General features: G+C 40.1%; 3 protein-coding genes across 9 annotated transcripts; 1 reads left to right on the plus strand and 2 right to left on the minus strand.

Annotated features, from left to right (window-relative positions):
* Positions 1–9,034: 9,034 nt before the first annotated feature.
* On the minus strand, positions 9,035–14,681 carry LOC127370538 (beta-1,3-galactosyl-O-glycosyl-glycoprotein beta-1,6-N-acetylglucosaminyltransferase 4). Its single transcript, XM_051412683.1, has 3 exons — positions 14,297–14,681; positions 14,139–14,201; positions 9,035–12,333 (listed from the first exon to the last, which is right to left on the minus strand). Exon 3 carries the CDS (start codon positions 12,330–12,332, stop codon positions 11,037–11,039), a length of 1,296 nt encoding a protein of 431 aa, XP_051268643.1. The 5' UTR covers position 12,333; positions 14,139–14,201; positions 14,297–14,681; the 3' UTR covers positions 9,035–11,036.
* A 3,337-nt stretch (positions 14,682–18,018) lies between these two features.
* Positions 18,019–25,751, plus strand: LOC127370157 (3-hydroxy-3-methylglutaryl-coenzyme A reductase). Of its 4 annotated transcripts, none has more exons than XM_051411932.1 (20): positions 18,019–18,152; positions 18,564–18,752; positions 18,844–18,955; positions 19,063–19,150; positions 20,064–20,148; positions 20,280–20,385; positions 20,484–20,590; positions 20,696–20,815; positions 20,957–21,090; positions 21,192–21,478; positions 21,601–21,740; positions 21,842–22,036; positions 22,175–22,333; positions 22,494–22,651; positions 22,757–22,862; positions 23,026–23,196; positions 23,333–23,473; positions 23,627–23,785; positions 24,042–24,196; positions 24,288–25,751. In XM_051411932.1, the coding sequence occupies exons 2-20, from the start codon at positions 18,591–18,593 to the stop codon at positions 24,340–24,342; spliced, it is 2,640 nt and encodes an 879-aa protein (XP_051267892.1). In that variant the 5' UTR covers positions 18,019–18,152; positions 18,564–18,590; the 3' UTR covers positions 24,343–25,751. The 4 variants fall into 4 exon arrangements, with proteins under 4 accessions (XP_051267892.1, XP_051267891.1, XP_051267893.1 ...); XM_051411931.1 differs by having other exon boundaries at positions 18,019–18,148; positions 18,558–18,752; XM_051411933.1 differs by having other exon boundaries at positions 18,021–18,148.
* Positions 25,752–25,799: 48 nt separating this feature from the next.
* On the minus strand, positions 25,800–47,549 carry LOC127370159 (ceramide transfer protein). 4 transcript variants are annotated; one of them, XM_051411935.1, is made up of 19 exons: positions 46,816–47,549; positions 44,605–44,739; positions 36,858–36,974; positions 36,652–36,717; positions 33,593–33,700; positions 33,252–33,390; positions 31,992–32,075; positions 31,415–31,572; positions 31,102–31,194; positions 30,918–31,004; positions 30,708–30,800; positions 30,451–30,522; positions 29,568–29,663; positions 29,237–29,369; positions 29,068–29,138; positions 28,832–28,960; positions 28,607–28,736; positions 27,973–28,109; positions 25,800–27,862 (listed from the first exon to the last, which is right to left on the minus strand). In XM_051411935.1, exons 1-18 carry the CDS (start codon positions 46,924–46,926, stop codon positions 27,982–27,984), a joined length of 1,950 nt encoding a protein of 649 aa, XP_051267895.1. In that variant the 5' UTR covers positions 46,927–47,549; the 3' UTR covers positions 25,800–27,862; positions 27,973–27,981. The 4 variants fall into 4 exon arrangements, with proteins under 4 accessions (XP_051267895.1, XP_051267897.1, XP_051267898.1 ...); XM_051411937.1 differs by lacking the exon at positions 36,652–36,717; XM_051411938.1 differs by lacking the exon at positions 30,451–30,522 and having other exon boundaries at positions 46,816–47,547.
* Between the last annotated feature and the right edge of the window lie 6,727 nt (positions 47,550–54,276).

Consider the following 54,276-nt stretch of genomic DNA (forward strand, 5'->3'; position numbering starts at 1 on the left):
CAGATCAGGGACTGTCAGAGTGTCACCCTCAGATTTATCCGGAGCCTCAACAGCCTTTTCAAGGTTTACTAGATAGATGGATGCCATAAAGTGATACATGCACACTATAAAATGAACAGAGGAGAAGTAAGCCATGCATAGCCAGGCTGTCAGAGTGACTGTTTATGCACCCAGGTGGGCACCTTTTTGGACACATTAAGTCTTGACTGCACAAGCAAAAACAGAACCGGCTTCACTTCAGTGAGGAGACACAAATGTTCCACAATATAGGTTTTGATCATCCTAAGTTGCATTATTTAATGCAAACAGAAATTTGAATTGATCTTTCATTCGGCCTTTAAGTGACAAAAAAATAAACAAATGAAGAGATTAAACAGCTACAAAATAATGAGCAAATGTCAAAAACAGATTAGAGCAATAACCTTACTCCCCCTATGCTTATTAATCCTAGCCTTACCTCATCTTTTTATTTGTACAGACTACACTGTTCAGAAAATAAATAAGAAGTACTTATATGTAGCACATACATAGTAATACACATGTATTCATTCATATATAAGGGAGATTACGATGTGGTTGCCCTGGATACAATTTGGGAGGAACTCGGGATGCATCCATAAAAACAGATCTATTTAAATATAATTATTAGCAGAGGCTCTATGCCTTTATTGATTAAAAATTTAACCAATCATTTGTGACCAATACATTTATATTTAGACTTATTTATCTTATTATAACTGTTTTTCAAGCTGCTTAAGAAGAACCAAAGACATAAAATCAAACTATCTGCGCCTTATTAAATTGCATAGAGTCTATTCTTTTTGCATTGTATCCCGTTGAATCATATCACATTGGTCGTTGCTTCAATGTATTGCATCATTGGAAATCCATCCAGATGCATATCGCATCAGCCTCAGTGATGGAGCTGAACATCCCTAGTATATATACACATGTGCATACATACATACACACACACACACACACACACACACACACACACACACACACACACACATACGCATATATACACACACACACACTGATTCACATATAGGAACTGGTTTGTTGTATCAAAACATATCAACAGGATTAAAAGTGATTGGTCATCAAACAATGGTCTTATATTTATTTATTTATTTATTTATTAGATCATTTTTTAAGTATCTTTTCCATTCATGAATTTTACCACAAATTTGACTTCATCTGCTAGACTGTTGAAATATGCCCTTTACATCAGGATACACAATTAAACAGTATTGTAGACTCCTTGTAAATGAGCACAACATGGTAACAATGTGTTGAAGAGATAAACGTCCAGTCATCAAAGTAAAGAAGTAAAAAGGTTAATGTTATGTGTGTATATGATGTCAATGGTAAACTCTATTCAAGTATTAAGCTTTAACGCCACTTTCTTTTCATCTTTCACCACTTTCCTTCATTTTTAGAGTCAAGCTTGTACAACCTGGCAACCTGAAACCAGGGAATGTGTCAGTTTTTGACTGAAAAAAGACAAAAGAAAAAGCAGCGTTTAAGAGGAGCACTGCCAAGCCTGCCACTGACACACAGCCACAGCTCCATCAAGTGGATTCAGACTGCCACTGCACTGCCACTGAGCAGGGCTGACCTCACACATTGTCTGTATAGAGTACAGCAACAAGGATTGTTGAACAGACAATAATGAGAGCCAAGATCTGTATTTAACATCAATGAAAGGATCCAAGTTGGAATTCAAGTAAATCTGAAGTGCCTTTTTTAAAAAAATCCAGCATAGCCAACTAATTTATTAAGAACTCATCTATGTTTGTATCAAGGACAGGGGATAAAAAAAATAAATAAATAAAAAAATACACACAAAAAAACAAGCTCATGAGAGCCCTGATGCCAGAACATTACATGAATGGCTCATTTGAAAGAATGTCTCAAAGAAAAGAATTTGAAATTTGAAGCCTGGGGTCTTTTCTTTGTTGTTAAATAGGTTACATGCAGTATTTTGTCTCTATCAGAGAGCACAAACTTCTTTTCAATATTCAATTTTAAGACATAATCTAAGTAGAAAAATACAACCGGGGTGGCTCTGAATTCTCTTGAAGTAATTTCATCTCTTGTAACATTACTTTAAAATACATAGCAGTTTGTAGGCAGATAATGGAGGGATATTTCTGAGTGGGATTTTCTTTATAGGACTATAATTAGCTACGACACCACTATTAGGTACGATAATCTTTACTGAAGGACAATGGGCTACATCGAATGACATGTCAGGGTGTACAAATATCAGTTCACACAATCAGATAAAAATAATTAATTGATATTAGGTATTAGGTTAGGCTTTTAAAGGAGTAGCTCAACATTTTGAGACGATTAATACCTCTTTCCTATTGATACCACAGCTAAATATGAAGCTACAGCCGCTATAGATTAGCTCAGCATAAAGACCCCACTTCAGTGAAAGTACATTATCAGCAAAATGTAATTAAAGGGACAGTTCCCCCCAAATTCAAAAATACATATTTTTCCTCCTTTCTGTAGCGCTATTTATTCATCTTCATATTCAGATTGTTTTGCCGTGAGTTGCCTAGTTTTGGAGATATCGGCCGTAAAAATTTGCCTTCTCTCGAATATAATGGAACCAGATGGCTTGGTATCAGGAGGCAACACGCCTTGTAGTGAGCTGTTTCAGACAGGACAGAAACAAAATAAAACTTACCAAAACTGTCTTTGTGTCTTTTTGCAGTTTTTCCAACAATCACCAGTGATAGTTTGGCTGAAATACACCTTTATTTCACCTAGTTGTCTGTGAATATTCATGAAATGAGCAACAAAAGCAGTAACGTAGCTAATCATTGGGGACAAATACATCCACTAAAAGTGCTTGTTTTTGTCACTGCAAGGCTTAAATTAGTAGCGTCTGACAACATTATGGAAAGGATCCCTACAGAAATAGGCCTTTTGTTTAATTGTACCTAGCATATCATTGCAATATTGTAACTATTCAAAGTGGACAGAAACAAAAATGTAACTCACCAAAACTGTATTTGTTAGTCCTTCCACTCTTCCAACATTCAGCAACTCTGGTTTGGCCAAAATAAATCCTTAATTCACCGACATAGATGAGAAAAACTGCAGTTTGAGACGCTCATCTCAGATGTATGGATGGACTCACATGTGCATGGCCAGACTGGGATAGCAACACAGGAAAAGTGTCATTCTGCATCAGTTGTTTGCTTCTATACCGGTATTAATGTTTTAAATCTCATATAGCATTTTTGAATATGTTGAATTTTATAATCTTATCAAATGTCGTAACGTAAAGTACAGCGAAGAGTACAATATTTACCTTGAGTAATTGAGTATAAATACTCCTTAGGTATGTTTTCATTAGTGTATAATCACCTGAAAATGAGAATTGTTGTGTTTTTGTAACCTTAGAATGAGCTGTTTTTATCTACAGAAGGAGCGGGTCCTCTTCTATAGAGTCCACTATTTCTACAGTAGCCCAGAACGGACAAACCAAACACTTTTCACGTTTCTCATACACGTTTGGCGAGTGGTATTTAGTCTCTTGCAATCTGCAACGTCGCTACTAGATGCCACTAAATCCTTTACACTGGTACTTTAAGTAAAGTACTTGAGTAAATGTACTTAGTTATTTTCCACCACTGTAAAAGGAAGTGCTTGTGCACAGTATGAGGTGTTAGTTCCCATTTACCCCTGCACTGCAGTTTTTTCTCACTTCCTCCAGTTGAGAAACCTCACCTGCAGTCACCATGACGTATCTTTCCACAGTGTACAGAATATACACTCCTGACAGGTTGCTACACTCAAATAACGACAAACCCTTTTAATAGCACAACATTAACCTCATGACTTCCTGAAGACAGACAAAACAACCGTTTAAATGCTTCTCTGCAAGAAATAGTGACACGTCACTCACTTTGTCATGAGCCGCTGTACCTCACACACCACAGAAGCACCGAAGACAACATTGTTCAACACCTGTGCCTTTTCATTGTGTTACTCAGCTGCAGAGATGTTATGTTATGTGACTCTGAGGTGGCAGCCTTGACTGTGCAAATGCAGCTGGAGATTGCATGAAAAAATATTTTCCACTGTATTTTGGCCCACGTTGGTTCATCTCTACAAAGGATTTTAAAGACTTTGGCACCTTTGATGTGGTCTTTCTTTTCTGTCAACAGCAGACGTGAACGGTCAGGTTCAAAACCTCAACAAGTTCTGCAAAATATTTGACAAAGTCTAAGCTAAGGTCAAATCTGCTTTCCCACCACTGTGCTTCCTATAATAGTTCTTAGTTAGTTAGTTCTATAGCCCCAAAAACATGTTTTCTCAATCCGATTCTTATTATGAGTGATGGGACCTTTCTTCTTGTTAGTTCATACTTGTTTATATATCTCTCTGTGTCTTTCTCTCTCTTTATATGTGTGTGTGTGTGTGTGTGTGTGTGTGTGTGTGTGTATTACTGCAAATTTGTGCTCAACAAAAGATTATCTTATCTTATAATCACAAAGTTTTCTGGCAAACAGTTTTGGTTTGTTCATAATAGAGTTTAGGGTCAAGCTTTAAAGGTTCATATGGAAATGTGTCACTGGCGTCCTAAAAGCTCCTTCTCAGGAATGGACATTGTTCTAACATTTGCATGAATAAAACCAAAGCAGCCGAACCAAAACAACAAAATCTCTGGAGACACAATGAATGGACATTGTACAGTAGTTGTATGTGCTGTCTGTGTGATCTTCACAGTGAACATAAGGATTACTCTTGTGCTTCAATTAGAGTAATGCAGCTCAGATGGAAACTTGACACTTGAAACACGTGGTTAGTGAGAGGCCACTGAGAGCTATTTGAAGCTTTTGGCATGACTCGCTTTCTCACCGTGTTCAATCATCTGTGCCAACCACGGCAGCTTAATTTTTTAAAATCTTTTAAGTTTATTTCAGAGTCTGTTTGACTCACAAACAGCTTGCCAGGCATCATACCTGCTAACAGACATGTAACACATGTTTAAAATATTTTAAATGTATTGAAACTTGTGCCTCATCACTTGCCAACAGTAGAGAAAGAATGAGAGAAGAAAGTCCACTAACTACCGTAGGCATTGGATGTAGAGATGTGATTGCTTTATGAAAACAACCGGTGTGGAAGTGAAGATGAAAAGAGAGAGATGAAAGCAGGAAATGCAGGTGCTAACGCCCTCATTTGTGTGTCTTGATATGAAACAAAAGGGAAGGTGAAAAGTGCACTTACTATACTGTAGTGAATGTTATAAACAGACCCAGAGTTCAACACCTAAAACATTCTGCAGATCCAGAAGAGGTTACACAAGATCAGTGTTGGGCTAGTTACTCGAAAATGTAATTCATTACTCATTGCTCTTTTCAAAAATAATATTATTACTTTATTTATTACTCTCTGCCAACAGTAAGTAGTTACACTGCCGGTTATATCGTGTCCTTTCTCGCCAAAATTCCTACTTACGACAATTAAAATCCAGTTTTGTTTGTTAAAATCAAAGCAATGGAATATATTACAAATTATAGATTTAAAAAATTATTTGTTTTCATTTTTGGATTTGAAATCAGTAGGGGATAACTACAAAAGTAAGGTTGTAAGTCATTTTGTGGGGGGTTAGGGGCTATAGTAATATTATTACCAGTAATGAATTACTGCCTAAGATCCACTATAAGGACAAGAATATGCTAAGAAACCTAAATGAGCAATATGTAAGTTATACAACCTTTTCCTAAAAATAGAGAAAAAACATTTTCCAGAAAAGTCTGTTGCAGGATTAAAGACAAGAAGGTAGAAGAAAAAAGAAGAAGACTTAAGTTCACATGCAGACTACACGGCAACTCTAAATTAATCAACTAAGTAGTTACGTGAGAAATGTCGAGCTAAATGTCTACTCAGCAAGTGTCAAGTGCTTTTAAAGCAGCCATGTCAAAAAGTCACACTTAGAGCCCCTTACCAAAAACCCATGTACAAATATTTGTCAGAAAGTTCTTATTATTTCAAACGAAACTACATCATTTAAAGATTAGTTATCAGAAGTTAGTAAGGATTCCACTGAAAGCTAAAATTTGTATCACCTGTATAAATCCTCTACCGTTTTCTTTCCCTTGCCCTAAAAAGCCTGCGACTCCTCACTGTGTGGAAATAGAAACACTTGCACCAATGCTTTTCTTCCTACACAACATTCAAATCTTGTATTTGGTTGCGTATTAGATTTTTTTCCCGTCTTGAACGGTGGAAATTTTGTTATTATGTGACTCAGAAATTCCTTCTTGTACACAGAAGTCTGTCAGACATGTTGCTCAGGTTCTGTTGTAAAGTAGCGAGAGGAGAGTCTGCAGAGTTTGTCCAAATCTTCCCCAGCAACGATGATGCTTTCCCCTACAAAGCCTGAATCCATTCAGCTGAGCCGCGTTTTACTTTGGAAAGTCAGTCAGTTAGTCAGACCCGCTGCACTCTCATCTGTTTTTCTGTCACTCCTGACAGTAGTCTTAACAGTTTTGAAACATCTCTCACCTTGAGCTGCCTCTAACCGCCTGTAGATGAACTGTGAACATGCTGCCTTTCTTTCAGTATCAGACAGACTGCTGTGGATTTCTCAGTGATAATTAAGAGGCATGTTATCTTTTCAATTTAACATGTGTTCATACCGCTTTTATCATATGTGTAAATACTATTAGCTAATGATCTTGAATACCCCAATACCCCCAGTACAACATCTTGAGGTATTATTTATTTAGAGTTTAGAGGCCTGGTGGCACCAGAAAGTGACACTTTAATCTGTGCTATGTGGTGGCATACGTTTGGTGATGTTCTGATTTGTCACAGTGTTAGTTGCCAAATTTCTGTGGCTGCAGAGCTAACCACCAGCCAGGCTACAACAACAGCTCGCTGAGCTTCTTTCTATTTTCTCTGCACTGGGTTGTTTACTCTGACATTTTGTCCTATTGTTCTTGTTTGCTACCCACTCGAAAAATACCAGTGGTGGAAAGCAACAAGTACATTTATTCAAGCACTGTACCTAAGTGCAAATTTGAAGTACTAGTACTGAGTATTTTCATTTTATGCAACTTTATACCGGCTTTATTACTTTACAGTTACAATTTTCCATACCCCTACTGTCCAGTGAAAACCATGTATCTCCAAACGTGTTGATTTTTTACTTTTCTAAAAAAAGAAAAGTGAAAAACTGAAGGATTAAGTTCCTATACGGGTTGAGAAAATTCTCCTACTTCTTAAACTAAATCAACTATTTTGGTTTAGCAGGAAAATGCATCGTCACTGAGTTCATGAAAAGCTGACTTAAAGATACATGGTTCTCACATATGATGGTTTTATAGACTATGATGCATTGCTGTAGATTAAACTACCCAACAATATATAAAGTAGTTAAAATGACAGCAGTAAAATAGCCACCCTTCAGTCCCCAGCTCACCGTGGAGCAAAACCAAAGACAAACACCTGTAGCTGCTATTACTGGAATGCACAGGTGTCGTGTTCTCGTGTTATATAGCTCACTCACACTAACACTAACTGGAAAAGCCTGCTACATGTTCTGTAACTTATTTACAGAGGTGACGAGGAACCTCTGAACTTAATGACATTCGGAATGTGATAGAGAGGTGCTAACAGACACCCTTGTGTGTAAGCTAATGCTTACAGGTTGGATTTCCTCCTAATTTATGTTAACAGGGGGACACAAACTGGCACTGTGTAACATCTTCCTACTGTATACTGCATTCTTCAATCTGCACTTCAACACATAGGAGCCACTCAGTCAGTCCTCAACCTATCAATCACGTCTTCTTCTTGTAGCAACTCTCAATATCTAAATATATCTTAGGCATGACATAGTTTTACAGCGTGCAGATAATTAAGGAAGTTAGATGTTAAAGGGAAGAGCCTTATCTTTCAACACATTTCTGTTTACTGGCACTTTGTAGCCAGTACTGGCTTTATTGTCCTTGAAGATAGCTTCACAATACAAAGACAGAAGTAGAACTGCACTTTATGACGAGACAATGTCCTTCCCTCCTCTATTGACTATGTTTAAATACTATTTGAATGATATTCCTCTTTTGCTGATAATCTGTAAAGCCAAATCAATATTTAATTGTGTGCTTATCAGTCCCATTTTTCCTGTGTTGTAATGGCATTGTAATTTAACATAGAGGACTTCTCAATTGTTGACTTAAGCAAAAGAGTTCACATAATGCTCATTACCACCGTACACTGAAGTCCCAGAAGGCTGTTTACTCATACATCCTAAGCTGCAAATGATAGATATTGTGCAGTAACACCCTCTGCATACAAAAGCACTCGCTCATGCAAAAATAAAGTAAGTAAAAATAAGTGGTCTGCTTGTCTGTCAACCTACAGAGAGGTTCAAGAGGTCAAAGCAACAGATGAGAAGATAGCAGATGAGTGGATGATGAAATGCATTGTTTCATGCTGCAGTTATGTTATGCAAATGATCAAGATTAGTGTACAGTACAGCAAGTACAGGTAACAGATCATAAGTCTTCATAAAGGAAGCTTTTTTGCATGTTCCGCATTGCTGGCAGCCACCTGGCAGAATCAGAGACAAGTACTTCTCAAAGATGTATTTAGAGGCTGTTGTCCACTATATATTCTATATGTTCAGTCAGTGGACGTCAAGCATGTACTGTAACTTAACATCCATGCAATGCAAGCAACTTGTGACTTCCCCTGTACAAACAAGTTTCCATGTTGTGCAATCATTTTATAACCTTTCCCATTGTCAAGAAGTGCTGGGAACTTCACACTTTGACTTGTTTTGTGATCTGATAGTGATATTTAAAGTTCCCCTTTACTCAGAACTTCAAACTTTCCAACTGGAAAGCTTTTTAGAGCTCACCTTAAATCTGGGCCAATCATGGTCCAGTATGCAACATACACAGGTGGGATATGAACTTGAAATATCCAGTGCACATATACTGTACACTAAGAATGGGCTTTTTAGTGAATTTCTTTGTGAAAAACCATATCAGACACAAGTTTTTATTCAGAACAGAGTATTTTTATATGTCTTAAAACATGTCAGGAAGGGATGGTTCAGGGTTTTTGAAGTGTGATTGTATGAGGTACTTTATTCTACAATAGATGGCGGTCTGCGTTTCTATCTGGTGGTCTTTAGTCTGGTGGCTTTGCAGAGAGCATAGATGAATCTAGTTGAGTTTCCTGTATGAAAGGGCTCTGCGCAGGCAAGGTAAAGTGGTGAAAATATACTAAACATAGCATACACTTAAACTGATATTGATTTTTTTCAGGTGGCTAAAGTGTTGGGGATGCTACTTTGAAAGCTTAGCTTTGGAAGCAGACTGGAAGAAGTTGAACTAAAGCAAAGCTACCCTAGGGAGAAGTCTGAAGTTTGGTTAACTGTAGATACTTAGAAAAAGTACTTCAAACTACTTTGTAAGAAATATGGTAATGTGATACTAAATAATACAAAATAGTGCATTACTTTCCATGGGAAAGTAAAAGGAATGTCAGTTAGAGAAGCAATGGTAAAGTAAAATAAATAAAATATTCCATCACTGTGTAAGAATTACCAGCAAGCTACTGCAAAACATAAATAAACTACTGCTTTAATTCCATGTAGTTCACTCATCCCCAACAGTTCTCACTGCAAGGCCATTGCTTCTGCACCGGCTTTATTTCATTGTATTGTTGGATTTTATTTTTTATATTTTACTATATTTTCTCACTCATCGCACTACATTCCCCAGTGCTGAACTTGAATTTCCCCCTTTCAATAAAGAAACAGCTAATTTAGTACTATTGTTACTTTAACACTATTACAGGAAACACTGAGTGACGTTAAACCGGAGCAGTTTCTCTAAAATAGCTCACCAATCTTTGTCCCCAACAGTTTTTTTAGTACAGCTTGTAAGCTAAATGTAATGAATAAATACCACAATATATCTTTATGGTGTGTATGCATTGTTTCTTTTGAATTGTCACCATCCACCAGCTACAGTTGTCTCCCATTTCCTAAACCCATTCATTCATCACTGCCTGTTTCTGTGTTTTTTTCTGTTTCTTGATGTACTACATCATACCAAAGCAAACAATACATTCTTCAGTTTACATTACATTTGGCGCACACACACATACATCATATCATTATTTATAGTAACATTTTAGTTTAGATACTCCTAAAACTGTACACTAACTAAACAAATACATCAGAAGAACTGGATATAAAATGTGTTTTTTTCTTCTGATGAATAGTGTCCACAGTTAGCTGTCTGGATCGTCCTGAGTAACACTGTTTATGGAAAGACACATTGCTGATGAATTTTTTTAGAGACATTTGTAATTGCTGTGAGCGCCACATATAAAATTACACTCACCGAATTTCTCAACATCTGCTCAAATCAACCAAAATGTGCGTAGCTATGCCTACACGCACCACTGGAGGTAAGTGAGGATGTGTTGACAACTGACCCTTTAAGGTGACAGGTATTTATGATAGAAAATGCTGGAAGCCTCTGAAACTGGCTGAAGGGAGACTGAATGTCAGTAGAAAATAAATTATTTATATAATGTGTTAATAAACACAGTTTTGCTACTAAATATTAGCCTGCATAGCTGGTATGATTCAACCATTCAACCATTAAATTAATCAGCAACTATTTTGATAATTGATCAATTGATATCTGAAGAAAAAATTTCCAAATTCTCTCAAACTATCGAGAACATTTTGGATCATTGGTTGCCTGCTACTAGTGATTATTTTCATTATCAATCAATTGTTTGCTTTATAAAACTGCAGAAAACTACGTTAGCAAGCGAACTAATGTTAAGCCAAATAAACTGAGAAAGTTGGGAAAGACTCTTTGTCAATAAAACGTGATGAATAAAAAAAACAACACGTAAAAATGCCTCTCTTAACTCACATTACATAAGGAACCTTTAAACCATTATTAAGATTGTTGCAGATTCATTTTCTGCTGATCGACGGTACAGTATACTGCAGCCCTGGGTTAACCCTTACGACATGTATTAGATGCCACTGACTGGAATAATCTTTGTTTTTCCTCCAGCTTCTCCTCAAGGCACTGAATGAGAATGGGGTCCACTTTGGGGTCAAACTTATTGGCGAACCAGTGCCCATAGTTGAGTAACCAATGCAGTTCGGCTGCCCCAAAAATACAAACGCTGCGAACGTGTTCCCCTGAGCATGGTGGGTATAGGTTCTCCTCCAGGTATTGCCACTTCACCAGCCTGGTCTTACTCATCAGGTCAGTGATATCAGGCTGGGATCTGTGCACCCCACCGGGTACACCTTCCAGTCTCACAAGTGTAGCCCAGAAGTGTTCATCTGGGGAGTAAGTGTCCTCTGACCAGGCCAGAAAATCTTTCACCACCACCGAGGAGTCTATGTGCACCACGAAGTCCCGTGACAAGACAAAGTAGGCGTTCCCGATGAACATCTCGATACCGTGTGGTGGCGGTGGCTTCACCTGCTCCGTTTTCACTGGGAGTTTCTGATATTCAAAGCTGGCATCTCTCAGCTCGTAGTGAAAGGTGAACCTCTGCTTCTTGGAATCAGTGGGGCGGCTTGTCTCCAGCATATTAGCTCCCTTTAACTTCTTCAGTTCTGACACAAGCTCGATGTTAGACTTGAGGGGGAAATCCTGACCACAGAGGTTGATGACGTACTTCCACTTGACTTCTGACCCCAACAGGTCGGACAGACAGTTGAGATCAGCTTTCAATCGACTGACGCTCGCATAAAAGACATTCTCTCGCTTGGAGGCAATGAAGACATTGGGCAAACAGCGGGCTAAACCCTCCATGGCTGCGATGAACTGAGCTGAAGACTTTTGATCATAGTGGAGACAATAGATATTGCTGGGCGAGTACAGCGCTTTGATGAGTCTCTCTACCATCCATGCAGATTTATGCACAACCAGAGAGTAAGCAAGAGGAAAGTCTTTCTCCTCCTCTGAGACACACACGTCATCGTAACCCCTGGACTTGATGAACAGCGGGCAGTTTGAGGTGAGGTTAACCAGGCTTTCACCCTTGTCCTCCACCACCTGATTCTTTCTGATGATCAGCGATTTACCCACCTCCACTGGGTCCATGTCATATATAGCCAAACAGTTAATATTGTATTTGTTGAATGTCTGGATGTCATCTTGAACTGCCGGGGAAGGTTCTGTTTCGTTGATGTACTTCACTCTGATTAATAGCAAGGCACACAGAGTCAGCAGTGACAGGAGTGAAGGAAAGAACTTTCTTCTCAGTCTCAGCAATGAACATCCTTTATTCATTCTGTGGGGAAGGGGGGGGACATGGGCAATAAACAGAAACCAAAACTTTGTTTTATTAAGCGGTTTGACATGAGACCTGGAAACCACGTGTGGATTAGATTGCAGCCTGCAACACACAGCGTAATTCTTCCCCGTTTAATTCCAATTTAATTAAATATGAATAATCAATTGTACTAACGGTGTACCAGTACAGTACGTGCCGATACGTACATGTAGGTGCAAGGGAACAAGATGTGAAGTTATGGAGTAACCACAAAAAAGAAAGTCATTTTAATTACTTTCAATATGATATATTTCCAATATGAGTGTGACCCTAACTGAGAGCTGCACACGTGGAGATGTTGTCAAGGGTCGCTATAGAGACGTTTTCTATAACTATCGTCTGTTTTGGCAACAGGTCTGGTCGGTGGTTTGAAGTTGGTTTACAGTTGAAACATCCTGAGTTTGAGAGTAATAAAGTGTCTCACAGCGTATCATTTCTGAATCAGTGACATCTTTTACAGTAACTTATATATCTTTTCAAAAAGGCCTTTTATTTATTCTAGCACACTTTTATTTCTACCATGTCTTATCTATTTTATTATTATTATAGTTTTTTAGCCTTTATTAGTGTTAGGTATTTTATTGTATTTTTGAATTGCCTCAGTGCAGTTAATCTGCAATAGATATTTTATCGTATTGTTAGTATTTATCTTTATTGTTGTTTTTTATTCCACCTCCAGGGGTGGATCTAGAGAGATATTCGTGGCCAAAGGGTGGTGTCACATTACATCTTTGTGGCACATTAGTAGAGCATTGTATAGACATGTCTAAAGCTGGCCTTAGAAATCAATACATTGTTATATTTTTGAGCCTTTTTTAACAAGTTATTTTTAAAAAGAATCTATATGAATGTGTTAAATTTGGCATTTGACACCAAATTAGGGTAGCCAGACCACTTTTTACCCTCATTTTAACCCCTCTGGATCTGCCCTTGTCCACCTCATTAATGTATGATTTTAATTGTCTGATTTTATTTGACTTTTTTGCCTCCTGAAACGTTTTAAACCCTGCTTCAACCATGTAAAGCACTTTGTAACATTGTTTTTAAGGAATCGAGGACATGTATGTATCATTATACAACACAAGGTTGTATAACGAAATGAAAGACTGCAGTTCCTTCATGCTGCACACATATTCATAAATAAAGTTTATTGTTCTTTTATACTGTGTTCGTGCCCTGTTAGACTATCAGAGGACATAAAATCAATCATCTTTTACAGCTTCTTTTGACTGATGGATAAACTGGTTTTCAGGTTAGTTAATTATTAATTATTATTATTACTATAGTTATTTAATGTAGAAACCTCATTAGAGGAAAGCTTTACTCCATGAACTCTGAACACTGTAACAACAGTGCGAATCTACCTCAGGCTGGTTTTCCCCTCTAACTACAACGTTATACAGGTTATGTAGTTCGTCTGTCCTCATTTTGTTATCATTTGTACCCCTCCTGTGTAGTGTTACTATATGGGCATTTTGAAATAAATCACAGCAGGTTTAGAAAAAGCTACAGAACTCATTAACCCACCTCCCTCCACCTCTGGGTGACCTTTGTAGCTCAGCAGTTCTTATTTTGCACCCCGAGTTAAAAAAAAGCCAACAGTATAAATTCTAAATAAAGTCCCCAGAATGATACCTTATTCCTTAACTTCACATCTTGTTTACACCAGTGTAAGAGAAGATCTGCGCTGTACATTGCGGATTGCAATCTAAAGCGTTACCGATTAATACACACTGAATAATAGCCCAATTATTCACACTCACCTTGCTCCATACGCGGGTACCGGTCCGCCAAACGCCTGGCAAACCGCTTCACCAAGTCACACCCTTAAAGTTATTAAAACGTCGATATATTCAGATTTCATACACCTTTCTGTTCGTTATAATGAATCTTTTTCATAAGGAAAAAAAAAGCAACTCACCGACATCAGGAGAAATGTGCCATTTCAATTTTTACGCACGACTGGTGCGAAATCTGTTGACAAACTCCACTTGAAGCATTAATCGCAGTCCGAGATTTAATTTGCCACATGGTTATCCAAAGCATATAGAGGGTCAAGAAGTACAACACGCTCTGAGCTGCATCCTGTAACTGGCACATGCATGTGTGCGTATCGGTGAGGAGAGAACAGCGCGTCGCCCGTAGATGTAACCCGGAAAGGGAGGGAGGGGCTCAAGGAAGAGACTAACTGCCACTAATTGCAGTTCAGTACAAAAATGTTGTTTGGCATTTCATATGTCACCACCGGTGTTTACCCACAGTCACATGTAGCACATTGTAAAAGAGAATAAGAAAAGCGCAAGGAAAGGGCTGGAGCTGTGCGCAAATTACAGATAACCCTAAACAGCTAATTAAAGGGGATGAATGGAAACCCCGTGGCTGCAGTCATCTGAACTCACTAAAAGAAGACTGAGGGAAGGTTCAAGGAGACTGTACCACTCGGACAGACTGACTATTTTCTAGAAGCATTCCTTTTTTCTTTTAAGTGAGTCAGGTGAGCTCAAGGTCTGTGAGGGGGAAGACTTCAGAGGAGAACCAGTTGGTGAAAACCTGTTGTGTCTGTAACCAGATCTTATCCAGCTAGGTGTAATGAAGGGGAAATATCAACTCCCATTACTGTTAACAAAAAATGTATGAGTGTTTCATGTTGACGAGTACGGAAGCGTATTGCATTCACCTGGGGAAAAAAAAAGAAACTCTGTTTTTTCTGAGTAATTTATTTTTTGGTTTGTTTCTTTTAATATTTTTTCCTGTTTTTCAGAGTAATTTTTTTCCCCTGAATTATCGAGATACTTCGAACTCCCGCGAGAACCTCCAACCTGTAAGTGACTCCCATTGACCTTTGGTGACTCCTGCCCGCACATAATGCCCCATCTTCAACTATCTACCGTACCGGGTCAATTTTGCTATGTATATATTGCTATGTCTAGCAGATCTGAATGGGCTTTCCTTCTGAACAACCGCAAAGTCCTCAGGTTCCTGCGTAGAGTCGACAAACTAATGATAATACCATCTATATGACTTAAAGACAGGACTATCTCCCAGTGTCTGAAACCCAGATCAAAGTAAAACTTGAGCCGGTTATGTTTGTTTCTCTCAATAAAGGAATGAATGCGTCTATTGTTTCAAATGCTCTCTAAACTCAGGCCAAAAATGAACTACTAAAGCTGTTTCAGAATCAGTGACACATTTTGTGTGTGTTCTTTAACATGCTTATACTGAATTGAAACTTGACTGAATGACTCAGCAGTTGGAATTCACTTAAAACAGGTTCTGCTGAATACAGTAGATCAACATAACTCAACTGACTATTATAAGGTAATCAGTACAGTTTCCGTCTTTGTTTCTCAGAAGTGACACTAAGCAACAGCTTTTACTTCAGCATTATTTAAAACTAGTGTATTGGTATTTACAACCATGTATTATCATAAATATTGTGCCACATCGCCACTTGTTCAACAGAAGAGAACATTTACTGCCTCAAACTCTAAAGGTGATGTGAAACTCTTCCAGCATGAGGCTACAAATGTTCTTTAGAGCCTTTAGTAATGTGATTTACCTTCTAATAATGTATTTTGACCCACTGGGGATGAATGAAATCATGTAAAATGTATGTGTAAAGGGTGTTTTATGCAGAAATCCAAATGCTGTATTGCTGAGAAGAACAATGTCTCACTGTGAGAGACTGTGGAGCCACGTTCATTCAACGTTATTTACGTCCTAGTTACAGCAACAGGACATATCTAATTTGATTATACTGAACTGAGAGAGGATTCAAATACCAAAATAACATCAAGACTTTATGTACTTTTCACGGTTAAACAAACACGTGTGGTTTGCATAAGTCCAAAATATTCAAATTCTACCTACCTCTGTTCCAGGAAGTCCAGGAAATACTGCTACACACTTTTCACTCACTGGTAATGTTTTGTGAATACTCTGTCTCCTCCAGGGTCTTATAAAGTACAGCCAGGTTTTCTGGGGCCAGATGGTGGTAATTTGATTAAACACAACTTTAATGTGGACCATGCCAAACCAATACAGGCCTAAAGGAAAATAATTAAAGTCTTTAAACTAGATTTTGAAAACAGGACAGTTAGGCTACAAGACTGGGTCATAATGAAGGGATCATAGAAGTCACGATAAAAAACACTGAGATACATTTATAGCTGTGAATTTCCATTAAAGTGATAATCGTGAATCAGGATAATCGTGAAAGATTTATTCTGAACAAGGGGACCAGGGGGGAGCATCCCAAAATCCTAACCCTGTCACCATGGCGGAAGGGTCGGTTTGTCCGTTGCATCCCACAAAAAACAAAAGTTAAACAGGATGTGTGGAAATAGCACAGATTTCAAAATAAAGAACAGGGAAATGAGGTTCCTGTCTGTTGTGCCATAGTTTCCAGTATGTTAAGGGTATTGAGTATATTTTCATGATTATATGATAATAATATCGTGTATTGCATTTATTTTTGCCAAGATAATCAAGACAGGAAATTCTCATATAGTATTTTAGTGGTGAAAATGTTTATATACGTCTAATTGTAACATATTTGCAATTATAGTAATCAAATTACCAAAAACCAAATGACACAGAGTGAATCAAAAGGCTCTGGGGATATTAAATATTTATTTTATCCCAGGTTATTATGATTCATTATCAGCATGATAATTATCCTTTTAATATCCACCATGTTTGAATATTGACATAATATCAGAATCAGAATCAGTCGTCACATACAAGGAATTTGCCTTGTTAAATTGGTGCATAACAATTAAACATAGAGAAATATAAGTAAAGATAAAAAGAGACAATATATACAAATATAAAAAGAGAAACGATACGGCTGAACATTTCAATAAATAAGTGAAGAGCTGTACAGGAATGTGCAAAGAATTGTCCGGGGGATTCTGCATATTAGCATATCACCACATGTATGTGAACAAGCATCCAATAAAAACATATCAAAATAAATAAAAAAGCTTTAAAAAACACTGTATGTCACCTTTAAATGTCATCAATGAATATGGATGCTAAATATACCTAACAATAAATCAATCCAAGCAGTATATATTAACAGAAAAGAGAGATAGAAGGAAAAAGAATCTATCAACAGACATATCCTAATCAAACCCCCAAAACATGTAAAATAACCTAAGTGGGGATATAAGTATGAAGATATATATATATATATATATATATACAGAGAGAGAGAGAGAGAGAGAGAGAGAGAGAGAGAGAGAGAGAGAGAGTGGAGAGTCTTAAGGCACTTTTTTCCCCCCAGTTGTCTTAAGGATTTATTCACAAATGCCACAAAGCTTGGAGCAACTTCAACTTCAAAATCTACACCGGTGAATGTAAAATGCACTTCTAATGAAAATAATACAATTCAACATCTTTGTTTTGCATAAAAATACCAAACCTAACATTATGATATTCAAACACAGGCATTATGTAAGTGTATGTATCTCTATGTAACCTGAATCTCACCCGTAAGAAATCACCGCAGGGATTAATCCCGTTAATTGTTTGGAAATAAACAAACCAAACAACAACAACGACCCGTTTCCTCTGATTGTGCAGCGGCTCGCATTTGACCACGCCCCCGCGACGTAGCGTCAAGTCACGTCATCAGCATGACGTCGGGATTTCCGCATCGCCATATTGGTGTCGTTGCGTCAGGATGAAGTAGCTAGCTGAGCGACTCGTGGAAAGGGACATTATCATTATGGAGAGGACCGTCTGACCACGGCGAGGCTTACATTTGGAAGTATGTGAGTTCAGTATTTGTTTTGTCGTTAAACGGGAACATTAACGGCGTTATAACGGGGAGGGGAATGACCTTGGTGGGGGTAGCTAATGCTAACCAATGCTAACCGACGAGTCCCACCGGTCGTCTCAAACGCGGACATTTCCCTGACTTTATAAATGTTAAAGAGAGTATCTGAGTAATGTTTCGCGCTGGTGAACCACCAAACAGCAGCTAACGTTGTAGCGTAGCCTCACAGCTGTCAGCTAAAGATACAAACAGATAAGATACCCGATGAGGCTGTGGTATTATTATTATTACCACCCAATCCACAGCATCATAATCTCTCTACATAAAGCTGGCTCTTGTGTTGTTGACTGGGAATGATGGGACAGTTTTCTCACCCCCCCTTTTTTTTTCTTGTTGTAAGTTACAGGTGAGGCTGTGAAGGCATCCTGAGACCATGTTGGCTCATCTGTTCAGGCTCCATGGCCTGCTGGTGGCCTCCCACCCGTGGGAGGTGATAGTGGGCACCCTCGTCCTCACCGTCTGCCTGATGTCCATGAACAGCCTGGCCGCCAGCAACCAGATGTGCAGCTGGAACGAGTGCCCCAAAGTGGAGGAGGTGAGTGTGCCGGGGGGAGAAAGCTGCTGTGGGTGTGGTAGGGTGTGCTCAGTGTTAACAAGAGGTCGGTCTTGTGTTTGTTTGCTTACAGAAAATCCACAGCAGCGACATAATCATCCTTACAATCACACGCTGCATGGCCATCGTTTACATCTATTTCCAGTTCAAGAATCTACGACAACTGGGATCCAAATATATACTGGGTCAGTATGAGAGGATGCCAGCTCGTCATTTATCGCCCAGCTTTCCTATAAACATGCCGCACGCAGTAAATATTTAAACAACATTCACCTTATTTCTCTTCCTACAGGTATTGCCGGGTTGTTCACAGTGTTTTCCAGCTTTGTTTTCAGTACGGTGGTCATACACTTCTTTGGGAAAGAGCTGACAGGCCTTAAGTAAGTGCTGCAAATGTAAACATATACTAGACTAATACAACTAGTTCACCAGTTTAGACTGTCACCTAACCTCAGTTGACCACAGTGCATGAATAAATACCTGTATGTATTGTTTTATATTTATTTACAAATTTATGTTATCCTACCTTAATTATCTGTGTGTGTAGCATTAAGAGACAACAACTTAATTTTAGAAGTTGTATCAAGGTACCTTGTAAATTAGATCAGGGGTCAGCACCGTTTTTCTTCATCACACAGATCTGTACATTGATTCAGTCCATATAAGCCATGTACATACAGTACATCAGGACGTTGTAATTATATACGAAGGCTGCCATCCTTACGAAAACGTCCACATCTGGGTTGAAATCATATAAACAGTACTAAGACAAGAAGACCAACTGCCAGTGGCTACGAAAGAGGCCATCTGATGTGGTTGAGAGGGCAAAAGAACTCTAGCACACTTACTGCTCGTGTGTCATTGGTTAAACTACAGCGTGCCAATGATGGCAATGCATGGCCTAAGGTTGCTGACCCCTGCCAAAGATAAGTAGTATGGCAGTGAGATCAAACCTTTCAGATGACGTGTGTTCAAGCTGATGGTCAGTCAGGTGATAGGTATACATTGTTGTCTGTCCTCTTTCTGTTATAACGGTGCACAGTTGTTGGCAGCTGCAGCTAAAAACGATAGATTCTGGTTAAAACTTACTGTACATTCATTTTGATCATGAGTTATTTGATTTAATGCTGTTATCAGAAATCTCACTGGAAGGGTCTCACAGCTTGACATTGTCACAGAGGACACATAAACATTTCAGTTTCACTTGTGGAACTTGTCGACAATGAGGGCAAAGATGGCAGTGAAATATGACACTGTCGTTCCCTGACTGACATTCGACTCATTTTCCTGCAGTGAAGCCCTGCCGTTCTTTCTCCTGCTCATTGACCTGTCCAAAGCCTGTGCACTGGCCAAATTTGCCCTCAGCTCAAACTCTCAGGTAATATCTCACACACCTTGTCTTAAACTGTAACTGAATTAACATCAGTCAATAAATATGAAGAAAACTAGGATGCTTGTGCATGTAAACACAGTCACTGACTCGTGCTATGGTCTGTGTCTTGTGTATAGGAGGAGGTGAGGGAGAACATCTCCCAGGGCATGGCCATCTTGGGCCCCACCTTCACCCTGGATGCTCTGGTTGAGTGTCTGGTCATTGGGATTGGCACCATGTCGGGTAAGAGATACTAGTATTTCTTCTCCTCTAAAATGACGACAGCTACGTGATGGTGAATTGAGTAGACCGTTAAATGAATACTATTTTCTGTTTTCCAGGTGTGCCTCAGTTAGAGATCATGTGTTGTTTCGGCTGTATGTCTGTCCTGGCCAATTACTTTGTCTTCATGACCTTCTTCCCTGCGTGTGTCTCCCTTGTCCTGGAGGTAAGAATTATATGTAACATTTGGGAGAATTATAAGTGGTGGAAATAAGCTCCTTGCATCTCTCATTAAATTTCTGTGTGTGTTCATGTGTGTTTGCATGTATAGCTGTCCAGGGAAAACCGCGAGGGCCGTCCAATCTGGCAACTGAGCCACTTTGCCCGTGTGCTGGCCGAAGAAGAGGACAACAAGCCCAACCCTGTGACCCAGAGGGTTAAAATCATCATGGTGAGAAACTATTGAGCTCTACATTAAAAAAACATGGTACTAAGTCATCTGTCATCAGTGTAAAGGTGACTTAAAGAATAAAAGAATTATGAAGCATATAAACAATCTCACTGGGATATGTGTTTCATGATGTCCCCTCAGTCTCTGGGTCTGGCCTTGGTTCATGCTCACACTCGACTAGCGGCTGAAAATCCCGGTCAGAATCGCACAGTGGACGGGCCCATAGCTAAGAGACTGGAAGCTGGTGGTACCATGTTGCCTCTGAAGCTCAGCAGGTAAAAGCATCAAACAAGGAAGAGTGCACCTTCCATAAATACATTTGCCTGGTATCAACTCCTGTACTTTAACCACTGATGCATAACTTTGTCTCTACCAGTATGGACCTGGAACAGGTGATAACTCTCGGTCTTGCCCTGCTCCTGGCTGTGAAGTACGTCTTCTTTGAGCAAACGGAGACAGAGTCTTCCCTGTCCCTCAAGAGTCCCATTATAAGCTCTCCTCAGACTCAGAGGCCCAGGGGGACAGGGGAATGCTGCTGGAAGGAATTATCGGCCCCAAAACCCCAGAAGATCATGAACGGTACCATAGCAACCAACTACACCTCCTCAGCTGCCTCAGACTTGAAACCTTCCCCTGAGGCCGACACAGCGTTCAGAGAGAAGGGTGAGACTCATAATTGGCCCTGCTAGCTTTAGAACGTCTGTACCCACTGATAAACAAACAAACTCTAATGCAACGGCTTTGTTGCTTAATGTGTGTTTGTCTCCCCCCCGATTCTTTTACAGCGGAGCCTCCAGGAGCCTCAGTGGACAACGGCCCCAGTGTTTCATGTTTTGGGGAGTCCTTCGCTCTCACACCTTGTGTTCCTCAAAGTCCAGAGGCCCGGACGCTGGAGGAATGTATGGCCATCCTCTCAGATCCCCAGGTACGCTGCCAGAGCAGATGGAAATCCTCTCTCTGGGTACAAAGCAGAAGATGTCTTTGGTTGTTTATTGGTCTGAAGGTTTGCCCTTTGTTGCTTTCCAGAGAGGTGCCAGTTTTCTTAGCGATAAAGAGGTGATGAACTTGGTAACGTCACGCAACATCCTGAACTATAAACTGGAAACTGTCCTTGAGACTCCAGAGAGAGGCGTGGCCATCAGGAGGGAAATGCTATCACCCAAACTGCCTGTTCACTCTGCCTTGGCTTGTCTGCCTTACAAGGACTACGACTATTCGAAGGTACTGGCAATGTGTATCTGTCCTATTTATTGTTAAACCCCCTTATCTACAAACCCATTTATTTCCTTACATTTCTTACCAAATGTTTCTGTGTTCATGTTGCAGCTTTATTTATTACTCTGTGTTCTTGCCCTCTAGGTGATGGGAACTTGCTGTGAGAATGTCATTGGCTACATGCCGGTGCCAGTAGGAGTGGCTGGTCCCCTTCTGTTGGATGAGAAACAGTTTTACGTTCCCATGGCGACCACAGAGGGTTGCCTGGTAGCGAGCACAAACAGAGGATGCAGGGCACTCTCTGTAAGTGAGCGATATCTGGCTCTGGCTGTTGTCTGTCTGTCTGTGTGTGTCTGTGTCTGTCTGTGTGTGTCTGTGTGTGTGTCTGTGTGTGTGTCTGTGTGTCTGTGTGTCTCTGTGTGTGTGTGTGTGCCGCGCTGACTCTGTTGTCATTCCTGTCCAGCTGAGTGGGGGTTGCCGCAGCAGGATCCTAGCTGACGGTATGACCAGGGGTCCTGTGGTGAGGCTGCCCTCAGCGTGCCGGGCTGCAGAGGTCAAAGTCTGGCTGGAGACCGTGGACGGATTCAACGCGATCAAAGAGGTTTTCGACCGGACCAGCAGGTCAGCAGAGACACCGACGGAAACACGATTACACTGATTGATTTCAGTTTCCTTTGGTCACATCTGTAAAATGTAAGATCATAAATGAATATTTGCTCTTGGTAGGTTTGCTCGTCTGGAGAAGCTGTTTGTGGGTTTAGCCGGGAGGAACTTGTACATTCGCTTCCAGTCTCAGACGGGAGACGCCATGGGCATGAACATGCTCTCCAAGGTACGGCCAATTGTTCTGTAGCAGTCGATGCAATGTGATTGCAACCATTGCTCCCCTCTTCAGTCGGCTTACTCTGTTGTCCTGACAGCGTTCTCTGTATCTCCAGTACTGTAAATAACTCTGTGTGTGTGTGTGTGTGTGTGTGTGTGTTGTGTTTTGTCAGGGCACCGAGCAGGCTCTGCACAGACTCCAGCAGCAGTATTCAGATGTACAGGTGCTTGCGGTCAGTGGGAACTACTGCACTGACAAGAAGTCTTCTGCCGTGAACTGGATCATGGGCCGGGGAAAGGCTGCTGTGTGTGAGGCCACCATCCCTGCCAGTGTGGTCAGGGAGGTAAATACAACTAAACTAAACTTCACGGAGTTTATTTATTCATTTTTACAACAGTTCTTTGTTTTACTGCTGCTAGCTATTTCTGTTTCTTAAACCTCTCATTTCTTACTAAAACAACCTATTAATCTATCTGCAGTTGTTAAAAAGCAACACAGCTGCGCTGGTGGAGCTGAACATCAACAAGAACTTGGTGGGCTCGGCCATGGCTGGCAGCATCGGGGGCTTCAATGCTCACGCTGCCAACATCGTAGCAGCCATCTACATCGCCTGTGGACAGGTAATAGATCGCTCCACATGTTTGAGCCCTTAGTTACTACACTTACAGTTAATTCAGAGCAAGTGTGTGTTCATATGTTCGTGTGTGTGTGCGTGCGTGCGTGCACGTTACCACCACACTTACTGAGTGATCTCGCTGTATTGCTTGTTCCAGGACCCGGCTCAGACTGTGGGGAGCTCCAACTGTATCACCCAGATGGAGCCTGCTGGTCCAGAAGGGGAGGACCTGTACATCAGCTGCACTATGCCCTCTTTAGAGCTGGGCACTGTGGGAGGGGGCACCAACCTGCCACCACAGCAGGCCTGTTTGCAGGTAATGTCTCTAAGATCGTTTTAGTTAAGTTATGACCCTGCAGAGACTGACTGATGAATCAGAAGAACTTTTTAAGACTGCAGATAGATAAGGAAACAGAAACTGAGAGTCTGATGAGATGGTGGCTGGTGACTTTAATTTAACTGTTCTACCGTAAAAGGCAACCATGTATAACCTGCCACTGTTGGTGCATAGCCAGGAGTAGGATTGGTAACCCAGTTCTCTGATGTTTTAAAAACTCCATCTCTGTCTTCAGATGCTTGGTGTCCAAGGTACCAGTTCCAACCAGCCAGGCGAGAACGCGCGTCAGCTGGCCCGCGTGGTCTGCGGCACCGTGCTTGCAGGGGAGCTCTCCCTGATGGCTGCTCTGGCTGCTGGACACCTCGTCAAGAGCCACATGACCCACAACAGGTTCGATATTTTACTTAGGTTCTTTCTTTGGTTTGTAAACGCTGTAGTTGTCCCCCACCATTCCTGACTTTGTTCCGTTTCTCGCTCTCAGATCTAAAGCAAACCTGCCCGAAACACCTTCGTCGAAGTCAGAGACCGCCGCGTGACAAACTGTTGAGTCACTGACTGAGCACTTCAACCAACAGAAGAAACCTTCACTGTGAGAACGGAGAAGACTGAATGGTCTCCTGATGACGTGGTTTCTGTGGGTCGAGGACACCCAGACCTTTAAGACTAATGGGATAATAACCCGACCCAACATGCTGAAGACCACAGGCAACGTGCTTGCTTTGTGTGTCGCCTGACTGATTGCATAAAGACTCTTTCGGTTGAGATGTTACTTATTTGTGCCATTTTTCTGCAACTGAACATTGCAGTAGTGTTTTGGAAAGCGGTTGTTGTTGTTGTTGTTGGCACTGGTCTTTCAGACAACTGTGAATTATTGACGGGGTTGGGATTGGTAAAGTCGACCGCGCTGCAAGTCTTGAATGAGCATCCTATGCCTGTGAAATGTCGTAAGGCCAAAAAGAAAATGGCTTTTCCTGTCATGTAATGGAGAGACAAAGCTCCATGTTAATACTTGATGCATGAAATGAGGTTTTCAGACAGCTGGAACATCTGTTTTTCTCTGAGAAATTGATCTTTGCACTTGCCAAAAGCTTGCTTGGGACAGCGCTGCTACAGCTGTAGGCGACATATGCTCAAGTTTCAAATGCCAACTTTCTGCCTGAATGTGAGCTGTACTAAATCAGTGTTTTAGGGTATCACTTGCACAACCCTTCCTGAATTAAGGTACTGCTGTATACTGTGTATGCAGTAGAATGACTGTGGCTGCTGGTTCGAGGAAAGAAAAAGAACCTGCCAGCAGAGCTGCTTGTCACAAAGTGACTTCTTTGGACTCCGAACCAACTAGACAAATTGTTACAGGCGGGTTGCTTCTTTGTGTTGAGGTGAATAGGAAGAGTGGAAAATCAAAGCCATATTAAAGGTGGGGTAAGCGATTTTAATCCCATACACGAGTATCTCCTCACAGTCTGTAAATGTAAAACCAAACAACACTAACTTGTTATTCCAGCTTGGCTTGGTGTTTCAGCTAACTACCTTAAACTACCGGTCCACGGCCGTTGGGCTTACTTTTTTTTCCTACCAGTTTGCCAAGATACGCCGCTGCTGTGATGTAGCAGCAACTTTAGCGACAGGGTGCTAACATCAGGCCGTGTACTACATCATGCTATTGGATTTCTCCGGAATCGCTCACCCGATCTTTTAAGTACTTTAATAAGCTGTAATGGTACACTGTTATGTTTGAAAAGATCAGAGGATTTATTTGCATGGTGGAGGTTTACTGACAACAGATCCTTCCGTTAGGAAAAGCAGTGACGCTCAGATGTGGCCTTACATCCAGTATGTCTTGGAGAAGATGAGCCTTAGCATGTTCTAGCTAGAATAATCAATTTTAAGCTATTAATCAAGTTTTATTTAAAAAAAAAAAAATAAACCCTATGTTCCCTCATAATGTCTCATTTGTCTTTCTGTAGCATGAACAAATACTCAGAACGTAAACTGGAGGATAAACTTATTTATTTCACTTTTAAAACAGGGCAGAAATGCGATGCTGTCACAGTACATTTGTAAGTTGATCCCACAGCATTAGTATGAACAAATTATTTACAAAAATGCGTTTCTAATTACATTCAGTTTTAACAACTTGCTAATAACTAGAAATGTCTGCGTCAGGTGGAAGAGCTTCAGCCTAGCTTTTTTTCCACTTAGCTGAGAGGCTGAGTATCATCTGGCTTCACTCTCACCCACCTCATTCTGCTAAAAGCTCTAAAACCAAAGAGTGGAGGCTGATCAAATAGCTACACATCTCTCATCATTGATATGACCCATAAACATTTTGTGCTGTCTACAGGAAATACTACTAAAAATGCATTTAGGTAGCAGTACTGGTACTTTAAAAAAAAAGTATAGTCTGGAAAAGGAAAACTTAAACCAAATTGTGTATGCTTCAAAACCATCCCCTTGTGTCCACTGTAAAACTACAAAGTCCAGAGTTACTGTTTCAGGAAATGTATAAGGATGAGCAAATAAAACATCTAATAAGGAATTGTAAAAGTACACTGTTCCTATAAAAATCCACTCCTGTACTTAAACAGTAGATCCTTACTGGACTCTGGACTCTGCAGCCCTGCACTCGCATCAGCAACATTTTTAGATGGAAAATTCATGTTACAGAGACCTTAACTTGACTATAGTAACAGAATGGGTTCAGTACTTTTAAGTGCCAGTACATATCACGTGTAACAACCACCAGGCACACTGACAGAAAAGGTTGAGTCCTAAGAATACAAAAACGTAAGTAAAACTGATGCTGCTAGCCCTCTGTGGGAAAACACAAAGCAAGTGTGACCTGGTTTGTTCATTCTGTAAATATATTGTAGGACAGATTTTAAATGGAGAGGGGAATTTTAGCCACGAGGCACTTCACTATTGATTTCATAGGTGCATTACCAGAACCCTTTATTGCATCTGTAACTATATTTTCCTGTAACACTAAGGCATTTGGGCTAGACTCAGTCACAAAAATGATTTTCAGACCTTCAGAGAAATGTTAGTGACACTATTTACAACATTCAAAATATGTGCTATGACACTACGACGTTGTACAATGACGCAAACGTAAAGCCAAGCAAATAATGTACACAGACTTTTGTACATTAAATATATGACAAATCTCCCATCAACGTGTCGCTCCGTCAGCACCAACGAGGTGTCTTCATGAGAGGGACGGTGTCAAAAAGGTCAAGTCTTATGTCATAGGGGTCATGAGCTGATGACAGCCCTCTGCCTCTGGACTTATTACAAATGAGACGATATTCATCTCAAATCAATCAATAAGGTTTTACTAGCAAAGGTTAGCAGCTTTAAAAGAAAGCTGGGAAATGACTAATTATGAAAAATCAACACAATATAGGAACTATAAATGGCAAGAATAAAATAGTTCAGTCTATTAGCAAAGATCTGTTTCTTTCTTTACAAACCTCTTATAGAACATACATACATTTATATATTAATATATCTGTAAGAAAAGAGACGCGACCTGACATGTTGGCTACTCTTACAAGTCAGTCCTCTACATGAGCATGAAAGATGGCATCAACTGTGGCGTTATGAGCTGCTGCTAGAACTTTCATGTGGGAGGGGAAGGTAAACTGGGCCCCCTGCTTGGTGCATTGATCTCAGGAGACAAACAAGAACACTGACACTCTAATATATATATAATTATAATATAATAATCTCCTTGTAAATAACAGCAATTTAGTATTTGATCAATTAAATAACAATGTAGGGAAATACGTTTCTTTTGAAATGCTTATGATAAATTATGATCATATTCTTTCATATGAATGTCTCTCAGAGGTCGAAGGTTGTCTCCCAGATGTTTGAATGCAGCCACCAGAGGGCACCATTATGACCTTTCCTCTTCTACTGGAACTAACTTGTAGCTAAGAACTGGGAGGGAAGAAATCACTTTGAGGAGCTTGTCCGTTCACAGCAGCAGAGCAACAGTCAGTGGGAAGATCCTCAAAGCCTCTCGTGCAGTTCTGTCCTCGTGTCTCGACACTGGGAACACGGAGAAGATTCATATTATCATTTGGTCGCTTTTGCATTGAATAAAGATTGCGATGTGACAGATGGAAACATAAAACCGGATTAGTTCCCTCCTGTCTTACCTGTGAGCCTTAGAATAAGATGGGTTTGCCAGCAGTTTTTTCCTGGACGTAGGAGGTGAAGCGCTTGAGGAACTTGGGGTATTCTCTCTTAGCCACGGCCCTGAGCACGGAGGCAGGAGCCCAGCCTCCGGGATTCACTGCACACAGACACAGCATACCAACTTTACTGAGCAGGAAGGTTTGACTTCTTATTTAAAAAAAGGGAAAAATATGACCCCATCCATGGTTAGGATGTTGCTGTAAAAACTCTAAGGCCTTAAAATAGATGAAGGTTGACGACTGATAAATATGGGCTGGTACAGCTCAGAATACACCAGTGCATATCTTCACATATGCTTTCCTCAGGATGTTGTGACAGACAATGAACCCAAACCAATAAGTAAAACCCAAAACAAACAAGACACCCAGAGGAAGGAAAGTGTGTGGATGTGCGTTGGTGTCTTTATATGAAGTACTAGCCCGTATTATTTTCATTTTTAACCATTTCTTTGAATGCCTGGAATTAACTCTCACCAGTGCTTATAGGCAGCACCAGAAGAGTTCCTGTGTGCATTCTTTTCTTCCTATGACATAATATCAGTTTACACCTGATGATTAATGTTAAATGAAGCCAAAAGAATAGACGGACACCCACCATTGGCGACGTAGGTGATTTTACACAGGATGTTGTCTCTGCTGATCTCTTTATCTCCCTCTGGTGGGCTGACCAGGGTCTGGCAGATCATGCCGATGTTGATTTTGGCACGGACGCACCTGCTGGATGGCTGTAGGACGACAGCAGCAGTGATTATCGCTCAGAATCTCAATAAATATTGATGTCTGAAACCTAGAATGGCTCTGAATGAACTCGCTGGCTCACCTGTGCATCGTCGTGATCCACAGAGAAGTTACAGACCAGCCAGGTGTCTGGGTCATTCTCATTGTTGGCCAAGATCTTTCTCATGGCAGACAGGTACAGCACGTCCCTCTGAGATGCAGGCCACACTCTCTGCAATACAGATTATATTTTATTATGTAAAATTCAAATAATGATACATAAAATGTGATTCAAACAAGTCAAGTGTGGTGACTTGAATTTGTTTGTGTAGCTCTTACCTTGTGCGTTTGATACACAATTGCTGCGTTGTCTGACAATGTCTCCACAACATTGAAGTTTTCAATGGTGGCTAAAAGAGGCAGAGAACATGGGAGTGTTATAACGACGTTGTCTTAAATCAGAAGAATTAGTTTCAAACTAGCACTGATTTAGAGTTAAAAGACCTACTCTCCCAGTCGTTGCGGTAGGCAGTGTCCCAGAAGTAGTGGCAGACCTCGTGACCGGTCACCCCCTTTACTGAGTGGGTGGCCTTCAGCGGGTCCAAAACGATCCCATTTTCTTCCACCTCTCTCCTGTACACCTGCACACACACGGCAAATAGAAGTTAAATCATTTTATAATTACATTTTCCCACGCAGTAGGCTTTAGGGTTTAAGAAAACACTGGTCCAACAGTTCAAATAAATGCAAGGTAAATGCATGCATACATATAAATATCCTCTACTGTGATTTACAGTTGTAGAAATCTGAATGCCATTTAAAAAAAATCCTCCTCGTACCTTCATTTCTCCCTCTTCTACAACCAGCTGCCAGTTGGCATCTCCACCAACATCCTGCAGGGAGTAGGTCATGTGATTCTGCACCATCTCCTCCACCTAGAACACAAGGCCAAGGACAGACAGAGGATGCCATATTGATTACGTGATGAAAACTTGAGAAGGTCCTCAGATATCAGCATGGCATAATGGAGTCAATGTGTACAGCGGCAACAACTTCAACAGTATAGAATGTATAGAAAGTTGATCAGCTTCTGTGTGTAATTTCCTCTGAGGAAAACAATGTTAATAATGGAAAAAAAACTATTGCTGACAACTTTTTCATGACAAGTCTAAAGCTAAAAAGTAACCATTGGAAAAAAAACAACTGAAGGCATTGCAGTTTTTAGTGCCACGAACCACGAAAAACACACAGGCAAAGACATTTAAAAAAGGAAAGCTTACTTTAACTTAACATTATCAAAGACAGACACAATTTGGGAATAACCGCTGAAGTGTGTCCTATTACTGCAGAACTGAAGTGACATAGGCACTGTGTGGTTGAAACATAGTCTAGTATAAAACGGGTAAACAGCAGCTTTTCAGCTAACCTCAGAATGAATAAAAATACATCAATGAATCCAGTTTTTGTGTCTAAAACAAAAATCAAATGACAGAAATGCAACTAAAACTTAACAAAATCAAATGCTTATATTTGAACTTTAGTGTTACACAGCAGACATGGTGGCACATTATCTTTAATCATGAACAAAGTTATTCTCACACACACACACGTATGTAAGAATTCATGCTTCAGCTGCAGTTAATGGGGATCCAACAGTCATGCAAACATGGTGTTTAGTCTAGACAGGTGAAACATGGGAGGGGGGGCTTAGCAGTGAGTTACCTCTGCGCTGAATCTGTGGACATCGTGAGGAGGGGCCATGACTATCAGAGCAGGGGAGGACTGACTATGAGGCTACAGTGACAATGAGAACCGAGGGGATGGTGGAAGGGAGAGGAGGAAAGAAAGTTACCAAAAAGGAAATGAGATGGAAAAATTATGAAAATGAGAAAAAGTAGGGAACGGGAAGAAATGGAGGTGGAATGATGAAAGTAGCTTGCAGGTGTGTACAGGTTTCAGAGAGTAAATGGGTGGACAACCTTGCCAGAGAATCTGTGTGAGCCAGCGCTGGAATAGACGTCTCCAGGGGGGACTGGGCTGGACCTCTGTATCCTCGTCTTCTCAGTGTGACACTAGACACAAACAAACACACAATTTAAATCATCTTCAGCCTTTTTATTTTAAATGTGTTAATATTTTACCTTCAGTGTGTCTTGTTGCTTTTATTTAACATCTGATCTTTTGCTTACCTGCTCTTCTATTTTGTCCTGTCTGTCAAGAGCAGCTTCAACTGCGTCGAAAAATTCATCCTCGTTGATGAGGCTGTTTGGACCCTCCTGTGAAAAAAGTGGAGCGCGAACGTTACTTCAAAAGTTCTAACAAATCCTAGTAGAGTTAGTGTTGTGTTATGGAGGAACTGTATAAACACTTCACCTCATAATCTGGACCTCCAAAGTGAGACTTTTTCTTCAACTCATTGAGGGCTGATTTATAGCCTTCCTCTATTCTTCGCCTCTTCTCCATCTCCTACACACACAAAAATCCAGAATCATTAAACCGCCACATTTGTGGGGAGAAAGCTGGAAAGATGTATATGCTGAATAACTTTCTCTCCTGCATCTCTTGTTTTGTTTTTTTTTTCACAGAAAAACACTCACTACTGTCTGACAGATAAAATGTATGCAATACAGGCTTTCTTTCTGACAAGTAGATGAAACATAGATAATCAGATCCAAACGTTACACACCTTATCCACTCTCTTTTGCCAGCTGTCTTCTCTCTTCACCATGAGATCGATACAGTGGGACAGAGTGGCCAAGATCCCAGCTGTGGTGGCCTTGAATGTGATGGCCTCACCCTTAAAGTCTATGCCATTGATTCCCTTGGGACTCAAGGACTGGAACACTGCACACAAGACGAGCATAAGGACTAAAACAAATGCTACTTGTAACAAACAGACCAATGGCACGTGACTTAGGTGTTGGGTGAATTCCTAAGTTAATGTCCTCTATTGTTTTCATGTCAGTGGGCATCCCAGCTAAAATGACTCTTTACAAAGTTAACCACGAGGAATACAACAGCTTTAAAAAGGTGCTGAAAACATATTTTCATATCAAGATATAGCAATACTTAAATCAGAATTTGATGCCAGTTCTTATGTTGCCAAACCAGTATAAATTTAATCTGATCAAACCACATCTACCCAGTTCCGGTGAAGCAGTTTAGATGAGCTTTTTAAGTGACAAATAAAACATTATGCTTGATCGTTGCCCTTTTACTGAAGCAGTTACAGGAGCTTTAAGTTAGAATTCTGCATTACTCACATTTTTCTTTGCTGCCATTGTTGTTGTGCAGAAACTCTCCATCTGTCCGTGTGTTGGGGAAGTCATCTTCATCATCCTCCACAACTAAAAAAAAAAGAAAAGAAAGTTTCAGAGGAGGGAAGACAAACACAAAAACACCTAACAGGTATCTGCTACACCAGCCTTTTCCTGCAGGACCCTACTGCAAGTCGTCCAGGGCAGGGTCGCGCCTTGTGGCCCATTCACAACTTAAGCTACAGCACAGCCCGCCGTCAGACTGACAGAATGCTGCTGTGCTGGACAACATGACAATGGTCTGGTTTCATCTTTAGAATGGACAGAGGGAGAGAGAGAAAAAGAGAGAGCGAGGAGCAGAGAGAGGGAGGTGAGGAGAACAAAAGCAGGGCTTCATTCACTGTGGTCATCCACAGGCGCCCTGTGCAAACTGCCATGAGCAAATGTTCAGCCAGCCAAGATGGGGTAAGGGTGAGGGGGTTTATAGAATAACTGCTTTCTGAGTCACAACACACACACAAGCACATTCCATACAAGACTGAGTACATGTTTCTTCTAAACTCCAAATAGTTCATAGTCTACATGTGGAATATGTAAGCTAAAGGTTCTCTTAGACATACCAGTGTCTTGGAAGAAACTAGTAAGCCATTTTTGTAACAGTTTCCCAGAATTCACCAATTATACTTAATTTAATACTTTTGTGTAAGGGTGCTCTCACTGATCAGCCACCAATCGTTATTGGCCAATATTGGCTTTAAATAGTTTGATCGACGGCCTCTATCAATGGGCGATCAGTGATCAACCTCAAAACACCCTGATTGGAGCACCCTTTACCTTTGTGTCACATTATACCATATCCACACATCGCTACACCTAATGCAACACAGCTATTAATCCATTGGTTATTTTCTTAATTTATCGATTCATTATTTTGTTTAGAAAATGCCTAAAAAGTAGTGAAAAATGTGTTTTCTTATATGTACCATCTTCAAATTGATTTATCCAACCCAGAGTACTACTATTAGTATCGTGTATGACAAGGAAAGCATCAAATCTTCAGGTGTGAGAAGTTGGAACCAGTAAATATTGGCTGAAGCAATTATCATTTATCATTAATTTTAAAGCGACTGGAATAAACCCGACATTTTGACATTACTTCATTCACTTCTTGTCAAAAATCCACCCAGTAAAAACACAAACATCTGATCCCTACAGAGTAAACAAATAATAATGGTTAAAAGGAGTGTAGGTGGCGGTGGGTCTTACTTCTGTCTCTCTGCAGCTCATCCTTGGACACGGCGTCTGCACAGCCATCAAAGTATTTCTGAAGCGTGTCCACCTGCCTGCACAAGATATCTCTGAAGGTCTCCATCTCTGCCAGCTTCTCTCTCAGGCTGTGACCCTTCTAAAGAAACAACAAAGCAACAGAGTGGTTAGGCTTTTGTTTATATTTCCTTAGACCCCGATGCAACTCTTGCAGCATGTGTGTCCTTACAAGTTTAACAGGTTTTGTTTGTACCAACAACCACCAATCCCCCATGTGTGCAGATACCATACTGAAGCCAATGACTTCCTCAGCCACAGTAAACATTTCCCTGAAAACTCACCTTGAAGGAGGATGTGGAGGTGGCGGAGTAGCCGCTGGTGGCTGATGTGAGAGACAGCATGGAGCCATGTCTCCGCAGGCTGGACTCTGAGCCATATCCAGAATCAGCCTATTAAGAAACCACAGGTGTGGAGAAAAACAGAGGAGCTAGTTAGCGATGTTGTCACAAAGCAGCCTGACCTCTGGCTCAAAACAACAGCCAAAACTCAGCAGTGACACAAAGCAAAGGCTCTAATGCAACTAATGCTTCACTTAAACTAATCCAAGTAATCTCTGTTCTAGCTGTCCCATTTATTCTGGTGTTTTAAACATTACATCACTGTTTAATCCAAAATTCTGTTATTTCCTCCCTTACCATGAATCACCATATCTTAAAATTATTTTTACATCCAAATGTGCACACAAAGTTGAAATCATATTCTTGTAATGTTGTAATGAAGCATTTGGACAGAACGGAGTGACCTCGACATTCTGGCACAACATGACATGATTCAGTGACCATGGCAACATGACTGCAATGTCAACTGACTTCCTGTAAACCTGACTGGTTCCCCTTTCCTCTTACATAAGAGCCGAGCACTCAAAATAGATGGTAGGTGACAGCAGAGAGGAAAGGTTCAACAGCAAAGAGGAGACGCAGAGATGCATTTCCCTTTAAGAGACACTTACAATTTCAACCACCAGAGGGCATGAAATGTACACGCACGTGACTGGCATTTGTAAGTCTGTGGGGTAACTGTCGGTCAACGACCAGAAGTAACTCTGCCTGTGTTGCATGGATTTCAGTCAGTGCTGCTTGGCCTTTAGCCAACACACTGCTACCCCACTGACTTCATCAGCACAGACAGCCCTATCTAACTGTCTGGATGAGGCCTGCTTAATCTGTGTGATGACAAACAAACAAAAAAATCCATGCAAGTAGAGGTTTTGGTGGAGCTGTACTACTTGATCAAATCAGAAAATACAAAATAAAACAGGACTACAAGCAACATTTATCAGCTGCTGGGTCTCCTGTCAACAATCTCAACTGTACAGTAATACAGACGCACAGGCACATGTTCTTAAGATGCATGCAACATGGCAAATACTGAGTAACTGCATGAGTGTTTGTTTGCGTTGATGTGGTGGGTGCTTAAAGCCCCCGCGAACACACACACACACACACTCACTTACAATAGGAGACATAAAGCCTAGTGCTAATAAAAAAAAAAGCTGCCCTGAGCAGAAACAGACTGAGGTCAGAAAGCTGTTTCTTAGTGATAAAAAGCAAGAACCTGCCATAAAAGATGACCTTCCATTCCCAGGATTTATGCCATATAGTTGTCACTGCACATTTACAATATACTACTAGGGATGGGAATCGAGACCCAGTTCCAGTTCCAAATTGTCCAAACTATCGGAATTGTGTGCCTCCAAACTTATCAATTCCTTGTATGTGTGTATTGTTTTTCTGACAGATGAACACTATAAAACAATGATGTCAAACTCAAACCCAAACGTGGCGTCCTTTCACAAGGAAACTCAAACTACTATGTGACATTTCTAGACTGTGTTTGGACTTAGAGGTAATAAAACCATGAACCTGTCTAGGCCTACCCTTTTTCCCCACAGAAAATTGATCAGTAACCAGTTAGAAAATCAATAAAGAATCGGGCTGATAAGCAGAATGGATAATGGCATTGGTATCAATAAAATCGTATTAATTCCCATTTCTATATATGACAAGCATAGTTTCCGTTACTACAGATAGTATCCTAGAAACAAGGGTTGTTTTCATATTAAGATGTTTCGCTGTCTCAAACTAGAAGAGCACTGAAGTGTTAGCTGTAGTGTGTTGTGTCTCCCTGGAGACGCTGGGTGCTGAGTGCTGTGAGTAATGGGGCTTAGAAAAGGAAGCAGGGCCTTCTAGGAAGAAGGGTTTTCAGTGGTGACTCATTGTGGGTAGGGTGGTGGCCTGCTGTGAGTGCATGTATATGCACAGTACTCAGTTCCTCCTGCTCTGTATGAGTCATGGTGGCTCCCTGGGATGAGTGAGGGAGGAGGGGGGGTTTTCCAAAGGAGGGACCACGAGTGTTGCATGCATGTGTTTGGCAGACAGACTGAAGGTGTGGTAACTGCCTTCTCCTCATCTCATTCCAGACTGACTCACAACTATGACTTCCACTCTGGATTGTGTCTGTTTTAGATTAGGACTTTCAAACTTACAAATGAGTATAAAAAAACTTTTTGTTGACGTTGTGCACTGAGAGATGATTTTTCTCTTTCTTCTATGGCTAGGAAGAATGCATAAACAGTCAATTACCAGAGGTCACATTTGATTCTTTCTTCTTTCTTTCATCAACAATGCAGAACATAATTTACATATTGATGGTTGGTTACTGTGTGTGTGTGTGTGTGTGTGTATATATATATATATATATATATATATATAAAAAACCACAAACATTTTGTAGGTCTTCCTTTCCTTCATTGTCTTCTACTCAGGAGTCAACAGTAGGGAATGCAACCTGCTTCCTTTGTCCTTCACATTGAATACAATGGATTTTACTTTTGCTGTCCCTGCACTACAAGGCTTTGCATGCAACACTTTAAAGGCTGAACTTCAGGGCTGTATTTGAGCCCTGTTTAAATTCAGATTATACTGATATTTAAGGCAAACAGCAAAGCAAAAAAGTGCTGACTATAGTCCAGGGCTAACTGACTCTCCCCCAGGACAGGATAACCTCAACTTCAATCATTAAAACAGAGTTATCTGCTGGCAGTGTTTCACACAGCTTTCTCAGAGTTACTTGTGAGTAAAATGTCCGTGAATGAAGGGGTTATCCTAACCTGTTAGTCCAAGGTTAAGATAACTTTCAGCTAGGCGTGCGTCAAAAGCGCCATGTCCCAATAATAAAACATCTAGGATAAAACTATCCACACAACGTACATGCTTTATGGACTAAATACACATAGGTGCACAGGTTAACACACACACACTTGCTATTGCAGTATACTGTGCTAAAGACAATTGAAGCACTCAAACAATTCCTAGTCCTACAGACTTTCTAACAAACGCACCAGTGGTGGAGGGATGATTATTGTTCCCTGGACTCCTCCCTTCTCTCTCCGACCCTCTCTGATACTCTGATAGAAACACACACACATGCATACAATAAACACACACACATTCACAAATCCAGACTTGTATTAGATGATACTTATTTGTTGTAAATGTAATTTGGTTTCTTTTGATACCAGCAGTTTATTGTCTGTGCATGACTTACCCTATGCAGCTCAATGGCATCAATCCACTGATGTCTGTGCTCTGGGTCTTGTGCTCTTAGGTACCACACACTGTCGTTTACACTTATGTCCAGCCGGCATTCATCAAACTCATGGGGCTAAAAAATAAACACAGAGAGAAAATAGAGAAAACATTAGGTTAGTCATTGTGCATTGATCCTTTAAATATGTATCAGACATTATTATAAAACCCTGTCTCGACATCAGATGGAAGCAGAGAGAGGATCAGATACTGGATGATTCAATGAAATGGGGCCAGTTATGGGAACCCAGCTGGCTTGACATCTGTGATGCCACACATTTCTAAACTTGCTTTAATGTTCTTTTCATAGAGGAAACGCAAATGTGTTTCCTGCTCAGGAAGAGCAGAGGGAGGCATGAGTGAGGTGGCCATCCATGTAAATAGCTATTAAAATGGCACTGAAATAGCAAACTGCTAATCTCCCTCCTGTGACTTAAAAGGCTTGGATGACAATCTGCTCCAAAAATGACTAACAATTGGAAACATGGCAATCCACCACAGTCACAGAGATATGAGTTCAATACATTCACTGTAGGCTTATCTATATATCTCATAGTGATAGGAGACAAAGAAGAGTGCACCAGAGCCACCACAGTCTCCATTTTAGACACAGTCCCATTATAGGAGAAGTGGCAGATAACTGGCTTTTTAAAGGCAGCTTGCAGCATGGAGCATATTCCTAATAGCCCTCCAGTGTACTATCAGCGCTGTAAAACTGCTGTGCTGGCATGGCCAGCAACCAGGGACTGTGTGTTAGTGTATGTGCTGGGAGAGGGCAGATGTGGGGATAGCATTGGTATTTACCAAATGCATCCAGCCTCCTGAAAAGACAGCTCTATGGTGAGTCCTAATGCAAAATAACTGTCATGGTCTAATCACAGTGAAAGAGCAGCTTCATATATGAGTCTGGCTTGTTCAAAGTGTACTTGAAGACACACTCTGAGAAGGACTAATGCCAGAGACTGCAGTTAAACTGTGAGCAAAAAATATCCACATTAAAGACGAGGCCTCCTATGTTGGCCACAATACAGTAAAGACATCTAGGATCCTCGTCTTAATATATTTGTAATGCACAATAAGTACAATCATCTACTATGGAGGGGCCAAGGGACTGCAATCTTGCAAGAACCACTACAGCCACTCATTTCACCCATCAGCACTTTTTAGAATTACTGACTGAAATAAACCTAAGTGTTTGTTTAATGAATGCATGAATGCAATGAATTTATAAGTGCTTAGTGAATCAATATGGTATTGTGATTCAAAGTAGTATAATTATACTTTATTGATTAGACATGTCTACCAACTCTATTTTATCTATACAGAATTAACACTAGTTAGAAATGTTACATTCATTGAGACAAGCTATGATAAAACCGGCACACATGATCATTAACAATTGCAAACTCACAATCTAATATCACCCAGTGAATGGAAGCGCCCAGAGACAGCCTGAGCCCAAACCATTACTGAAGATTGTATTACTTCAGTGAGTCTGCAGAGTAATAAATAACCCACTATGGTGTCTTTAAAAGAGGTTTCACTGGAGGAGTGGGACTTGGCTGTGTTGCCTGACACCTGGACGGCTGTGAGGCCAAGACCAGATGCTCAGTGTCAATAATGCACAACATGAGGCTGAATGCTGGAAGCTTTCCAGATCCGATGCTCATTTACAAGTAACCAGCAACACAAGCACAAGATTAGCACAAGATCAGCACCAGTGGCAGAGATAGACCAAAAGAGGAAGAGTAAGCAAGGAAGTAAACAAGTGTAATACTTCACCATCACTTTGTTAAAAGACAAAAGATCAGAGAACAAGACCAACAGCCTCCTCCCTTTCTTAAACCCAGGACTACACCAATTAGTTTCAAATACAACCTCAACAACCTACTGACAGGACTACAACTACCAGCTCATCTGCAAACGCCATCTGAATTAAAAATGGAAACAAACATAAACAAAGACAAAAATTGGTTAAAATATATAATATTTATATGAGCAGAAAGCAAAGTAAAAGAACCTTTGAGAATAAAACTCAATACACCTCCCCACACTCCTATAACTGTACTACACTAAAACCATGCCAGCCAAGTGTTTGGTTGGTATTAGATGAGATTTTAGTGTCATTTGGTTGCTAGGAAAGTAAGAAAATGGATTCCGCTTGATCACCTCTGCACTATGGGGTCATGGGTATACCGACTGGTGAGCAGGGTTGAGGAATGAAAGACTGCACTGGGTCTGAGAAGGTTGAAGGGATCCAAGGCTACGGTAAACAATAATCCATCACGGGAAGGTTCATCTGAGCAGCCTTGCACTTTACAGAGTTTAGTTTGTGTCTGTCTACATGTGCATGTGTGTGTAGGTTGATGAATGAACAACTAGAGAAACACAGGGGAACGTAGAACAAGGTCAGTGTGAAGAGTAGGAGAATTTCTGCTGCCTAGCATGCACAGGACAAGCAGGTACGAAGAAAGTAATGGATGGATATTTTAGATATGATTGCAGCAAAGCACTTTAGATCCCAGGACAAATCAATATGTCTATTATATTTTGTAGGTTAAAAGGACAAAATCAAATAAGGAACAAATCAAAGAGGCACTAAGTCTTTATCGTGCCTTGAAAGCTGTGTCCTTCAGTGTTAGGTTAAGTTTTTAAAACTATCTGGGACAAAAAGTAGACTTTTAAGGAGCCCCGTGTGTGTGTGCAACAAAATAACTACTTCACAATCAACCAGCGTGGAATGACACGAATGTAAGTCTTTGCCCACTGAGATACCAGAGCGGACACACAACGGAACAGTTTTCCTTTTGTTAATTCATTTAGTCATTCTTGCCCATGTTTGCTGGTGAGGAGCCTCTGCCAGCAACTATTTGTGATCAGTGACTGAACTGTACTCACAGTCCCTGTACCTCATTCAGATCATCAGTGCTGGAGTCTTTGATTCTAGGGACTCATATTTGCGTGTCTTGTTTGTTTTGGATAGTTTTCAACTGTCTTTACAAGGGAGCACGTTAGGGGGTGAATGAGACAGGAAGGCGAGAAACAACATTTTATGAACTTTGAATTTTTTTTCCAGTACCACTGTGTAACAAGTTATATTAATGCCAAAATCAAAATCATGCGACAAAACAGCTTTATTCCGTCTCTATTCTCTTCAAATATAAACTTCCTACTGTGCTTCAAAAAGACTCCCCTTCTGTGCTCTCCCTTCCAACCCCCTTTTGAGCTGGCGTACGTGTTTGCAGTCACAGAACTGGATGGATGAGAGCTCCCCTTAAAATAGCTTGTGATTTTCAGTGCCTTCAAAAAAAATGTAATAAGAAGGACGGAAAACAATGCAAACACAGAAAACCCCTACAAAGCTTCACCAGACCTCACTGTGTTACGTAACTTTGTACAAATTTAGACATAATAATTATGCTTTCTGCAGAAGATATTCAGACAAATATAGTTTCTTGTTCCTTCATTATTACTACTAAAGGCCTGATGCCAGAAACATCTTTCTGTAGAAATCTGGATACCAAAACGGGATCTCTGTGGCCCCAGAGCAGGAAAGACTGACTCACCAAGTGGTCAGAATGAAACACAAGGAAAGGGAAGGCTGAATGAACAAGGGTGACAGTAAAAACAACATTCATCACTGAAATACATACACACACACCTACAGACTTGAGAGTGTGGTCCTTGACCCTCCTGATGACCCCCAACATAGAGGAAGTCACATGCTATGAGGAAGAGTCTCATTTCCTGGCTCAAGACACTGTGCAATTTCCACAAAGTCTGACGTCATTCACAACGGTCTGCTCAACCGCCACTTGACCTATAATCCCTCTTTCTCTGTCCTGATCTCTTTATGATCCTGATATGATGCAGAAAAAGCCAAATCATCGCATTAAAGCCACTGCCTTAAAGAACTCAAAACAATCCAGCACCAAACTACTACAGATCCAGTCTGTACTACTCACCAATTCCAGCAGGGAAGGAATTATAAGTAGGCCAGTGTGCTCTTATTAACTGACCATGGATCTAAAAATGGCAACAGTGGTGGTTAGCAGCCTTTGTAGGTACAGTTGCAATGGCAGTTGCGGAGGCACATTTGCACAAACAGACACACTCACAATCATGTGCACCCACAACTTGGAAAAGCATGACAAGATATCTTTGTCGGATGTGAAATAGGAACAAGGACATCATTCTTATGTGGCCGAGAGCCGACCTCAAGAGAAGGCTCTGAATCTGGAGCTAATGCATGCTGGGTGAGTACACAGTAATGCCGCAAAGAAGCCTGTAGTAATTCCTAAAATACTAGTTATAGAGACTAATCCCGACCTTAATGTGGGGCGGCTGTGGCTCAGAGGCAGAGCGGGTCGTTCCCCAATCGGAAGGTCGTGGGTCGTGGGTTCGATCCCCGGCTCCACATGTCGAAGCATCCCTGAACCCCAAATTGCTCCCGATGCCGTGCATCGGTGTGTGAGTGTGTATGAATGTTAGTTTCTGTTTGATGGGCTTTGCCATCACTGAGTGAATGTGTGTGAAAGGGTGAATGTGGCACATAGTGTAAAAGCGCTTTGAGTGGTCGGAAGACTAGAAAGGCGCTATACAAGTACAGGTCCATTTACCATTTACCATTTAATTTATTCAAAATAATAAATAACAGAGAAGGAACTTCAATAAGTGATAACTGTAGACAAACACAAACTCAGGAAGTTCTCTATGCACACCCTAACTCGCATATATATATATATATATATATATATATATATATATATATATATATATATATATATATATATATAGGTTGTAACACTCAATGGTATCCAGTTCAGTAGGTGTCATCAAGTTCCCTAATAATCCATCAGCTCTGCAATGAAATTTAAGGCAGTATTTCAAAGTGTAGGTCAATTTGATTGAATTATATCTCGTAAGCTGTTCTTGTAGCTAATATATTGTGTGTCCCACCACTGATTTCTGGCCCCAACCATAAAAACACAACACAGGAGAGAAGGGTGGGCCACCAGCAATGAGCTTCAGTTCAATCTTGGCTTATTATACAGTGTTGATTTACTCTTTTGAGAAGTGCTTCAGGGGACTTGCTGCGGCTGTTCTGCAATGAAGAAATCACACCTTTTATTGCAGGTCTACCGAGGTTTCTCAACTTGAGAATTATGACATCTCTGAATGACTCACAGTGCAACATACACCACTTACTTCCTCCTGAACTGACACAAAATTAAATTAAATTAATTGGTAATCAAATAATTCCTTTCGTCATTTTTTTTTTAAAAGATCCAGGGTGGAAAATTTAGGAGGATCTAAATCCTACACACTGGTCCTTTAAGGAAACATGCCAAACATTTGCTGGTTGCAGCTTCTCAAATGTGAGAACTTAATGGTGTCCTGTGTCGTAGTCACAGTCTTATGTCTGAGAAAATGCTGTATCATGATGCATCTCTATCTGAAGGATAACGTGAGAGTGATGAGGGGAAATGATAAGAAATCAAAGAGAGAAATACTGGCAAAAAAGAAAGAATATGTCTGTTCTAAAAAAGGTATTTACTGTGCAGGACCATCACCAGCTATAACTCTTTATTATTTACGCCCCAGACCTCTGAGGCAGATTTCCATTGGAATGAAAAATGACTACAGTAGAGCGCCACATGAAGGTTAATATTTACATAGGCTGGGAATGGATGAAGCTGAACAAATACAGCTAATAGCAAACCCTGCTTTATACTGCCTGGGAACAGTAACTTATTCATTTCCCTTGTTACTGTTTGGAAAGAGACACACAGACTGAGCTGCAGTCAATGACTGACCTGGGTTCCCACTGAAACATGACGAAAGGTGAAACAGTGTGAACATCCACCATTAAACACTGTTGACACATTTGGATGTATTTTCTCTGTGCTTAACAGAGTGTGGCAGCTCTCACAGATTAGTGAGACAGGATTATTTTAAACGTCTGATAAGCATGGGAGTCTCTACTTCAATATACTGTATGCTACTGCTGTTAGGAGCTGCCTTTCTTAGTCTATCATATACAGTGACACATCATTACTAGTCTCATGATGAAGTTTCAAGTCAAGTGTTACCACAATAGCATGTTGCTTTGAAACTAGAAGAGTCACCTGACAGGCCTTTCACCCTCAAGCATAACTTGGGACATAATCAGGAGTTCTTGCTTTAAAAAAAATGTTATCACCTGCAGTTGAAGAATAAGTTTAAGAACCTCTGGGGTAAAGTTCCTTGTGATTAGAGTTGTCAACAAAAAGTTCAGCTTTTGGCCTACACATGGATCCAGGTTGGAGTCCAGTCTTTCCTCCACAAATTAAAGAAAAACATATGGTGGATGCCTCACATCTGAATCACATCTAATATATCATACGCCAAATTTCTCTAAACTATGTGAAAGGCTGAGGGAGGAATAGGGGGAGGTGAGTAGAACGTAGAGTAGATTTCTCCATATGTGCTCCTGATTTGAACGGTATATTACAACAAAACTCCTGGCTTTACATTAATAAAACTGAAACTGAAAAACATATACTTTGCTCTGGTACATTTGAAGGAGCATTTTATATTACAAGGTTAAGAAAAGAACTATAATAACTGGAGCCACTCTGATAAGAGACATTGAAATAGCATTCTTGCTCCTGCTGCTTGTTCTTCGGAGTTCCTGTGGGATTTTACTGTTTGATGAAATGCCAATCGCACAAGTGGAGTTATTTCCACAAACAAGCCAATCCAAATACAATGAGCAACAGATTCTCTTTGAGAAGCAAATTACTTTTTTTTGTAGCACGTTGTTATTGCTTTAGATTTGAACAAAGCAAGCTATGTGGGGATAAGTGTGGCCAAAGGTTGATAAACTGCACATTCTTCCACCAGCCTTCATCTACTGTTTGGTCACCATTAGCAACAAAAACTCCTCAAGCATTATTTAGGCAGATAAAACTGTCTGAGACTACACAGACTATTAAGACAGATTTACCAGCGAGTCCATCAGCTGATGGCAACAGTCATTCCTTTAGTTGATTTGTTTTATTGATTTAATCTTATTCTCCAAATTGCTGACCTAATTATTAAACAGGTTTACAAAGCTATTTCAACTCTGAATAGGAAAATGATTGAGTCAGACTACGCTGATTAGCACGCATTACAGCTAGTCAACCAATAGAAGGGAAAATGCATCCCTTTTAAATATAGCTCATCTGTGATTGACTTTTATTACATTCATGAGAAACAAAGTTTGTTGTGGTTGTAATGGGCATGTAACCAAGATGATCAAACCCCACACATTGAAGGTCAAACTACAGCTGCACAGAAAACCAGCAGAAGCTGTAGGTAAAGCGACACGCAAGGGTAGTTTGTGGCTACATTTGCAATTTAAATAAACATTCACAGACTGTCCTCTCAGGGCTTGAATAGCAGTGGATGTTTGCCACAGCAAGTTTTACTGTTCAGTTGCTTGAATAGCGAGAGTGATGGTTCCTCTCTCTTAGCAAATCCCTCTTACACAAACAACACCATTCATTCTCGTAAGGCATTTTTGAAAAGGCCAATATTGCACAAAGGTAAAGCTGCATTCAAGAACACAGAACTTAGGTCAAATACGTTCTGCTTACAGCAAAAAGATTGCGGCATACTGAAGCACTGTCGACTGAAAGGATGAGTGCTGCTTTGTAGTGAAGAATCTCGATAGTACTCACAGTGATAACAGCTTTGCTAAGGCAGAGGGAACCCCGACAGCCGTACTCCGTCTCATCCTGAGACTTGTAGTAGCTCAGTGTGTTGTTTTTCAGGACCACCCAACGATCCTGCCATCCATGGATGTAATTTGTCCACTGAAAAACAAAAACACTTTTATTAATATCTTTGTATGTTGAAGGACAAGAACAATACACTTATACAATATAAGGGAATATAATACTTTACATCAAATACTACTAAAATGTTCAGCTCATCCTGTCCACCTTGTAAGTCTTTATTAAGGTTGGACTTGATTGGTCAATTATAGAGTAGATTTCATGTTTCTGGTAACTTACTGCATATTACAAGCATTAAACACATGTGGCTGCATCTGAGCTTGAACATCTGGAAAAAACTGGGATTTTATGGAAAGTGTAGACTCATTAATCCTCCCAAGACCTATGACGTGTATAGGGCTTAATATGATGGAACAGGTGAGCTTTTCTGGATGCAGATCTGCTTAATCTCACAATATGCTTGGTTAGCGGGTCAGCATGCAATCTGTTTACAGACGAGCAGTGTACAGTGAGATTAATACCACGTTAGCTTGGCAGCAGCTTAAGTAATTAAACTGTGGTCGATTTGTCCAAAACAAAGTCTTGCCCAAGTGAACAGAAGCATATGGGTCAAATAGGTTACCCAGACTTTGTCTAGCAGTAGACTTAAAGGGTTAGTTTAGATTTTCTTGTGGTTATATGAGGTAGCCTACTTATCCACAGTGAGTAGATGGCGGTTGACACACCCCAGTTTAGATACAGACAGATAGCAATGTACTGCTGTAAAAGAAAAAATATTTTAGTCACCCACTGGAAGTGGCTGTCTGACAGCAAGTTAAAGCTGTGAAAATATTTTAAATATAGCATATACTTAAACTGATGCTGCCGTTGTTAGGTGGGCCTTTTTTATGCAGATAAAGCATATAAATACTGCTGCCAACCATCAACAACAGTACATTGCTTAGCTTCTGTACTGGTAATCCTGTCTGCGTCTCCAAACTGGGGGGGGGGGGGTCGATCGTCATCATCTGCAGGTATGGATAAGTATCTCATACAACCCCACTTCAGGAAATCCAAACTAACCCTTTAACTGTCTGTTTACCAAAGAAAAAAACAGAACGTGTTGTTATTATTGACACAGTGCACAGACAGTTAACAAGCATAGCCCAGCAAATGTTTCCCTGCACCTTGCATACTGTTGTCAAAGCAATATTTACAGTGTCGCAGGACATTTGCCCATAACACTAACACCATTTGCTGTATCCACATTGTTATCACAGCAGACATGGCGTAGGAATGTGCAGCAGGGCGAAATTAGCCCCTCACTAGTCAATTAATCCCAAGATCAGCACAAAGACCATTGCCCGTTTTAACAGGGAGACGCTGCACAATGTACACCAGGCAAAAATAAGAGCTGCCCTCATTATTTACACTGGTAACAGCACTGCCATGGCCAAATGTTATCCCTAGATACCGGCACAGTACAGGTATGAAATTGATATACATGTATTACAATGCCTTACGTATAATATAACGTATAATTAACTATGCACATTTACATTCACTCATTACCAAGGTAAATTAATCTATTTTAGGGATGCTGGAAGTCAGTTGGGGAGAAAAGCTTCATACTAAATGCTAAATGCCATTCATGGTTTTCGCATTAATTAGAAAAGCCAAGATCATTTATAGCCTATTTATATAGCTTTTAACAACATTTTACACAAATATAACTTTTTAGGAGCTAAAACCAATTTAAAAAAAATAAAGGTAAAACATCTTTCCTGTAAATACCAGTGTACATACCCTAAATAAATCATTTTAATATTATTGTTTTGATTGTGCATGACTTTAAGAGGATGCTGCAGCACCCCTCGGCACCCTTACCCATGAGATAATGTGGCTATTCAGTTTCAATAGGGGCTTTTTCCATCGTGCTTCAGTTGGGGATGATTACCTGTCTAACACAAGCTGAGCAGCAATGTGGAAATGTTGAAGGGCGGTAAAGGATTTCGGATCAAGTAGACGTGCCATGATTTGTCGTAAACATTACCAGATTGCCTCATTTCACCCTGGTATGTAGACAGGCGCCTCCCTGACAGTTATGCCCTGAGCAGTTGGCAGTGACATTGACCGAGGTTTAGGTTTTAAGGGGGGGTAAATTCAGTGACTTACCTTGCTGAGGACTCCGTTTAAGTCGACGATACCAACGAGATGTGCAGACTCCTCTCTGGGCTCTATGTCCTCCTCGGAACCGGAGGAGTTCCAGCTCTGGTTATCTGACATGTTTCCTCCCTCTCTCTCTCTCTCTCTTTTTTTATTTTTATTTTTTTTGTGGGCTAACGCTTAACGAGTATAAAAACAATATATTAAACTCGGCATATGACGCTCAGGTGAGTTTAAACTGTGAAGCCGACAGGAGCTAGTAGCCGAGCCGCCCTTGGACCTGAGTGACAAGCAAATACAGGAGCAACAGTTCACTGAATCATGCTGTGTTATTATCGACTGGCTAATGGCTCTGAGTGCACTCCCACAGCGTAGGTTAACGGTTGTCGCAGCTAAAGAGGCTGACACATCGTGTGGTCAAATGGTCCAGGTAAAGGCTTTAAGCTGAAGGCTAACCTGATCTCCTGTAACCTCACTGACTGACTTCTTCTTCCTCCTCCTCCTCCTCTTCCTCGGCGTACGTTCAAATCCCAGAAGTAGGAAGAGAAATAAAAAATAAATTAATTAATAAAAAAAAAAGGATGTCACGGAGATGAATGTGCTTCGGCGGTCCCAGTTAATCCGTCGCCGGCTCTCAGAGACGCGCAGTGGCCGCGGTTGTTTCCCCCTGTGGACTGCTGACAGCTCTCCAGCTCAACGCCATGTTCAACTGACGTCTCGAGCTTCTTCTCGACGGGTGAGCGCGTGTTCCGACTTGTGCGAGTGCGCAGGGGCGCTGGCCCGGGTGACGTCACCAAATCCACTCCCTAAACCGGAGCCGAGGCCCCGCCCCCCTCCTCTGTTTATAACAGCGTCCTGGAAATAGACCAGGAGGGAGCAAGGAGTGCAGGGTGATGCTCCACATTACACAAGGTGCAACTGTTAAGGTAATTGAGCTTCAGCACACTGGAAGGAAATCCCTAAACTCAAATTAGTTTATATGTACAATGTTTTTTTTCTACCAAAAACAAGTATTTATTTATACTTTTAAGTCAGTCAGTGGGCCCTGAGGCAAAAAAAACAAAAACCAGCTGTGAGCTCTTAAGTAAGTTTATAATAGATAATAGAAATAAGTTTTATAATATATTTTACTGATTTCCTTTAGAATACTTAATAATAATACTACTAATAATGATAACAATAATAAACTTTATTTTATAAAGTGCCTTTCAAAACCAGAGTTACAATGTGCTGTACAGTTCAAACATAGGAAAAACTATATAAAACAACACAAACATTCAAAGTATAAAACAAGAAATAACATTAAAACTACAAACATTAAAGATGTAAAACAAGAAATAATAAAACTACAAACATTAAAGATATAAAACAAGAAATAATCATAAAACTACAAACATTAAAGATATAAAACAAGAAACAACAATAAAACTACAAACATTAAAGATATAAAACAAGAAACAACAATAAAACTACAAACATTAAAGATATAAAACAAGAAATAACAATAAAACTACAAACATTAAAGATATAAAACAAGAAACAACTACACTTCACTGCTTATGAAACAGGTGAGTTTTTAGCAGCTTCTTAAAGCTATCAACTGATTCTGCATCTTTTATTACTAGAGGAAGGCGGTTCCAGTGGGTGAGAGCCTTTGGTTTTAAGCCTAGATTTTGGGACTCAAGAAAGCCTCTTGGTCCGTAGGTCTCAGAGATCTCATGGTTTAGCTCCCAGTTATATTGCTGCTCCCTGTGACCCACAGTGCAGCCTCAGATCCTCGGGTAGGGCTCTGAGGGCTGTTCCCAAGTCAGTCAGACCCATCAGCTGAGGAACTCCCTCAGTGACATCTTCTTACTAAGGCTAGAGCTCTGTTTTATTTAACTGTGTTATCTGTCCCATCTATTACTATTATTGTTCATCATTTTTATTTTATATTATTGTTGGTATGTTAATATTTCAGTAAATTTTTTTTAAACTGCTGTATAAATAAAGTTTATTATTAAATTGTTTAATTTAATTTAAATTAATTCCATTAAATTGTGAAAATACAGGACCTGGCTTAAAGCCTGAATAATTTAAGTGGTTATTGTGCTTTAGAGGTTTATATTGCAAAACAAATTTACAATTAGGCTAATCAAATTACCCAAAACTAACTGACTGGGAGCCCTTAAGGTGGCCTTGTCATGTGTTTTTGTTAGTTATACAGTTACATCGTGATTCTTGTCAGCCTTAAACCCCCTGAAACTTAGTTACTGCTTTCTCTATAGCATAAAACATTCAGTAAACACATTTTTATCACAAGTTAAACACTCAAGATATTGGCAACATACGCTGTCATCACATATGGATTCAGTGCTTAACTCTGATTGGTACATGGATGTGAATGACATCACTTTATCCAGTCAAGTTCGCAGCAAATTAAAAAAGTAAAGACAAAAACCACAAATACAGAATTAACTAAAACTCTGATCTGGGAGAAAATACCTACAATTTGAAACAACTGTAACTGATTTAAAGATGATCTGTTTTCTTTACAGAGGAGTATTTTTATTGAATTGAATCCTGGTGAAATTAAATATCTGCTCTTTATAATGAGGGCCTTGGAGCCCTGGGAGTCTCCAGAGTCACTTTAACAACTAGCAACCACAGGAGACAGGATCAGCAATTAGTATAGACATTTGAGGGCTATCCATAGGAACATACGCATAAAGACAAATTATAAGAAAGTGGCATTGGCTTTAAAAGATTAAATTTAAGCTTTCAAACAGTGCAAACCTAGGTTTTTTTTCAACAGCATTTATATTTTTGGTTTGTTTTTAGGCTGACTCAGTGTGCTATTATCAGGGGATAGGTTTTCATGATTTGGTGAGATCCCAATAAAGAGACATACATAATAAAATAAATAAAGTGGCTTAGGCATAGGCAGGGAAAGCACAGGCAGCATAACACCCCAATTTAACACTTTAAAACATGTAACACCATAGCACTAAGTGACATAACACATTCATTCATGAAGAATGTTCTCCTTCTCTCCCGCTTCTTTCCCCCTTTGACATAATCCTGTACCAGGCCTGTACTTATGTTAGCCATGAGTCATGTGATAATCCTTGTGAGATTTAGCAACCACACACCCACACACCCACCCACACACACACACACACACACACACACACACACCGCTTGTCTCCTGAAATCCAAACACCAGTGTGTCAGTGAGTTACAGGAGAGCTTTTAGCCATGTCATGGGTTTTGTGAGTCTGATGCAGTTCCATAAAATCATGAGATCTGGAAATGAAGAAACCACAAGACCTCTATTAGCTGCACAATCCAACTTTTCTCTTCCATTAAAAGGAAAAGTCTGAGTGGCAGGAAGCTGGGAATTCAGACGTAGCTCAGTTAACAGGTTTTTGAAAGCTCTAGTCACCACATTATAGTGAACTCACTAATCCAAACTATACCTTGTATTAATGGTTTCGGGAAAATTGTTGTTGTTGTTTCTTCCTTGTTCCTTCTTCGAATAATTTAATTTCAGGCTTTAACAGTAATCAGATGTGATAAACACACTGTACAGGAGTGGGAAGTTCAGTATAGTAAAAGCAGGTAAGAAAACCAGACGAGGCCCTTATCTCTCAGTCTTTACTCGTGAAATCAGCTTTGGTTTGGCCTCCGTAGCCAATCCCTTCATCTCACATTAAGTCCCTGAAAATGTTGACAGTTACTCGGCAACACGGTGGTACTCCCTGGGAAAGGGCTCGCACATAACCTGTTGTTTCACTGGATAAGATACAAGCAGTTGATTTAATCAAGTTGACATTCAAATTGTCCCTGACTTACTGGATCTGTGATTCATTTAGAGGCCCAGGAGTGAAAGGAGCATGACTCAGGCAGGGCTGATCAAGCAGTAATGTGATTAAATCACATCCTCTTTCAGGCTGCATATTCCTCATGGGTCAGCAGCTCCAAATGGGTAAAAGTGAAGGAAGCAGCTGGCCTACAGGATGGATTATTTTACTTCATATTGGTGTCGTACAATTCCTTATGGACAGCAACATAACTGCACAATAGTAGTAATAGTAGCAATTACTGTCAGCCACTCTTTGAGGCTGTTTCGCTGCACTGATTGTAGTTTCATTAGCGGTTAAATGTATGTCTCAGAGTGGCGAGCTGTCTATTGGTAACAGGTTATTTTACACCAGCTGCATGTGGACGTGACTAACGAGCTGTAGTGTCAGGGAGGACAGTCTCAGGAAAGGGTTTACATAAGAAACCTCAGTAAAGGTGGTCCAGATTGGACCACCACAAGCTTGCTGTGCCCTCTGCTGGTGGTCGGTGCTTTTAGAAACATATACTGTAGACAATAATAAAATTGTGTGTGTGTGGACAGGGTATGTGTGGATTTATCTCATCAAGGTGCAACAGCTGTGACACTAATCCTGACACCATGACAACCCTCAGACGACTTGGAAAGAGTTGCCAGGAGACCAGGAGGAAGTATTAAAATGTTTACAGGCTGCATGCGTCTGCACATGTCATGTGTGGCTTCATATGAGGGCACCAAATGTTACCCAGTTGGACAGCAAAGCATTATGTAATCCTCCTTCATTTTCTACATGTACACCATGTATACTGTAATAGCTAAACTACTATTAATGGATGAGTCCTTATTGTTTATTACAATCTTTAATTGGCCTTTAAGTGTAGTTAAAGTTGCATTCCTTGTTGATATTTTGTGACATGTTGTGAATGTGGTTTTAAATTTCACTTATTTCAATGTCAGTTTAATTCAAATAAAAATAAATAAAAGTTAAAATAATATGTTACAAAATAAAAAGTAAAATTTGACAATGAAATATGCCAACATTTTGTACTTTTTACGGTTACATAACTGTTACATTACTGAAAGTAATGTGATGTAAATATGGGCCAACAGCAAAGGTCAATTTTGAGAGCAGTATGTTTCTTCATAATAGCAATAATAACAGTAATAATAATAATTAAAAATGATAATAATAACTTTATTTATATAGCTCATTTGAAAACAGTTACAAAATGTTTTACAGCAAAAAGAAACAGTGGTAAAAAATAGAGAAAATAGAGGTAATAGCTCCCTCTGTTGGCCGAGGCCAGTACATACACTATAAACCTTTATCCTGCTGCACTAAAACATAAAATCCCAACATGTTTAAGTCTCAAGCATTCATCTACTGTATACATAGAGCATCTTGCACCTCCTGAAAGCTTAAGGTTTATTTCCTTTGTGGTATACACTGTTGCTCTGATATCAAACAGGCTGCAGTGAAATATCTTTGAGGTCATGAAAGTTCACATATAGGCCGAGTATTATATTTCAATGAATTGCATGAATGTCCATAGGACACTGTGAGGTGAGAATAAAGAGATAAACGGTGCAAAGAGCAGTTTCAACGGTATTGGCTGAGAAACAAGAAACTCCTAGAAATTTAAAAGTGTGTCCAGCCAGATAGATCAGTGTGGACTCATGCATTATGGAGGCTGTCTAGCCAGCTTTTGTCCTCGCTGCTCTCTCGTCTAGACAGATGAGAAATATTTGCCTTGAGTGGCTCCAATTTCCTCCTAGGCAACAGACTGGGAGCAGTGATGAATATTATTTAAATTGTTGCAGTACATCTTCTCAATTCTCTTTCTCTTTCTCTCTCTCTCTCTCTCTCTCTCTCTCTCTGTGTCTCTGTCTCTTTCCTCACACACACACACACACACACACACACACACACACACACACACACACACACACACACATCTGTTAAATAACTTACGTTGGATTGTTCAGGTAAGTCTGAAGAGTTATGGGTAAAATACAAATAATAGAAACCAATATAGTATTTTTTAGTCTTCTGAATTAGTTAATTTACTTTTGGAAGATGTATCCCTCCTCTGTTGCTCTGTTTAAAGGTTTATTCATGTTTTTCTTCCCCTTAAAAAGTGTTTTTCGGTTCATTTTTCCTTACCAGTATTGATGGTGGAAGGTTTAATAGTGGTAGATGGATAGAGGAAATACCATATACTGTACATATTGTAAAGCCCTTTGAATGAAACCTGTGATTATATAAATAAAAGTGACCAGATTTTTTATTTTACATATATGGTTAATCAGTTGCTCATGACCACTGGCAAAAATACAGTAGTTCATGTTTTAAAGCTATTAATGCTGAAATTCTTGCCAATCTCCTTGATATGATAACAGTGGTGTGTGACAATCCGGGCTATTCTTCCATTTCATCACAGTATTACACAGAATGAAAAGTTTAGTACTTGCTGTTATGTTTGGTGTTATTAGTCTCAACACTCCTCGTACATCAAATGAACCAGAATGTGTGTCACATAGAGCAGTATGACGTGAAGCACTGACAGAAAATCAGCTCAAGAAACTTTAGCATGATACAGTTTCTAACCCAGAGATAGATTAATCAAAGGTCTTAAAGAGACAGCGGCAGAAGTTGCTTCCAATTTTTTTTCTTTACATACATCCTGTTTTCTTTACATACATCCTGTTTTTATTATCATTATATTCCACAATTCTGCATATAAAACACTGATTTTCTGAATCAATAATATGAATAAAATGAATATATTTCCGATGTATTATCATTGCTTCTTGTTCTTGCACCTTTCCAGAAAACATTTGTTGGATTAAAACACAAAAGAATTCAAATATAGCATGAGCATTGCGTTGGATTGCTTGTATCACTGAATCAACTCTACACTTCCAGCACTGTGTTCTTACATAATCAGTGTGATTTATCGTGTCCACACTGTGTTCCTCTCATGACTCTCTCACAGCTGTAACTGGTTTAAAGGTTGATTGGTGTCAGTGTCATTGTGTTACAGTGGCGGCATACATGTTGTCAATATAAATGTCAGTGGATGAAAGACATCTCAGTGTAAAGACCTGACCTTTAAAATCATAATTTAATTAATTAGTTATTAAACTACACTAATTTTATCAGAGGGATTACAACATTGTATGTGCTCTGTTTCTTGCAACAGGCACTCAGGGTCATTGTGATCGTTTAATTTCATTGTTAAAGCTTCTCAAAGCTCAGCTGAACAGACGGCTCTTCAAGTATATAAAGAGTGTATAGGACAGGATAGAAAATGACACAGAGCATTATTACAAATCAAGTGGACAGTACTTCGTGCTGAACATTTTCAGACAAATAAAGGATCCAAGGTTTCCTTTACTTCAGCCCACATGAAGTACTCAGAGGTGAAGAGGTCTACAGACAAAATGCAGACATCCCAGCTCAGTCTTCACTGCTTGTGCTTTCCTCTTGATTTTACCGTCAGTGTTTTGACTGCAGTGCTGTAATTGACAGTTTAAAAAAAAAAAAGAATCCCTCTGTATCCAGTATGACCAGTAGACGGCAGTGTGGTATTTTGGTAAAGTAGACTAAATGAATACTGTATTGTGTGGCACACATTAGATCTTAGACC

This window comes from Dicentrarchus labrax, unplaced genomic scaffold, assembly GCF_905237075.1.
Source record: "Dicentrarchus labrax unplaced genomic scaffold, dlabrax2021, whole genome shotgun sequence".
NCBI classification, from domain to species: domain Eukaryota; kingdom Metazoa; phylum Chordata; class Actinopteri; family Moronidae; genus Dicentrarchus; species Dicentrarchus labrax.

Bases quoted from the DNA above. Each gene is read 5' to 3' on its own strand.
- LOC127370157 (XM_051411932.1), top strand. From the start codon at position 18,591: ATGTTGGCTCATCTGTTCAGGCTCCATGGCCTGCTGGTGGCCTCCCAC. The intron at 20,386-20,483 runs GTAAGAGATACT...TCTGTTTTCCAG, and splicing joins TGGGATTGGCACCATGTCGG to GTGTGCCTCAGTTAGAGATC. The intron at 20,816-20,956 runs GTGAGAAACTAT...ATGTCCCCTCAG, and splicing joins AGAGGGTTAAAATCATCATG to TCTCTGGGTCTGGCCTTGGT.
- LOC127370538 (XM_051412683.1), bottom strand. From the start codon at position 12,332: ATGAATAAAGGATGTTCATTGCTGAGACTGAGAAGAAAGTTCTTTCCT.
- LOC127370159 (XM_051411935.1), bottom strand. From the start codon at position 46,926: ATGTCAGATAACCAGAGCTGGAACTCCTCCGGTTCCGAGGAGGACATA. The intron at 31,195-31,414 runs GTGTGTAACGTT...TTGTGTGTGTAG, and splicing joins GGCAAAAGAGAGTGGATAAG to GAGATGGAGAAGAGGCGAAG. The intron at 28,110-28,606 runs GTGGGTGTCCGT...GTCTGTGTGCAG, and splicing joins AATCACCTACGTCGCCAATG to TGAATCCCGGAGGCTGGGCT.